Below are 72,089 nucleotides of genomic sequence, written 5' to 3'. Positions count from 1 at the left end.
TGGATTGTGGATAAGCCTACGGGCTGGACTTTATGTATTTCAAAGATAAATATGATAACCTGTTAAAAAGAAACTTATTTGGCAGTGCTTTTCTATATCAAGTGCTATGATTACATGAAGGAACTAGTGTGCCTAATAGGCTAATTAAGGAAGCTGATTGATACATGTCCAAATAAATGTGTTAGCTAATTAAATAACTAAAACAACTTGAGGAAAGTGCGGTGGATGTGGCCATAGGTCCGTCCTACGGATGGGTGGTTCCGCTTGGCCGAGAACTTTTCTCAAATCACGATGGACAGCTAGAAGATTGTTCAGAAAATAGGGACAGCAAGACCGTTGACCTAGAGTCTAAGATACAGATGATCCCGATTTACGCTGTTATAGGGGAACGGAATGGGATTATGCCTTATGGCAGAGAGGTTGAGCTTCGCATCCCTCTCGTTTCCCATTCTCCTTGAACCAAGTGCAGCGTGAATCCGCTTCGAACGTGGTGTTTCTGCGTAAAGTGGTTCGCTTGGGTTCGACGCTAGTTGCCATTAGAAAATGACCAATAGGGAAAACCCTAATTCAGGTCGGTCCTAAGTGGGAACGGCCGGAATACTTCCACTACGTGGCAGACGCGGAGAGTCCTAGATCGCAAACCCCGTAACATTCCATGGGAGTGCCGGGCAGAGCCTTCTAGATATCCTTTCCGATGGACTGCTAAGACATGTCCTGAAGATAACAGGTGGACACGTTACAAGAGACAAAAGTTTCTTGCACAAGACTGGGATTGAGTGTATTGCCAAACTCTACCTTAATGAGTTCTCCGAGTGATAGTTGAGATTATATTACCTTTAGGGCTAAACTTGAGCACATGGTAAAGATCTTCCCCACAAAGATCTTTCCAAATAGATTTGGAACTATCCTTCCCTAAATACCAAGCTTGAGCACATGGCCAAGATCTACCCCCAAAGAGATCTCCAAGACTGAGCCGAAATTATCTTATCCCTAAAGCCAATGTTGAGCACATGGCTACGCTCTAGTATGAGGGGATCTAGAACAGAGAAAACTATCTTCCCTTAGGGCTAGGCATGAGTGCATGGCCGAGCTATATATCAAGGAGATCTCCAAAAAAGGGTCTAAACTAATTTTTCCTTAAGTCCATACTTGAGTGCATAGCCAACTCTGCCTCAAGGAAACATAGTAGAAACTATATTGTCTTTAGGGCAATGCTTGACTTTCAAAGAGATCTCCAAGGGATAATCAAAACTATCCATAGGGCCATCCTCTAAGTCTAGGGCTCAAGCTTCATCCCCATTGGCAATAACTATAGTCCATTGCTCATTTGGGAATAAGCTTTAAGCAAAAGTAGAGATAAAAGTAGAGATGAAGAAGAAGATGGAGAGAAGAAGATGAAGTAATACATGTAGCCAATGCATTTTCACATTGTTTTTCTTTTAAAAATAATAACTTCTTTCTAAAATATTAGTTATTTTTTGACTTTGTAAATCCTATTCACACCTCGAAGATATATTATGTATTGTAAACATCATTGGAGATGGTGTTCATATATGTGCTACCCTCACTTAGCAAAAATAAGGATGTAAAGATATTTTCAATCATGTATTATGGGTAATTATACCCTGGTTGAATGTTCAAAATAAGAATGATATATTCACCCATTTCATGATGGTTCTCCTATTCGAGCCACGTAGAGCTCAAAATCAATTGTGTATATACTTGTAAATCTCAATATGTGTTTGAGATGAGGTTGCACAAGAATTCGCTTATATGTGAGATTCTCTATGCAAGATTGAGATCTCAAAAATAATTTGTGAGTGCATGGTGTGTAGAATGTGCACATGGTTGTTGTACATATGGGTTTCTCACGGATGCAAGACTTGCATGTAGCGAACCAAAGAAGCTCTCCCATACTCTCTTTTCTTATAAAAATATATATCACGACAACTCAAAATAGACAAAAACAAGAGTAAAATCAATTTGAACGACACATTATTGGGTGTAATTTTTCCCTATATATGGAGTGGGCATCTCCTCCATGTTATATTTATAATATTAAAGTGAATCTTGCTTTGCCCAAAGAAAGGCCCTTTATAATCACTTTTTTTGCAAAAGAGTTTGAGTTAACTGAATCAATGGTTACAATCAGTTGCACAACCGAAAACTGCTGACAACCATAAAATATTTCTAAAATATCTTTAATATATCTTCTAAATTATCAAATATTAATAAATATTTACAATGAGGATATATGTATTCCTTGCAATAAATGGTAGTGCATCTTATTTAAATAGTTTAATGAATAATTGTTTGAAATAAATTGTGCTTGCCACAAATATCCAATTCATCTTGCTCTACACATCAATTGTCAAATATTCAAAAACTCATGTTAGCAAAATAATCAATTGAAAAAATGCAACTAGCTATAATAAATCAATTAATCATTGAAATTCAATTAAATGATTAATTCACATAGACATTAACACTTGAGATATGAATATTGTGGCATCACCCACGTATAGCTTCACCTGCATTCGCACTTGAAAGTCTCATGCCTAGAAAGGATGGGTATCCCCATCAACCTTTTGCCCAAGATTTGCTATTAGGAACATGCCCTACATTAATGGAGAACCATTTAAGGCACTCATCTCATCAACTACTCACAAGGGAGAACCATTGAAGGCACTCATCCCCTCATGTAAGTACCACACCTGGCAATGTATCCTTGGGGTGGGATAGCAATTATCCTCAATTGCTATTGGCTAGATGTGGAGTCAATAAATGGTGATAGCCATGCAAAGCATGAGCCATCATCCATTGATCTTCCTATATAAGATGGCTTTGAAATTTAACAAGATAGTGAGGATAAGTATTACTAGTGCGTGTGGTCATATAATCAATATCGATGATAGATTCATGAATTAAAATTTCATTATCATTTTCAACAAGCAATGGTGGAGAATTGTATACATGAAGCAGTGGTGGAGAATTATACACAGGTTGGTTTAAATGGACGAAGAAGACTAATATGCAAGGTATTATGAAGACAATCTCCGTTTCTCAATTCATAACCAAACATAATCACCTTCTTTAAAATGTATAGCTTGGCATTTCTTATCAGCTTGCTTAACATAGGATTGCTAGGTCTTAGCAATTAATTGTTTAACTGGTCAAAAATAGTGGAATGAGTATGAATCCAATCATCAGCAGAGTAGGACAAGGCACTTTCTAACTTAAATGAAAGGTTGGTGTTGGCAGTTTGCCATCATAGATAATTTCAAAAGGTGTTTTGTTGGTGGCAAAGTGAGGTGTATTATTATAAGTAAATTGTAAAAGACGCAAATATTAGTCCTATGTGCGAGGTGAAGAGATAGTATAGGCACGAATCAAATCAAGAATAGTGCTATTAGTAGCTTCAATTTCACCATTAGTTTCATGATGAAACTAAAATTGAGTTTAAATCAATTTTAGTACCACGGTTAGAGAACAAAGTTATCCAAAAGTTATTGCAAAAATGGGGATCATGATTAGATATAATAATGTTTGGAAAACCATGATGTACAAAGATATTCTTAAAGAAAAGATTAACATCTTGTGAAGTAGTTAGAGTTTTCTGGCATGGAATAAAATATGCTTGCTTATACTAAATTGATTGATAATAGTCCAAAGCATATTATTTTGTAAAGTAGTGATAAACTAGTAATAAAGTTCATTGAGATTTATTCCTAAGGTTAATTAGGAATAGATAAAGGAATTAACAAACCATATTTTTTACCATGATATTTTTTAATGCATTGAAAAACAAGATATTCAGAAACAAATGTAAAAACATCTTGATTCATATAAGGCCAATAAGAATCTTTTTGCAAATTATGGAGAGTAGAAATGATATCAGGATGCCCCATATAAGGTGGATCGTGAAATTCTTGGAGAAAAAAATGACGAAAGGATTAAGTTACACATAAATGTTTCTCATAAAAGAGGAATCCATCAAAGATAGAGAAATTGTTAACATGAATTGATTGGTTTTGAGACAAATTCAACCAAGCATTATGAAAATTAGAGTCATGCAAATAAGTATTTTTCATAGCATCTAATGAAGACGTAGAAATCATATAAATATTATTTGTAGATGGTCTATGACTTAATGCATCAACTACAATATTTTCTTTATCAGGCTAATACTAGAGTTAAGAATGGAAATATTGAATAAAAGATGCCCATTGTATATGCCTATCAGAAATTTGCAGTTGAGAGAGAAGGTGTTTGATACTTTGTTGATTTTTCTTAATCATAAATTTTGAACCCATTAAATAATGTTTCCATATTCATAATGGATGTACTACAACTAAAAGTTCCTTATGATATATACTATACTTAACTTCAGAAGGTTTCAATTTATACCCAATTAAACTATGCAATTTAATGATCATCTTGAATCAATACAACTCTAATGCTAGAACCACTAGTAGTAACAACTAAAAAGAGTGGTCTATTAAAATCAAGGAGTTATAAAACAGGTGTGTGAGTTAATGTGTGATTTAGTCAATCAAAAGATCCTTGTTGGTTGTCGTCCCAATGAAATACAAGACATTTCTTCAATAATATAGTTACTGGCAAAGGAAGTAATGAAAAGTTTCTAACAAATTTATGATAAAAACTAATTATTCCTAAAAATGAACGGACGTCATGCGCATTTTTGGATGTAGACCATGTATCAATAGCCTCCATTTTGCATAAATCAACTTATATTCCTTTAGAAAATATAATATGACCTAAGTATTTAATTTCTATTTGAAAAAGAAGTACTATTTTTTGGGTTAGCAAAAAGATGAATTTGTTTTAGTAAACCAAAGACTAAAGATAAATGATGTTTATGTTCTCTTTCAATTTTTCTTAAACACAAGGGTATCATCAAAAAAGACAATAACACAATGCTGAAAATTTAGAAAGATTCGATTCATTATCCTAGTGAAGATGGTAGGTGCATTAGTAAGACCGAAGGGCATTACTAGAAATTTGTAATGTCCAAATTGGGTTCTAAAGGCAGCTTTATAAATGTTAGGGAGGGTAATTACGCATAGTTGATGATAATTGGACTTATAGTCAATTTTGTTAAACACATTAGCATCTTGCAAATTTTTAAAAAGAATATCCACATGAGTAATTGGATATTGATTTTTAATAGTAATTTTATTTAGAGCTCTATAGTCTGTATGTACATATGATAGACTTGATTCTTTTTCTTTACTAAAAGAATGAGAGCTCCAAAATGTGGACTGCTGGGTCATATTAATTTTCTATTTAATAGTTCTTCAACTTATTTTTGGATTTTTTTAAATTCTACCTAATTATGGCAATAAGGAGCTTTACAAGGAAGTTGACTTCCATGTAAAAGGCCAATTTGATGATCCTCGAGTCATGATGAAGTTGAAGAGGAAAATCAAAAGAAAAAAAATCATAAAAATTATTAATAAAATGTAATGTCTTATGATCAATTTAGAATTAGCAGCTTAAACTTCATTTAGTAATACGAGAAATGCTTTTGATTGTTTTTGAATGGTATGTTTCGCCTGACTATGGCTAATTAATGGATATAACTTAGTGTCTGTTAGTCCTTCAAGAAAAAGAAGTTTACATTCATGTTGTATATGCATCAAATGCATGTCATAATCAATATTAGGATTAAATTGATACCGCCAAGGCACACCTAAATTGCATCAACAAATTGCAAAGTTGCTACTAGAAATTTTCATTTTTCTCTAAAAGATCTAACACAAATTTCTAATCCATATACTTCTTTAGTTCTGTTATATTGTTGTCCTAAGAATGCAACTTTAATTTTATAAGTAGATAGAATAGTTTCAAGTTGCAATTATGTGACTACCTTTTCTGAAACAAAGTTATGTGTACTTCTGTTATAATGCAAAGTAATCATTTTATAATTAAGGATTTTACATCTCATTTTCAATAAAGCATGGATAGAAATTTTACTAGGAGGTTTATCAATGTCGTTAAAATTTTATCCCATAAGCATAGCTTCATCAAAATTAATCATTGCTTCAAGATCTTCTGTTGCTTAGTCAGCTCTTCAAGATAATTTAAGTGTGTAGTTGGCTTTTTCCAATCACTCATGAGTGTTGCCCATAAGAGAATGACTCGCAATATGGCCAGAATAATTATATTTGTAATAAGTTCTATTCTTGGAATTGGTATTTGAGATACTTGAATTAACATTTTTAGGTTTATATGACTTAGGTAATTTAGTTGACATATGAGAAATTTTGGGATTAGAAGTTAAAGTAGATTGACTAACATTATTATAGAAATTTCTCATCCAAGGTTGTTGATTAGGACTATTCTTTCCAAACTGAAAGTTGAAAGCATGAAAAGAATTAAAACAAGAACTATTGTTACCCATATTATTTTTCGTGGAAGATGGAAGTTATCGATCTTTATTTTATTTCTTTTCAGCATCATGTGCCAAAGAGATAGCCTCGTCCAATGTATTAGGTTTTAACATGTTGACTTCAACTTGGAAAAACGGAAGAAGGTTGGATATATACTTTCTTTTAAAACTTGATTCACTCACCACCACTGGCTCGACCATTTGAAGTTGCAACAAAGTATTCCATAATCTTTCGGTGTATTGAGGAATGGTCTCTCACTCTTGTTACATAAAGACATCCCATTTTTGTTGCATGCAAAGATCGAATTGAGCATGAAGAAAATTAGTAAGAACATTCTTATAAAATGCTTCCCACATAAGATGAGGATCAATGCTCTTGCATGTGACATCCCACCATAAAGAAGTTTTGTTAATAAAATAATGTGAAGCACACTTAATTTTATCATTTTTAATATAACTTTCATTCTCGAAATATGAGCCAAATTGACTTAGCCACCATCTTTAATACCATCATAGGTATTAAATTTAAAGGTACATTTTCTTATCTTTTCCTCTTTGCAATTGGATTGCGCTTAGAGGGTAGCATTGATGGTATGGATGATAGCGTCATTCTCAAAATAAATTTGAGAGGACGAACATCTGAGAGATCACAGCTCTTGCTCCAGTTAGGCTTGATATTGATGCTCATCTTCTAGTTGCATGGACAATAAATCCATGCATTGCTCCATGGTTAGTTTAGGAAGCACTGATGCAAAATCAAAATTTGTAGTATCGAAGGGTCCTTTACGAGACATGATGATTGCGGATGGCTTGATGAAGATATCTTATTAATAGAGATGCCTTGAAATTACATTATAAGGGTACAGGGGTATACCTACGAGTGTTTGCGACATAAATTAGAGGCGTCACAAATGTGACACAAATAGCAATGGTACTCTAAGAAAAAAAAGGTGGATGAAACCCGAGGACAGCATTTCACCACAAAGAGTTTGAGAGACATCAAAAGAGATCATGTCTTTGGGAGGGAGAGGGAGAGGAAGAGAGGAAGAGAGAGAAGGAGAGCTTCTCATTGCCTCCGCCACCGCCGTTGCCATTCACAAAGAAGAGGAGGAAGTGCACGAAGGAAGAAGATGGGTCATCGTGAAGAAGAGACAAAGAATCTATCCTCGGACCTTTGCAGTGAGTACATTGCCTCCTCTTGATTTGTTCTTGTTCTTTCTTCTTTTATTTTGGTTTTTTTCTTGAGAACGAGGTGCGTTGAGGGAGAAAGAGAGGAAATGAGAAAGGGAGAAGAAGAAAGGAAAAGAAAGAGAGAACGAGAGAGAGAGAGAGAGAGAGGGAGGGAGGGATATATATATATATATATATATATATATATATATATATATATATATATATATATATATATATATATATATATATATATATATATATATATAGAATAAATATGAAAGATAACAAAGAGAGAGAGAAAAAGGGAGGGAGAGAGAAGAATGAGTGAAAAAACACAAGGGGGTGGAGAGAAAAAAAGAGAGGGGCAACAAAGAGAGAGAGAGAGAGAGAGAGAGAGAGAGAGAGAGAGAGAGAGAGAGAGAGAGAGAGAGAGAGAGAGAGAGAGAGAGAGAGAGAGAGAGAGAGAGAGAGAGAGAGAGAGAGAGAGAGAGAGAGAGAGAGAGAGAGAGAGAGAGAGAGAGAGAGAGAAGGGGGAGAGAACATGAAACAAAGAGCGCAGAGAGAGATAGATAAATTATGTTAGGTTAGTTAGAAAACTAAAGCTACTCTTTGAGGGAACGGGGTGTTTGAATTGCCCATGTATTTTTTATAAAGAAAAGTAGTCTTGGTTAGCCAAGAGAATTCCATTAAAAATCTGAAATTCTAGATTAGGTCAAGTTAGGAATGATCAAATGTCAACTATCCTAGTGTGTCATCCTAAATCCAAATCAATGTTATTTTAGGGGGCTTGAGTTGAGGCTATACCTTATTAATAAAGTGGTTGATGCATATTAGTCCCCCTCATTTCTCACTCTCTTTCAACCAATGCAATGTTCTACTTAAGTTTGAGAGATGATAGTAAAGTAGTTATCTTAAGCTAAAGTTAGATCACCATGGTAGGAGACTATAGTCACAATTAAGGCTTGCTTTAGCTTAATCCTTGTGGGGTTGAGGTGGAAATTTCCCTACAAGGTAGAACTAAGTAGTTTGAGGTAATGCAGTTTGATTATTACAAAGGAGTTTCAAGTAGAAGTTACATTGATTACCTCTTGAGTAAATTTATGCCATTAGGATTCGGTGGATAGACATGTTACAAATATAGATATGCACCTAGATATGACTATAGTCTCTAGATTTGCAAGGCCATGCACTCTCTAGAATTTGGATAAAAAGAGATCAATTTGTGCACACCTTAGATTGACTTTATGATCTTTCATCAATGATGATCATCTTCCCTGTATTTGAACCAACCTTAAGAAGATATAGTGGATGGAAAATCTAAAAGTTTTTTAATGTTTATTTTGAAGGAATCTATGGTTAGCGATACTATTAATGTATCTAATTTCCATAGGTGAATCTTTATAATAGGATTCTTATCATGATGTAATGTCTCTTAGCTATTGGAAAAATGTAAATAAAAGATGACTCTTTGCTTTCTACTTGTGTAAGCTCATCAATCACGCCTTACATTCGCAAACTAATTGAATAACATATACAAAAACATTAGACATGGCCGTAAAATTTAAATAGGGAGGTGACGTCTTATCCCAAGGAGGAATGCACCTATTGCGGCCAGTTAGAAGAGTTTGTGGGCGTGAAATGGATGGAGTTCTTGAGCCAACAATCCACCACTTGGAAGGCACGGATCATTCTATACCATCAATACCAAAGAAGAGAGGCACCCTTTTGGACCTTCAATCTTGGAGCCTAAGATGGAGGCAATGATTGATGCATTGATGCCTATGGATGCCAAGACATTTGATCCGCTAAGAGAGGAAGCATCCATATCATTATATGATGGGTATTGAGTATCTCACCTGAAGACGCTACTTGCACTCCTAATTGTGTAAGCGAAATACATGTGGAGCGATGCGAGTGTGATTGAGTTGTTTAGATACATTCTATGTATGCTTCATTGATTTCTTTTCAGTACCATTATTTAAAAAAATTGTGCTTTTTCAAGGTATTTTATGATTTCTTTTTAGGTTGCTAAAGTATCATATATTACCACTCGGAAATACCATGCCTAAGTCTTGTGATGATGTGCGACATGTTTTACAAAAGCTTGGCATAGACTACAACAGTATCCAAAATGTGTCAACAATTGCGTGCTGTTTTAAAGAGAGTACAGGACCATGGAGACATGTCCAAAGTGTGGTGCTTACTGGTATTTACAAAACTTGCAAGGGAGAACTATCCCTCAGAAAGTTCTTTGACATTTTCCACTTATCCCCCATATACATCACATGTTTTGTACGTCCATCTCTGTCCATTAGTCGATGAGCTTAAGATTTTGTCGGAGGAGGGGGTTGCCATGGAAGATATGAGCAAGCGCGATGGTCGATCAATATACGACCCATTCTCATGAGCAAGCGCAATGGTTTACGGCCTGCCAATATATGAGACATTCTCATGTGGACCATTCATGACTTTTCGAGATTCGGAAAGTGCTCATGTAAGTAGGCTTGTGTTCTCATTGGTAATATCTATCATAGCTTGTTCAAGTTTCTGTTCACTAAATAGGGGTGTTCAGAAAAGTCTGGTTATCTCAGGTTATCATGTATGTCCGTTGTGTGGGCCACAATTAGAATCCCAAAGGTCACAAACCATGAAGGAGATGGAATATCAAGGACACACTGCTTTCTTGTCGAAGGTTCATGAATTGAGGAAAGGTTTTCTTGGATGACCTCCAACACGAATAAATGCCCAAAGCTAGTACAAGTTGAAAATGGTCCATACGAAGTCACATCCAAACGAAATGTGATGGATCTTGATTTTCTATGATTTTTTGTATTGGACCCACTTACAGATCAACCACATGTTGAATCCCAAGCATATTTTCAAGAATGTGGGTAGCTTACTATGGGACCACATCATAGGAAAGAGAGACAATGCAAGGGCATGAATGGATTTAAAGGAGGTAGGCAAGATGGAGGCACTTTGGCCAGAGTCGTTGGCCAGAGTCGAGTGCTGATGGTTGCTTACAACTACCTCCCACTCCTTAGGTTTTGTCCACTAAAGAAGAGCACATTGTGAAGCAAATTATCAAGTTTATCCGCATTCCGACAGGTATGATGCATTCTCTCATATCCACTTTTTCTAAACACGACCAACTACTATCAAGGCTAAAATCCCATGATTGGCATAAGATATGTCAAGTTTGTATTTACCTCGATTGTAAGTAGCCTACGTATTTTGCTATTTGGAGTCTAGTCAATGTTTGTAATACTTCTTAATTTGTGGCAATTTGTACTACCGATCATGGTCGCAGGATGCCTCACTCTAGAAATACATGGGGCGATTTACAGGTTGTCAAATTCAGTGCAATGGATCTCATAGAAGGAGATCAAGACATCCTCTATTGAATCCACAAGGCGGGGAGCAGTGGAGACATTCTGTCTCTTTGAGAAGTACTTGTCTACCAGCATGCTCACGATACAAATCCACCCCCTAGTGCATCTTGTAGATGAAGTGGAGATTACATGACCTATCTATACGCAATGAATATTTTTCTTGGAGCACTTCATGAAAACCCTAAAAGAATTTATGCGATAACGAGCTCAGCCAGAAGGTAGCATGGCTAAAGATTGTGGTTGGTGTTGGAGACATTATTGCATATTTGAGAGTGGCTACCAACAGTGGATTCAAATAGCAGTATGCTATGGTCTCCCTGAAGGGTGATGATAGACTAACTGAAGATGTGGTGGTTGAAAATGGGGTGGAAAAAAGTATGGATGCTACAATGGAGGAGAAAGTGAATCTTTTTTGTATGTTGCACCATGCATCCATGGAGACGTGGCTTGCTAGGTACGAGAAAGCCAAGAAAGATCGGGAAGAAGTGCGATCGGAATATCAATGCAATATGCGCCATCGACTGATTTGATATCCTGAGTGCATGGAGGAGATGATGCAGTTTATGTCTATGCAATGGTTACATGGAGCTTTGATCGTAGCCTGTCGCAAAGGGGTAAAGGTATCTACTGTGAGGAGTGGGAATTATTGAATGGATGTAGTCCAAAGGTGACCACATGTTTCTTAAGCTGTCATATCTAGATTTTATGTGTGACAACTAATCTAATCGTTTCAATGTACAATACAAAATATATAGTGCGGCATGGTCCCACCGGTGATATTTCCGTGTCGAGTGCATTGACAAAATGCGCTCCACAATGGATTATGGTGTCATGGCAAAGTTCGAGCAAGAGAGCCGACGGCAAGCCATGAATCCAAACACCGTTATAGATGAGATGGAGTATTAAATTGGGAATTTGCAAAGTGTTATCTCAATGGAATACCGTAGCTTCTCCATGATCATATTCGATGTGCAGTGGTTCAGAGTGGTATTGCAAGGAGCCAGGGCAACCATTCATGAGGTCTGTCTAGATTTCTCAAAATAGATTCTAGGAAAAGATGGACGAATCTGTGCAACACATTTGTCTTGTTGGTCCATTGTGAATAGGTGCATGAATTGTTTTTTTAAATTTTTTATGACATAGATATGTCACAAATGTTAAATCTCTCTTATATGTGATTTTGAACAACTAATTTTCCATCCCAACCCCCAATAACCTTGATGGTAATATGTTATGCCTTCAACTCCTTGAAATGTGAGAGTGTATGATGAAAGCAATGTTCCTAACATAGATGAGGACAATATGCAGATATAGGAGTCGATATTGCAAGGGGTGGAGGTCGAAGATGGCTTGGAGTGTGTAGAGGAGGCAAAATCGGGTAACGATGACAGAAAGACAAGAGGCCCTGAATTCTTTGAGAACGAGGTGGACTCGTCCTTTTATGGTGACTATCTATAAACCTTCCACTGTATGCAGAGTTGTACTAGGAGATTGACATGGAACCATAGGCTACATCATACTTGCAACATCCGCCTACTCAATTCATTGATAAATCACTTATAAGGGTACTCTAGAATATACATTTTAAGTAATATCTTTTTTTTAGAGTTATATTACCATGCTTTGCTTGAATATTTATATTGATTATGCTAACATCACTTTCTATTTGTGCAGGTGATCTTTGATTATATTTGGAGAGCAAGAGGAGTTGAGGGATGAGTGACGAGAAGTTACAAGGGATATTCACACGTATGTCTCCAAATCAGATGGCTCAATTCAGATATATAGAGGAGCTATCTCGGACACCATCACGTTGTTCCATTAGATCTACTTTGACATGCTCTGATGCTTTGGTTTCCAGTAGAGGAGGTCGGGCTCGGATAGAGGGAATGGTTCTGGGGGCTGCTATGGAGATGTGGATGATGTGAGCCCATAGTCAGCTTGAGATGTAGGTGCTACTCCTCACTCTCATGCAGGTTTGAGAGAGGGTGGCTCAAGTGGTTGTTGTGGAGGCATCGATGTAGTGTCTCTGTCTCGTCGTTCTGGTGGAGTTACATCACTTGTAGAATTTCACACCTGTGGGGACATCTACTCTAGTGACTCCATCTTTTTCTCAGCCATCCGCAGGTGGCACCCCTATGGGTGCTACTATGAGAGATACCATCCCCATGGGTACACCAGATATACAAGGATCTCCTGGTTATGCCCAGAAGCACAGTCGTAGGTGGGAGAGGACACATCTTAGATATACCCCAGAGGGGTATGGATACCTTGTTGAGGACAGAACAGATGTCATGATCATGAATGATGAGGGATGGAGGGTGATGTCTCGTATGAGGATTTTCTGGTACCCACCGTAGCAAAAGAGGTTTTCCACCATTTGGATGATGGAGTACATGCATGTATACATGTCACATAGATGATTAGACGCACTCAACGCACTTAAGAGTGGCACCTCAAAGCCCGTGGCTAGACATAGATGATTGGTGGAGACTTAGGGAGGAGGCTACAGATTCTCGAGGATGTTGGCTATAGCAGCGGGAGGTAGCAAGGGCACAACGAGGACAGGAGTGGTCCATCATCTTCAACGTGGTGGCCACAAGACCTATCTAAAGGACTTTGTAATTTTTTCTTGTGTTCTTCTTGCTTTCTTATTTGCAATATCTCTTGTACTAAAAACCGTGTTTCTAGCAATTGTATTTTGTTTTCTTTATAGCACTCCATTATAAACCATGATCCCACCAGCCTGGAGACTCAATATGTAGAGATACATGGTCTTACTACATTGATCAATAGACTGTATGCACGTGGTGTCATGCTACTACACGCATACAATGTGAAAAAACATGGAATGCATCATCATCTGACTTTCTTATTGATCTAGAGAGTCAATGTTATATGATTCATTGGTGCTAGTGTCCGTGGAATGGATGGTTCAAAAATACTACATTTTTGGATAATTTTAGCTTGTTTTTGATATTATTTATTGTAAATATCCTAAAAAGCTATGGAAACTTCTAGAATAGGGTGGCATGCAAAAAGCAAGTTGCTTTTTTGGCCAGTTTTAGATTTTTCATAAAATAAGAAAGATGGACGAAATTGTGCGAGTCGCGATCGCAATTGACAGGGTGCAAATAGCACTCCGGAACTAGAAGAGGAAGGAGTGATCTAGAAGGTTTCAGAGTAGGTGTCCTATAGTTTTTACTCCACTTTTCAAGCTAACGGGGCCATTAGATTTGGGTTTCAAGCAATAGAAAAGAAGTTCCTATTTTGGATGCACTTTTTTTGTCTATGAGGGAGCTCTAAGAGATCTAATGCTTGGAGATTTCTTCTAAGTAGTGCAAGACAAGGGATTTTAGGTTCTATCAATACATAGTAATTTGATTCATTGTGCTTTGTCTTTATCGTATTTACCTCTTGTCTACTTTTTCTCTTCTCTTCCATCTCTTATCCTTTGCTTCCAATGTCGAAGGGGTTTTAGTCCAAAGGTTATATCCACCGAGGATCAAAGATAGAAGGAAGTAGAGGATAGGAGATGGAAGAGAACAAAAAGAGTAGACAAGAGGTAAACACAATAAAGACAAAGCACAATGAATCAAATCACTATGTATTGATAGAACCTAAAATCCCTTGTCTGGCACTACTTAGAAGTAATCTCTAAGCATTAGATCTCCTGGAGCTCCCTTGTAGACAAAAAATGTACATCCCCGGGGGGTCCACCTTACAAAATCATGGATATCACGTGCGTGCAAAGGCATATTTTAAAACCCCTCTGTAACCTTTTTTGCCCTATTTAATATATACCTCCTGTTATCTTTGTGGTATATTATAATAACCCTCCTGTAATTTTAAAATTTTAAGCTTATGCATTTCTCCCCCCCCTCCCTGTATAATTTACATTACAAGATCTTTGGTACTACGCAAGAGTGGATTGCCAGACCCGATGAAGAGAAGTCCCTAACTATGAAGAGAAGTGTTCAATGAGTTTCTAGATTGAGAAAGCAAAATGCCCAATGAATATGCAAAAAAATACACGTGTTAGATATGCAATTGAACTCTTGCTTGAAGAATCAACGACGAGTATCAAAATACAACTAGATGGTGGAGTTGGGAAGAATAAAGGGTTAAAAAAGTATTAATAGCCTCAATTGCACCAGCCTTTGTAAGACCTACAAAATTGAGAGATGTCTATGAGGATCCACCACTACCATATGCCCTTTTGAAGTGGGAAACAACTGAAAACAAAAAGAAAAGAGCGTAGTTGTCAAAATTGGAACCACATGCAGAGGTATATTATAGCCATCCCATCTAATAGAATGGGACAAAGAATAGATGGACAATAGTAGCTGCACTTAAGGAGAGAATATTTCCTTGAGAATAGGTCTACTAGACCCATCCGATCTTTTTATTTCTAGTATATTCTCCAATCCATAAAAGACAAAATTGGCATGACTTTGAGAGGATTACAAAAGAACACCCTAACTGCTTGAACCACCCAATCTTTCATGAACCATTGGGTGAGCCAAGCTTCAACCATAGGTACACCCCTCAGAAGTCACAAATAGGCTTACTTGAAGAGATAAATAAAGAATGACAGTATTGCATGCTTCACCATATTGATTTGGTGTGATAACCTTGTAAGAGTATCATTTTATGACTCTATTTCACACATATTCACATGGCTCATAGGCTTTCAAACCATGGCAACTATGGCTTATGACCATGTGTGCAACCACTCCTTCCACAATTAAATATTATGCTATTCGGCTACACAAATGTTTCTATCCACAAAACTGTCCATTAGTAGAAAGATGGAAGACGCCAAAAAAAATTTTGATAGCTTAGTAACAGAAAAACAGGTCTACTCTCAACATTTATGCTACACAACTTCATAATGCCAGACTGCATAGGGCTTGCATGAGTCTAGACTTTGCTTTAATAAAGTCTTAAAATAGAAGTATTCTAGGTGACAATCTGGCACACTTGGGCACTAAGACCTTGCTTTGATAAATTCTTAAAACAGAACTATGCTAGGTGTGACAATCTAGCACATTTGGGTACTAAGATAGACATTGTCAGAGCTGCAATAATCATTCAGGCCCACTTCTAGCACTTAGTTCCAAGCTAACACAGCCTTTAAATGCAACCCATAGAGACATTTTCTAGCGAATGACCCTCCAACGACACTTAGGTAGGTATTCAGAGAAAGACCATTCTTGTCCATGGGACATGTGTCGAGGCTTTTGCTGAATCGTCCAGGCCCATTCACTTGAGGCACTGGATGGAGAAGACATTTTATGTGAAAAGTTTCCTTAACATCGTATGTGGCACTTGAAAGCACTCGGTTCAAAAGTAATCTAAAAAACTGGCTCGTCTGATTGCAGATCTTTGTCAAATGTATTTGATACTGCAACTAGAGAGTGGCTTTCCAACCTTGACTGAGAACCTTCATTAGGACAAAGAAAAACACCTATGCAGGTTGAAATCCATGCTATTAGGGCCAATACAGCAATAAGAAGCAACTGTCCATCTTGTAAAACGTAGTGCGGTGAAACACATTAGCCCTTTGCATTGGGCATGCCATGGAGTAAAAAAATAATAATAAAGAAAGCGCAGCATTCCATATAGAGAAGAGAGGCAAGTGTGTCCTTGTGAGATCACTCCATAGTTCAACCCTTGATGCCAAGAGCTCGAAAAAGCAGGAGTCCCTACTCAGATTGCAAAAAGTTCTTCCTGTTCTTATGAGACACAAAGTAGAGGCCAACATTAAGAAAATGACGAGTGTATCAACACTGACATTTTGGTCACATCTCAACCACCCTCAGCATTTAGGGTATGAAGCTACAAAAATAATACGCTACTACATGGCAAAGACATGAAGACAATGAGGCTGCTAAATATAAATTTTTGACTTCAATATATTTCCTTGCATATGATTTGAGCACCAAAGAGAACTTTTTTATGCCACCAGCAGGCAAATGGGATAATCGGTACAAAGTTGACTTTGCATGCCAACGAACCTAATAAGGTATCACATGATACAACTCAAGGCAAATATGTTAGTTTTCTCACCATGCACCAGGAAGATTGTAGAGAGTATTACCTGCCTAAACATAGCGGTCACTAAAAAACTGCATTTCAGAAACCAAATTTGAAGCTGCCAACTTTGGCATCCATCACTGTGTCCCAAAATGAGCCAGCATTTCTTTGCTTAGCTTTTGCTGCAGCTTTACTCTCCAGTTCTTCAATAGAACCAGGAAACATCTGGACATACAAGCTCTTGAACTTGTCATGCAAATTTACACGGTCTCTTGTGCCTGATACCAGTTGAGCAGAATTTGGCCGCTTCAAAAAGTCTAATACATTGAGAAGATTGCTCCTGCTCAACAGTGTAAAAAATATCAAGTCTATGTTCATCATGAATTAGCCCAAGTTTACAGCAACGAAAAGTCGACAAAGAAAAGAATGATCATGGTGCTGTAACAGGTATAAAAAGAAATATGTTCAGCTACACAACTTTCGTCTAGTGGAAAGCTATCAATGCAAATCAACAGAAGAAGCTACCTTTGAGGTTTGTACTCCCATGAGCATGATCATATTGAAGCTTAAAATTAGATGGAACAATGGAGCTTTGTACAGATAGGTCTGCATTTTAAAAAAATGAAAAAGATAAGATGGAATCTAAAATATAACTGCCACTGACCTCCTTCACTTAGGCTCCACTTATTCTTGTGAAACTTTTATACCAAAGAAATACATAATACAAACAGTAAAGTGAACAATAGAGCTTACCTGGTCCTGTGTCTGTGTTATTGGCATGACTACCACTACCATAATCTTTTATAAGCCTCTCTTGAAGCTTCAGTTTTTGGAGTATTATATTAGAGGAGTGCTTATTTGCTTCCTTGTTGACCTCTTCGAGTTCGTCGTCACCTTCTGAAGGGGCAGATGCAGATACACCATCCCTCACAATGATATCTGGTGTTTTGCGACTTTTTCGACCGAACTTCAGCAAGCGCTTGAAACCTCTTGTAGGTTCTTTGGGTGGAACGATCACTACTATAGACTTTTGAGAGGAGCCCAACTTCTTTTGTGAGTGAGTGAGATCCGTATCAGAAGAATACTGAACTCCAGAAGAATCCCGAGAAGCAAGACTTCCAACTGGGGACTCCACAAGGGTAGCAGCAGAGGGACTGAAGTAGTCAGGAATGATAGCGCCTAGACGCTTCAAACTTGAGCTAGCCGGAGAGGCAGCTTTCATAGGAGAGACTCTGGGCGCATATTGCTCTCCACTTGCTAGATTAGCACGAAATGATGCAAAACCACTTGCTGAGGATGCAATATGCACCACCTGGCCAGTACTCTCAGAGAGAAGTTGAGACAAAGTAGCACTTGGCACTCCCTTTCCAGCTGCTTCATCCCAAGGTGTGTGAGGTACAGAGTCTGGCTCAGATGCAAACTTACTATCGTGACGTTCATTAGTGCCCACAACCCCTCTCAACGTGTGGCAATTTATCATCCTTCAAAATTTCAGTAGCCTTGGCATCTTCGCATACAGCAAAGAAGCCACCATCTGAGTTATGAGTTACATCAACATCTGACAGCTCTAGAGTCTGTGCTTTCCCTTTCTCCTCCTCCTTGTAAGAAGATAAGGAAGCATCTGCAACTGGGGCTTCCACAGGAATGCATTCCCCATCGCTGGTGTCCATGACGCTCCTTGCAGATGCATGAGCCTCTTCATCAGAAATTCTTGTAGGAGTTCCTGGGACATCTTCGTCAGAACTCTTCACTGCTTCGGCCTTCAGTTTTGCAATCCCTGGCCCAGCACCAGGTCCAACGCCAGACCCTTTGCGCAAAAAGGGCTTCATTTTCTGAATAGGAGCAACAGAACTTTGCCTTATCTTGCTCATGATAGGAGCCTCCACTTTTATGCCAGTTTCAGTGCTCAAGAGGGAGAGGGAGACCTCCCCTTCAGGCATAGGAGATGGATCTGTTAATTCACCTGTCACAAAACTCTGCCTGGTTTGCCTTGGTCGGGTCTTCTTCTCTACCCTTGAACTTCTTTTGGGTACACTGCCATTTGGTCCTGATTGTAAAGCCTTGCTTGCTCCTGGATGCTGAGCATGAATCCCAGCATCCTTGGAAAGCACTATCGCAGAGCCCGACAACTTCCATGGAGATGGTTTCATGTTTTCATTCTTCGGGTCTGAAAAGCAAGGAACCAAGAAGGAAAGAGAGTTCTCAGGGGCATTTGAGGAACTAGGGGTCCTCTGGACCAATGGCTTACCCCAGAGTTCCTCAAGGAGTGGTTTTAGGGGAGATGGAAACTATTCGTCTGGAGCTCCCAGGAGTGCTTGAGTTCTTTTGAGATGCATACACCACCTTCTTTGCCCTATGAGCTTTTGGTGTCAATGCCTGCTCTTTCACCACTCGGGGTGTTAAGGGAGGAGAGGGAGGACTACTATCAGACCTCGAGTAATCCTTTGTCAACAATGGTTGAAGATTGCCATGCCCAACCATTCCATCCTCCTGCCAACAGATGTCAAATATTCATAACACATTAGAATCTATGGACAAAATCTCATGCCAAAACAAATTCAGCCAGATCTTTACCTGGAGTCTTTGCATATCCCTCAAGTTGGCCTAAAGGGCAAGCAGCTTGGCAGCACGAGCCTTGGCATGAGCTTTGTCATTGAGCTTGGCTGTTTGGGCATCCATCTCCGCTTTTTTACGCTCTAGAGTTTCCTCCATCAGTCTTAGTTTGGCTCATCTAGAGTACAGCTCTTAGCCTTTTCTTCACCATCGCTGCTGCTACTGGTGTCCATAACATGGTGTCTCTCTTTACTCTGGCGTTCAGAAAAGTAATTGATACTGCGAATCATGACCGACCCGGCCCGCCGGCTCCCAAATCGACCAACTTGAACCTTTTTTAAAGGAGAGGCAGACCACCTTCTAGGAGAAGCTCTTTGTGAAAGACCTTTGCTTGGGTACCCTTGCGGCGGTCTCATTGGGCTTACTGCTACAAGCTCATCAGGCAGTGGCATTGGGCTTGTACATTGTGAAACTACAGCTTCATTTATAGCAGAACAACCCCCTCTTGTATCACAGTTATCATACACTTGTGAGGGACTCCAAGATACTCCTCCATCAGCCTCTTTGGTTGGATTTGGCAGCTTACTCTGTAACTTCGGCAAGCCATGCAGGACTGCCAATCTGTCAGACGCCCTCTCCTCTCGTGCGGTGAGCTCATAGAACCAATTGCAGGCTACACTGCAAGAAAAAATAGGAAAAAAGCAGCTGTAAACTTGGGCTGATTCAAATAGCTGCTCTCACTAGATACTCCTTGTTCCAGTTCATCAAGGCTGGCCACTTACATAATGCATCTGTTATGATTACTAGCTCATTCGGTTCTTCATAGTTTGTGATAAACTCCTGCATAGAAAGGTTGCTCCGCCTGTCAATGTTGTCCACTGAAAGCCACTCCTGTTTCATACTCAGGCTGCTGCACAGCCAGCCCAGCTCTGAAAAAAAACCAACCACCTGCTCTTGTGTTACAAAAGGAGACCTTGATAGTGATATAAAATTCCACAGTGACTTGCAAACAACTGCTAGATCACATAGGGGTCGAATCTTCCAGTGAATTCGCCAAATTTCTTGCTTCAACTAGCTGAACATAGAGATGGCCCATATAGCTTGCTTCCGGATCACTGTCAAAAATACTTTTTAGAGATGACTCAACACAAAAATTAGTTACTGACATGCTAAATCAACAATTGAACAAAACAACTGATAGGAACCTTCACCATGTTGTCCTCTTAGATATTCTTGCATACTGGAGAGAAGCATTTGACAGATATTAGCCTATACAACTCACTTAAGAAGGAGGGTAATTCATTTATACCTGTAATCACCTGGAAAGACTGGTATAACTACCCGACTTGGCCAAACCAAAAGGTCCTTGAGAGCTGCTAGCAAAATATTATGTACATGCCCATTAATTCAACCGTCGAAGGCCTTAATCGTTAAAGGCCTTAATACATGCTGCTACGAACCTGTACTGCAAATATCAATAACACAATCAATTGCTACGTGAAACTAATCTGAATTTGGGCTACTATAAAACTAGAGTACTATACGAGATAAACCCCGTTCTTCCAAGAGACAATGGTTGGAATTTACCTGCTCTCCCAAAAAACATATAGTGGATGTCATTCAGCTCATGTCATTCCACAAAAAAACACTTCAATCCCACAAAAAACACTTGAGTCCCACAAAAATTCAGCTTATGTCATTCCAACTCCTTCCCAAAAAACACTTCAGTCCCACAAAAATCCAACTCATGTCATTCCAACTCCTCCCCACTTTGCAAGGTGGAGAATTCGTTGCCTGCAATCATATGAAAATGGAAAGAATAAGGTCACCTGTGTTATAACATGACTAAAACACAAATTACAACCAAATGGTTCCATACTTACATGATTTAAATAAACATCTAACCAGCAGACTTCAAGAAATCGTTAAAGATTCGATAATCATTTTGATCAAGAACATATCTATCAGTAGCCTCATTGTATGTTAAATGTGCCAATGCAATAATTGACTCAATATCAACCATGTTTAAGTCTGTCACATCATAAGAGTATGTATGGTGTCCTTTCACCTTCTGATACCAACCAAGCTGAACCTCCATCCCTTGTGGTCGATCTACCAAGTCAAGACCTCGCTTGTAATCTACATACCTGCCACCTACCTTCTTTCGCATCTTTTGGACTCTTCCAAGATACCATGTACTATGAAGAGTTTGCATCTTCTTCAATTTTGTGGCTTTTCCATTTCTCTTGAAATTTGTGTCTCTGTTTCCACATGTGTCATCGTAGAAATAAACATCACAATCTGACCCTATTCCAAAGAAATTTCCATTGGTTGTTGATGCTAATTTTCCTTCATTGCTGAAATACACTCCTTGTCTTACCCTTGTCAACCTATCTTTTGATAGTGTTGAGTTTCCATTGAGTTGACTCACCAAAGTAGACTTGAACATGAATTTCTTGTCAACCTCCACCACGGGCGAGATAGTCTTGTTTTCATCCTCAATGCTTGCCTCATCTAGAATCCCATCCACCTCATGTCGAATCTCACTCAGAGCAATGACCTCGTCATCTCCGTCGCTGCCTTCAATGGGCCTATCTTCACCGCAAGGCTCCACAAAGTCATCGTGCTCATCGGCGTCACCCATTTCAGCATCTATCTTTGACCACATTGATTGTGTATCTATCCAAGGCTCTGTCCACCATTCAACTCCTTCGATTGTGCTAGGTTTGATCCCCAATGACTCACAAAGATCTTGTGCCCGCTTCAATCCCTCTTTCAATGCATCTATCAACTTTTCATCAGAGGAAACGCTCTCGTAATTCCCAAGATCTGCTTCCAAAATGCCTTCATGCTTGTTCAAATCCTTCCATATGTGTTCTTGTTTCTTATGTGCCCTTGAAAAAGTCACCCCATTTGATTTACATTCATGCACGGTAATCTTGTTCAAGCTTCCAACACAATGCAAAACATCTCCAAAATCAAATGCTCTTTCTTGCCCAACCATACCTTCAATCTTGCTGAAATAAATTTCTGCTGCATCCAATCCTGTGAGATGTAAAGGACACTTGAGATTTGGGAAGAAATCCCGAAACATCTTTATAAGTAGAACCACAAAATGACAAGAAAGCTGGGTATCTGTGTAAGCCTCTTTGCTAATGAAGTTTTTCTTAAGAGTGTATGTAGAATGATGATGAATCCATAATCTCCACAACTTGAAGAAGAAGACCACTTTACTAGCAAGCACCACACGCTCTCTCAAGTCTAAATGTGGAGACAAAAAAATGTCTATATAATCAGGAACAACCTGCAAATATGCCCCAGTCCCTTGCATGCTCCTCTCTTTTTTTTGCATTTCTATCATACATTTTTGAACTTGTCTAGAGACAATCACTTGGGCTGCTCTCCAATTTTGCCGATCGTTTCGTTGTATATCTTCTTCTCGTAACTTGTGTTGATCGATAGAGAAATGATTATAGACCAAAGCAACATGATTGAGTGTAATCCAAACTTGTCCAATCGCTAGTTGTCGAATAGGACTATCAAGAGGGTTCACAAGCTTCTTTCCACAATGCACAAAATCTTGATCATGTAGTCCATACACATTGTCTCCTATGATTCTGCCTTTGAGTTTCCATCCATCCCATTTGATACCAAACTTTCTATCACTTTTTCCTAAATAGTCTTCAAGCATAAGCTTGCGATGTCTACTATCACCATCTGAAGCATGCCCAATTATTGGCCCTAGGCAATCCTTCCATTTTGCATTCCACATTTGCTCCACAAGACTCCATTGAGCTTTGATGAAATCGCTATCAAAGCGATTACAAGTGCAATGCACAACAAGAGCTAACCGTGGAAGACTCTCATGAAGCGGGTTGACAATGAGCAATCTTGCATAATGTCCCACTACGTGATTTTGGAAGGCATCCACTATTGTCTCATATCCTTGTGCTCCATCTCCAACAATGATAACATCATTTGAGGAGCATTGATGATCCTCTCCCTTTCTTCCACAAAACCCAATTAGAGTGTCATCCTTCGCATTCCATCTGCAAAAACATGAAGCTCCACTTTAACATCTTTATTTCCATGGACTTGTTACATAAATAAATTTTAAAACTGAAGCGAAGAGAAATTCAACTAAGTTTTTACCTGATGCGACGCTTGATGGTTGTTTCATCTTCAACAATAATGAATGGCACCCGTGATGCTATTCCATGTTTGGACTTTACATCCTTGTATATCTTTCCAACCATATCAACGATATACTCATGCTCTCCGGATTGAAATTGAGTTGCCTTTCTTCCTTGCCTCCTTGTGGTTGACAAAGATGGCCCTCCAAGGTTTACACTTAGAAAATCATGCAAGCGCGGCCCACCCCATAGCTTTGCAACCTCAAAAATGGTCTTTGAGGATTCTGCATATCTTTGCCCCTTTTTCGATCTTAATGCATTATTTGCAATGTCTTGAAGAAAAGCCCATAAAGCTAATTTGCCACCAAACTTTCCTTGCCTATGAGCCTCAATAATGTTATTGCAAAAACGTTGCACATCCTTCCTATTAATAGCCTCATAGTTTGCTTCTTTTAAAGACCCGATTCTCACTGAAAGCACCACAATCTTTGCCTTCAACCACCATAGTTTTCTCTTGGCCTCTCGCAAGTTTTTCTTTGTCTCAACTACAACACTTTTAAGCTCTGCACCAGAAAGGTAATCCAATCGCCTTCCTCGACCTGTTTGCCTCTCTCCTCTTTTCTCAATTGCACTACCCTCCCGATACACTCTGCCACGAAAATCAGCGCAAGATGGAATTTTCTTACAATACTCGCATGTGAAACTTTCAAACGGAATTCCAATTCTTGAGATCCGAAGACAGCACACATGCCTAAAGCATCCATCTATCCTGTATTCAACATCCCCATCATATAAAGTAGCTTTTGTATATGGCTCACAAAACCACTCTTCACCCATCTTTAGGTCTTGGACAAAAGGTTTTATATCAACCTCACTACCATTAACATCAAGTTTACACTGCCATAATCCCCAACACAGATTTAATAAATGAGAGCTTGAATCACCTGCATGGATGGAAGCCACCTCCGCATGCTCTTTGGTTGATACGAGGAATGCACCCAAAGTTTGTTGACATGGATCCTTTTCAAAATTCTTTTTAGGTCGCCCACTAGCTCCTGTGAAGAGAGAAGATGATTGCTTTATTGTGGTCTTCTTGCTCCATGCATTGATGTGAGATTTTGCATTGATATGTTGTGTTAGGATGGTCTGCAAATCTGAACCTCGAGGACATAGGTGCAGCCACTTCCCATCATATTTGCACACAACTTTGACACTATTTTTATCTTTGTAGTCATGTAAAGTTGCTTCAACCAACTGAAAATCAGCCCCTACATGAGGATACAAAATTTTGATAAGAGTTTAGAAACGTAGCTGACAATTGAATCTGATATGCACAAGCAAAAATCCTTAAAAAAGGAACCAAAATAAGGGACTAAGAATTGTCTTACATGATTCAACAAATATATTTTACAAAAAAATATTACAATTTACAACATAAAACAAGAAGTTGATTCTTACCTTCATGAGTTCTATTGAAATTATTCATCTCCTCAATAGCTGCCAAGATTATTATTGCATCATCAGAATCATTCTCGTCTTTTGGAGTACTTCCATGAGAACCATGAGTAGAAAATTCATCAAAAACTTCGGTTAGATAAGTATCGTTTTTGATGTGCTTGACCATCTAGAATGTGAAATCTCATGAAGTTTGACAAGCATGAGTATGCGGATTGCTTTCCACTAGTCACTCCCGATCCATAAGCACTCCCACATTCATTGCACCACACTCGAATCAAAGGTTGGTCATTGACATCTTCCGTGATGAGCTGAAATTTATCATCTCTAGATGGCTTTCTCTCACTCAACTTCTTGCGGACCTTCTCACATTGGAGCTCCCAAATTTTGAGTGCTTCTTGTGTTACTAAAACACTCTTGAGCATGTTGACTCTCCCACCATGATCACCCGCTTCCCTTATTTGATCGCCCTCTTCCATCCCATCCATAGCAGTAGCTTCCATGGAAGTATTTAAGCTTCTACAAACACGCTTTGAGGACCCTCCATCATCCACCGTGGTTGATAACCTCTTTATGCCAACTCGCTTGCTATTCTCAATTTTCCAACGCTCCTCTTGTAATGCATTCAATATGCATACTCCATCACAGTCTTCATCTTCAATAACAAACTCGAATGATTCACTTACAATGCCATCTTGGATGATCTCTTGACGTATATCACTATAAGTGCAATCTGCCATCACTCTGACGTAGCCCAGCACCTTCTTCTCGTTACTCCCATGATCACACACCTTTATGTGAGTCTTTGATGCCATGAATGATCAGATCTCTAATCAAAATAACCATACAAGAGACATGAATGATCAGATCTCTAATCAAAACAACCATACAAGAGAGAATGAGGAAGAAAGAGTAAAAAAAAAGACAAAAAAGACATTGACACACAAACTATTCTCTCTTTTTCTCTCTCTCTCTCAATCTCTCTATTTCACACACACTAATGATGGGAATTGGAAAACTGGAACCTAAATAATATGTGCATGTTAGAATCAAAGATTACCAGCTTTTCAAGAGGTCATGAAGTAGATGCGGGGGATGCAGAGATCGTTGCCACCAGCCAAGATGGGAATCAAAGCTATGACGGGTGAATGGCAGGGTGAATGTAATCCAGCTCTGCTCTTTCTCAGGAATTGGAAACTTCTTTACCAGATGTTGGGGACTACTGCAAACATGCACAGTTCAGCAGCATACCATCAAGAAGTAGAGGTCCAACATATCATGCAAGTGGTATAAAACCAGAGCATTAAAAAGCGAGAGAGCAATTCAGCATATCATCAAACACGAGCAGTACACCATATCATCAAGAATTAGAAATCCAACATATCATCAAGAATTAGAAATCCAACATACTAGTCACATTGCTGGCTGGACGCTTAGATAAGAAAGCATCCAGCTTTGGCTGAGACTTTCTCTTCTTCCTATGAGAAGAAGAAGATTTTTCTATTCTCTTGTTAAGATCCATGGTCTTTTGATCAGATATGTGCACAAATCTACTCTGGAATCCATAAAACCATATCATGTAGAAAGCAAGAGATGATGACAAGATCTCATAAAATAGAGCACTCATATTACCAACGAAACCTTACAAATAGGGCAATCATATTACCAACAAAACCTTACAAATATGAGACATTGAAATTTGTCAAATACATGCAGTACAAAACAATAAAAGAAAAGAATAATGTTTAATATACCTGTGTAGCCCAAAATCTAAAAGCTTCATGTGCCCATGGCGATCTAGTAATAGATTGTCTGGCTTGATATCTCTATCAAAAACAAGTGACAAATCACAAACTAAATCCAAACCTTTCCATGCAGTAAGAATCCAGTAAATGACTTGATGTACGTCTTGATATGTTGCCTAACGGCCTACATACAGGAACCCTTCCTGGAGAGGGAAAACAGGATGCAGATGCAGTTTGGTCCTAAGCTAAGGTACCAACTTCAAGAGAAGAAGGCATCAAATTATGCTTGTAATTATGCCAATAAACAAAACGACAATTATTGATGTAGCATGAGACAAGCAAACAGCTATGCTTCAAGCATTCCTATAATAGGAAAAGATTTCAAACCACTCACCAGTCTTTTTCCACTAGTCATCCAATAACAAATGGAGTCACAAGAAAGCCTACCCAACCACAACAGTGTCACACTTAAATTTTTCACAACTTTTTTCAATTGAAGAAATGCTTACCAAGTTCTACGAGTTACATGGTGCTCCTCTCTCGCTTTTAAAAATAACACAAAATGATATCAGCAAACAGTTTTGTGGCATTTTATTGGGTGTGTATAGTTGGTGATTGCTACTAAGACTTTCTTCCAATCGCCTATTCTCACAGAGAGGGACAAATAGTCTCTCACAACCTCCTTTGCTAAAGTTGAGGCCAACACTCATAGCTAAATAAAGAACAACCTATGGCTTTATTCCAACACGTTGAAGCTTAGGAAATGCACCACAAGATGTCTCGATATGAACATAGTTAGGTGCATAACAGGAGAAACCTAGATGAGCACCTACTCAATAACGTAGCCAGGCACTGCTTTGCAGAAACTGGCATTGGACATGTTAGTAGAAGAAGATAGTACTTGATGGAGCTAGGCCTTCTAATATTAGACGAGCCATCTCACAAACTATAAAAATTCAACGATCCAAAAAGTTTAGGAAGCTGTAGTGTAGTCTCCCATGAGGGGAACCCAAAGATTCATAAACCCAAACTATGCATGAAGGTGAGAGACATTACTAAAGGATAAATGGTGCCCTAGCTTTTTCCAAAAGACCCCCTACTTGTTATAAACGAGGGCAGCAACTTGGTTAAGACAAGCAGTAACAGAAAAATCCAAGTTTTCATCACAAATAACCGAGAGCATCAAGTAATCAGAGAGAAAAACAGAGAAAAGGATGCACTCAGGCGAGCACATTTCCTGCATTGCAAAGGAGCGTAGCGCCGCTGAACGTCCACTTGATTCACTGGATCGTTTCCATGTAGAAAGAGACACTGAGCCCAAAAGAGAACTTCAATCAGAGAAAAAAAGCTTACCTGGGTACGAGAAGAGCTTAACAGAGTGATCAAGAGAGCAGAAGGCGACGCTGGTTCCAGAAGGGGAGAGAGCGAGACTCGTAATGGCGGAGCGGTGGTGTAAGAGGCGCCGAAGTGGAACAATGGGAGACGAGGCGGGCCAAGAATGGATGAAGAGGGTAGCATGCGAATTAGAGGCAATAAGCTGTCTCTGCTTCTGGTGTTCGTGAGGAGGGAAAGGAGGGCAATTTTTTTTTTTTTTGCAATACCCTCCCCAACAGAGGGCAGACGATACCTCCGGGGGTTGAACTCACCCACCCATTCACTTTTTTTTTTTTGGCAATACCCTCCCCAACAGAGGACAGACGATACCTCCAGGGGTTGAACCTAAGTCCTTTACTCACCCACCCATTCACTTTAACCACTCGACCAAGCCCCCTTTGGTTTAAAAAAACTTTAAATGTAAATATTAAAATAAATTTTAAATGTAAATAAAAGGAGGGCAATTTTAACGAGAGGAGAGGGGAGGGGGTGGGGAGAGCAATTGGTCTGTCGTGTTTCTTTTCTTTCTTTTCTGAAGAAAGAGAGGCTTCTTGTCGTGGGAGACGTTCCCATTGGGTATGGTGGTCGATAGATACCGAGAGAGAGAGAGAGAGAGAGAGAGGGAGGGAGGTACCTACTGGCACTACATTTATTAGTTGTTGATGGTTTCTCACGGGAGGAAAAAAAATCTTCATTTTGGGCTAAAGCTGGGGCCAGTGGACAATGGGCAATGGACATTGGGCACCGGACAATCCTTTGATAATGAGTCGTGACTCATAACATTCCCCCCGCTCTCCACTCCTTAGACTAGTTATCTTTACTACTACTAATAACACAAAAAAATGACAGGAGATTGATACATTTGAGCATGTCAATTGACATGCAAGGTTTTTCAACACTTGTCAAAGTGACAGGAAAACTTTTAAACATGAGTTGTTATTTGACAGAGAAATTTTTCCATTGTTTTTTTTGACAGGCAAAATGGCCCTTGATAGGAAAAACAGCCGTCAATTTTAGGCCTTGCATACCAGCCCTAAAGGCTGCACCCTCCCCACATGCGTGGAGTTGAGTGAGGGAGTGTTGGTGAGGGGGTTGTCGAAGGTGTGGATGGTGTGGTTGCTGAAGTCACAAGACATTAAGTACAGACTCTCTTTCTAAAGGCCCATTGTCAACACCTTGTGACCAAAAATCGCCAAATCCAGGTAGCTCTCAAAATGGTTTCCAGTCCAAAATTTCAAATCAATCCTCTTATGAAACAGAAAAAAAGGCAATCAAAGACCTGGAGTAACACCACAGGCTGGGGTTTTCTATAAAAAGGGATTTGTGTATGGTTTATAAAATGAATTTTCTAACTACAATAATGATGAAGATGCCGTGTTTGTTTTTGACTTGATTTTATAGTACTTTTTGTTATATGATGTTGGGAGAGTTTGGTGTATTTTTTAAAAAATGCCTTTGAAATTTAGTAAAAAAACATCCTAGTTCTTGCTTTTATAGGTTTTGTAAGCTCTTGCACATAAGTTTATTTCGAACACTGGTAGAAACCCATCACTGGAGAGAAAAGGAAAAGATTAAGGTTAGGACTTTTTTTTGGCCTTGGTATACGCCTCTGTATAAGTCTCGGTATACGCCTCAGTATTTTTGTATACCGACGCACATACCGAGACGTATAGAAAGACTTATACCGAGGCATATACCGATTTTTGCGTCGATAGGCCGTGTCGGTATATCCATAATACCTTGTAGTGTGTGTGTGTGTGTGTGTGTGTGTGTGTACTAACAACCTAGTTCTGAAGATTTATGGATAAAAATACCCCTTATTTTAATTTCTCAGTATACAATATTTAACCCCCTTCTTTCATTTTAAATCTGTAGGTGAAACTGATATTAAACCCCCTCCTATTGAGTGCACGTGCTACACCTACGGGCCTATAAGGTGGACCCCCCGGGTGTACATCCAAAATAGGAATTTATTCTCTACTACTCAAAACCCAAATATGATGGCTCTATTGGCTCCAAAAGGGGGGCTAAATCCCAGGACACTTGATCATAAATCTTCCATATCACTCCTTCCTCTTCCAGTTCGGAGTGCTATTTGCAACCTCATCAACTGCAATCGCAACTCGCGCAATTTCGTCCATCTTTCTTTTTTCATGAAAAATCCAAAACTAAGTGAAAAAGTAACTTGCTTTTTGCATACCACCCTATTTTAGAAGTTTCCATAGCTTTTTAGGATATTCACAATAAATAATATTCAAAATATCTAAAATAGGCTTAAATTATTCAAAAATCTAGTATTTTTTAGCCTTCCATGCCGCGAACACTAGCACTAATGACTCAGATGACATTGACTCTCTAGATCAATAATAAAGTCAAATGATGATGCATTCCATGTTTTTTCACACTATATGTGTGTGTACTAGCAGGACATCCACCCCCTCTGAACCTACACATCCTCTGGTATGTGCCACCAATGCACAACCCGAGCCAAACACCCATAGCATCAACTTGCTGCTCATCATGCACATAAGAAGATATCCCCCTAAATCATAGATCAAAATACTCAATATCTGCATAACTCTTAAACAATACCTAATACCCCCTCTAGGGTCATAAGGCCTTGGGTGCATATCATACACTAGAGGTTGTTGAATCTCCATATACATGCTATCAATACACCCATCAACAAATACATACCAACATGCATGCTCTTTCAAAGTCCAGCGCATAAAAATTTGCTTATATTGACAATTGTGTACCACATCAAACATAAACTGAGCCTTACTTGCATCCAATACATTCTCACCACCATCACAAAAAATAGTAAAGCAATCCATATCTTGAAGTATCTTTGATTTGCCTATCAAGGCCTTTGATAAAGCATCTGAAATAGTTTCCAACTATGAAGCATCATATCTAACATCCTCTAAAGGCATATCCTTGAGCTCATGAACTATCTCATAAACGATAACTTTATCATCCTACAAATCATGTGCATCCAACAAGTCACCAATCTCTGATTGAGTCCCTGCATCAAGTAAAGCATGATCTTCATAAACCTCTTCAGATGCATTAAGAAAATCTATATATTCAATGGCTGACTCTCCGCTATAGGATCTTCCAAGGCATCTATGGTTGTCTCAATATCAAACTGCAACTTATATCCCAATTGTTTGCCCTCTTTCTTGCTATCATATTTTTGCTCCTATCCAACCTCTTCCATAACATGCTTGAGAGGTGGCTTATTTGTAGCTTTAGGCAAATCCACACTTCTTCTTGTCACTTCCTTAAATATCCCTGCATTATCTTGATCTCTCTTCCACAAGTACATCCGTGTTTTTCCCTTTTGCTGAATATGCATCACTGAACATGCATCTACCGGTGATTCCCAACCAGTTATGTGATGAATGTCTTGCCTTGCATGCATGAGACATTTCACTATTAGAAACTTTCCTCTTTCCAGCTGCATGCAAAGCATGTGTCCATATTGCAACCTTCGAACCAACCATCACTTGGCCATGCATTCTATCCAACTACAGACCAAAAGTAGAAGCATGTACAACCGCATAAGCATTTTGAATAGCCAAGTCTTCCAACAACTTTTACATACCTCCCTTTTTGAAATTCAAAGCAAGAGGCAATCATGTTACTTGTGCATGGATCTTGCCATCTTTCCAAAAGATGAGTTGTAGTACTAAGGCCTCCTAATAATCGGCACAATCCTTCCTTTCGTGCTACAAACTATCACACCACATACATCTTTTCCTTGGTTTAGGGGTTGTTGTCTGTCCCCTCTCCTCTTGTCCTTTCTCATCCAATTTTGTGACCTTCAACTGAATGCATGCCTTTGACCAATTCATCTAATAAATCTTTCTCCCTAACATTGGGAACAATAGTAGGTACAGTCATAGGGTTAGCCACAGAAGTCGGTGGCTTACTAGATACATCAATTGTTTTGCTCGTAATAGTGGGCAAATTAGAGACATGCAATGTTTCTCTTCTTCTATGTTTTCACAAGTGCAGTAACAGCTTTCTTGACATGCCTCCACTCTATTTTAAGACATGTCTTTGTAGTCTGATCCTCTAGCAAATCGTCAAGCTTCTCTTGAAGCTCAAGGTCTGCTACTTGTAGAAATAATTCAATTTTCTAGCTTGCAAGAGGTTGTTGTTCTATAAGATCTAACTACTCAAATCGACTTTCAAATTCTCTTAATAGTTTTGTAGCCACAAGACCCTTATTAGGTTGTAAAACCCACTCCTAAAAATTCTTGCGTATAATCAAACTAGTGTCTTCAATGTAAGATTCTTCCTTGAGTGTCTTCTTGAAAGCTACCCAGTCAGCATCCTATCGTTCAAGCATTGAGCGGCCTTTACCAAGTCCAACTACAAGTGAGGGCTATAGATGTAAAATATTTTCTGAGATATAGAGAACATTAAAATCTAAAATCTCAATTAGGCTAAGAAAAGTCAATTTGTTTATGACTATTAATATATTTGTTAACTTCTTTTCTAATGTTGAGATAAGAAGATCAAAGGCCATGATTTTAGTGATGAAGAGACTAACATATGATCATGTCATACAAATTTTTGATGAGGAATGGGACACTACGACAAAAGGAAAAATTATATTTAAGATAGATCAAGACTCTATAGCTTGTAAATATATGATTGCTACTGCTCAAAATTTCATCCTTCGCTTTTATTATAGTAGATGGCATTATGTTGGTGGTAGTTTGGCTGCTTAAACCAAAATCTTGATAATTCTAGCAAAGATCCTATAGTGGATCTTGATGCTTGGTTTGATGAGGACATTATTGTAATCCTAAAGGTTTGATCATCATATACACTACATCAAGTGAGAATGGATTTACAAAATGAAGATATTGAACTACCATGCTCATTTGTGTGTCAACTTTTTAACAAACGTGTAAGTTTTTATATCATATTATATCCACTTAGGCGTATATATGATTCCACTTCCCAATTAATAAACATTTGTAACATGTTTTTTATGCGTATATCAATGAGGAGAGAGAAGAATATACAATGCAAGGATATTGAAGAAAATATCTTTTTACTATATCTATATAAAATACATGTATAAATTTTGTGGTAAATTTTTGTCAGTCATCTCCATGACTTATATACACAAGGGTTTACAAGCAATGAGGCAAAGCTACTTTTTTTGAGAACTTTTCTTAAGAGAAGAGACATCCTTTTTCTAGGAGTCCTTTTGCCTTTGTTTGATGCTTTGGTTGCCTTGGGTGTTGAAGGCATAGCTTCACCTACTATAGTTACATGCATCTCCTCTCCTTCAATGTTCAATCCCCCACTATTGTCCAATATTGCTAGTGTTTCATACAATTGACCATTATGTACTTCATGACCTTTGGGCTTATATACTAAACATGCTCACTTGTATGGCAATCCCTTGTAAATTTTCATGCATTTGTAAGAAACAATTTTTAGTTCATTGTTATTTTTTACAATGGACTATTTTACAATAAACCTCTATCTTAAATTTTAGTGTCTTTCACATTATTTGTATAAGTTTATCATCATTGAGATAAATAAATGTAGTAAATCATCTACCATTTGCAGTTACTCTCTAGCCACAAGAGTGACTATCATCCTAATGAGGACACTGCAATTAACAATATAAGGTAAAACTATGAAACTTGTTTATGGTAGTTTATAGAATAAATGTTTTTATTTTATTCCAACTATTCAAATCAAGACCTTATCGCAACTTGTCTATATTGCGTTGTTTGCAAGTAAATCAGAAGGCATGGGAGGCTTTTTCTCTAGTACTTCAATCAATCTTTTTACAGCTCTGTACCAAAAAGATAATAAAATTTAGATTAATTATAAAAAAAGATCAAATATTTAGAGTACTTGCAAAAAAAGATCAAAATATTAAGGAAACCCTAGATTATATAACTTAAAACTTGGCATTTCCATGGCTTCTTTTCATAGAATTTATGAGGAAGCATTGCCTCTCCACATACATTACAAGGATATAGGGGCATAGCGATGGGTGGTTGCAACACATATTAGAAGCATCGCTATTTGCATCGCAAATGCGATGCAAATAGTGATGCAAATAGCGACGATACTTAGAGAAAAAAAAAGCAGACGAAAAGAGAGAGCGAAAGAGATCTTTCGTTTAGGAGGGAGAGGGAGAGGAAGAGAGAAAGAGAGAGAAGGAGAACTTCTCACTGCTGCCGCCGTTGCCATTGCCGTCATTGTTCGCAAAGAAGAGGAGGAAGTGCATGAAGGAAGAAGAAGGGCCGTTGCAAAGAGGAGAGGAAGAATCCATCCTCAAGCCTTTGTGGTGAGTACATTGCCTCCTCTTGGTTTATTCTTGTTCTTTCTTCTTTTCTCTTGTTTGTTTTTGTTGAGAATGAGGTACATTGAGGGTGAAAGAGAGGAAATGAGAGATGAAATGAGAGAGGGAGAAGAAGAAAGAAAAAGGAAGAGAGCATGAGAGAGAGAGAGAGAGAGAAAAAACATGAAAGATAACAAAGAATGTAAGAAAGAGAGAGAGAGGGAGGAAGGACGAGAGAAGAATGAGTGAGAAAACACGAGATGTGGAGAGAAATAAAGAGGGTTTGTCGTGAAGAGGAGATGAACGATCCATCCTCTTGGTTTGTTCTTGTTCTTTCTTCTTTTTTAAAAAAAAAGAATGAGGTGCATTGAGAGAGAAAGAGATGAAATGAGAGAGGGAGAAGAAGAAAGGAAAAGAAAAAGAGGACGAGAGAGAGAGATAGGTTTATATAGTTTAGAGATATAGATTTATAGATTTATCTATTAGTTAGTTAGTTTAGTTAGATACTTTTCTTTAAATTGTTTAGATTACTGATCAATGATTGAGAGAGAGAGAGAGAGAGAGAGAGAGAGAGAGAGAGAGAGAGAGAGAGAGAGAGAGACACACACAGAGAGAGAGAGAGAGAGAGAGAGAGAGAGAGAGAGAGATGTTTGTATTGTTTAAATTGTTATCTATTTAAATAATTTATTAGTAAGATGTTACTAGGTTTGTTTACAATTAATAATCTTAGATTTATAGATTTTTAGCTAATTTAGAAAGAGAGAGAGAGAGAGCGAGAGAGAGATGAATGAGTGAAAAAACACGAGGGGCTGATAGATTTATCTATTAGATAATTAGTTTAGTTAGATACTTTTCTTTAAATTATTTAGATTATTGATAAATGATTGAGAGAGAGAGAGAGAGATGTTTGTATTGATTGAATTATAACCTATTTAAATAGTTTATTAGTAAGTTAGTAGGTTTGTTTACAATTAGTAAGTTTAAATTTATAGATTTCTATCCATGATTTCTATAGCTGATTTAGAGAGAGAGAAAACACGAGGGGTGGGAGAGAATCAAAGAGAGGGTTTGCCGCAAAGAGGAGATGAACAATCCATCCTCCTCTTGGTTTGTTCTTGTTCTTTCTTCAAATTTTTTGTTTGTTTTTCTTGAGAATGAGGTGCATTGAGAGAGAAAGAGAGAAAATGAGAAAGGGAGAAGAAGAAAGGAAAAGGAAGAGAGAACGAGAATAAACATGAAAGATAAAAAAGAAATGGGGAAAGAGAGAGAGAAGGAGGGAGAGAGGAGAATGAGTGAGAAAACACAAGGGGGTGGAGAGAAACAAAGAGAACACAGAGAGAGAGAGAGAGAGAGAGAGAGAGAGAGAGAGAGAGAGAGAGAGAGAGAGAGAGAGAGAGAGAGAGGGAAGAGAACATAAAATGAAGAGTGCAAAGAAATGTGCAAAGAAAGGGGGAGAAAACCAAGACTTTAGTTTATGTTAATTTTGTTGAGTTACAAGAGAACAAATCCCTTCTCAAACAAATTAAGAAAGAAAAGAGAATGAGAACAAAAACCAATTGTTTGTCGTAGCATAGACAAATGGAAAATGATGACGGTCGTGATGTTCAAGATCGCGAGGCGTGTCTTAATCAGCTTGTCCCATGTCCTTGCTCTCAATGCAACATGGCAATCAGACGAAAGCGACGCTTGTCTATAAAACACATAGAATGCTTTGGCAAGTTTCAATCGGAGATCATTGATCATGCGATCTTAGACTTTGAGAAAATGGTAAGAAAAATAATTAAATATCATATTACAAAAACATTAGATGTGGTTGTAATATTTATATAGGAAGCTGACGTCTCATCCCAAGGAGGAATGCACCTATTACGGCTAGTTACAAGAGTTCTTGGGTGTGCAATGGATGGAGTGCCTGAGCCAATCCACCACTTGGAAGGCACGACCCAGTCTATATTGTTAATACCAGAGGAGACATGTAGCCTTTTAGACTTTTCTATAACCTTGGAGCTTGAGATGGAGGCAATGATCAATGCATTGATACCCATGGATGCCGAGACCTCTCATCCGCTAAGAGAGGAAGGATCCATATCATTATATGATGGGTGCTAAGTATCTCACCTGAAGACACTTCTTGTATTCCTAAGTGTGAAAGCAAAATACGGGTAGAGTGATGCGAGTGTGACCGAGTTGTTCATGTACCTTCTACGTACACTTCGTTGATTTCTTTTTCAGCACCATGATAAAAAACAATTGTACTTTTTCAAGGTGTTTTATGATTTCCTTTTAGGTTGCTAAAGTATCATATATTGCCACTTGGAAATACCATGCCCGAGTCTCATGATGATGTGCAATATGTTTTACGAAAGCTTGGTATGGAATACAATAGCATCCATGCATGTGTCAACGATTGTGTACTGTTTCAAGGAGAGTATGAGACTATAAAGACATGTCCAAAGTGTGGTGCTCATCATAGGTATCATCATGACTTGTAAGGATAACCATCCCTTAGAGAGTTCTTAGACACTTTCCACTTATCCCCCGTATACATCACATGTTTCGTACATTGGGCATGGCAAGCTTGACAATGTGGCATGCGTAGAATAGATCCACAGATGGAGTCCAACAAATATTAGAAAATTCACATGCATGGAGCCACATTGACTCTCCCTTTTGAGGCTTTGCACAAGAGCCAAGGAATCTTTGGCTAGGTCGTGCTATGAATCGCATGAACCCATTCACTTTCTGCTCACAACTTCTTACAGTGTGTGGCATGTAGTCTTTGTTAACTACAACATCCTGCCATGGCTTTCTATGAAGAAAGTGTTGAGAATAGCAAAATGATGCTTAACATGAATTCCCATAGAGGTTGGATGTGTGCCCAAAAGATGCTTGCACATAAGTGGCTTTGTATGAGAGAGAGACAATGATGTATGCTCTAGGAATAGATGTCTACAATCCCATAAGCATAGAGAGGAAAAGTGGTACTATCCACAAAACTATAAAGGCATGTACTTGACACTCATTTCAATGCAATGGAACTATCAGGTTGAGTTACTCAAGATTGTTTTTATGAGTCCAAGCTAATCTATCTTGGAACCTAATTCACTTGAGTTACAATCTCTCATTTTGATAATGTATCATGTGTTTGATTTGCGTCCACCATAGCTAACTAGCTCTAGATCCGTGTTTGTTAACATGGTATCAGAGCTATGGCTGAGCTAGATAGCTAGTGAGCATAGCTTCCTAAGATTCCCTTCTTCCTTGCATATTCTAAATCCTTTCCATCTCATTTTTCTCCTTGTACATTCGTGTCTCTATTCCAAGTTTTCAAGCCAACATCCATTGTTGTCTATGAAGTAAAGAAGCTTGAGAAAGCTACGGTGCTACTCAAGAAGCTCGGTTTGAAATTCACATTAAAGGCATTAGGATTCATTGCTTATTTCAGAAGCTGTCACTTGGAAGAAGAAGAAGAGGGGCCTGCTTAGGGCCAAACTGAGAGCTTGCAAGCAAGGGATTTTCTTTGAAGAAAAAGAAAAGGTTGTGCCTTCTGGTTTGATGGAGAAGAGAAAGAAGAAGAAGGTGTAATAGATAGAGAAGCATCGAGTTTCAATTTGCAGAGCCCCATCATCGACCGCAAGAAGATCAAGGCTCAAATATAGGACATAGCAAGCCAGGAGGTCGAGTTTCGGAGAAGGAAATTTGAAGTATCCTCAGGAAATGCTACAGCCTGCACTTGTATAGATTCATTAGTAGATCTTGTATAGATGATAACAGGAGTACCATCTTCCAGGAAAGATGTAGAGCTTGTTCAAACACCCCGAATGTTGTACCACTGGTCACGCTCCATTGCACATATCCTGTCATACATTTTTCCTTGCCCTATCGTGATATGTGCTAGCACTTACTTGCGAGCAGCCATGACGGTCAAGAGTCGAAATGGAGGTCGCAACAAGCACGGCAAAGGCCATACGAAAAGGGGTTATTTACAAATTGAATAGAAAAGGGTTATATTTTAATTAGAAAAAATTGACAGATAAGGATATTTGTAAATAGGCCTTGAACGCACATGATGTAGAGGATATACACATAGTAACTTCCCCGAGATTTTACAGAAGAACTCATGATGTATTTCAAGGGCTTATGAAGTTGACCAGCCTTGTAATAAAATATGGTATGTAAAATATATGGAGGTGAAGATGCATCAAATCTGATTATAAATAAAGCAAAGAATTGAAAATAAGACAAAGTGTTTTGAGGTGGCCAACTTGTCGTTTGACTAATAGAAGGCGACATAATTGAGATGAAAGTTTAAAATAGTGCCATGACAAAGAAGGAAGAGAAGCTAAAGAAATTTGTGGCAACAAAGGTGCAGAAGGTGAAGATGCAAAAGAAGATTAACCTATAGTGAGGGAGCTGTGATGAAGTCGAAACCAAAATGTAGTCTTGCTCAATAGCTATACAACAAGAGGATGACTATTGATGCAGGAAGATGGCAGCATTGATAGCATGTAGAAAGGTATTGAACAAGGCATGATGGTGGCTTAATCATGGACAATAAAGAAGGTGGTAAAAGCAAAAGTTGATGGTTTTGAAACATAGAGAAGGCTTAATCTATAGCCTTAAAGGCACTACGTATTAAAAAGACTTAAGTCTTAATTTTGGAAAAAGCATTTAAGGCTTTTAGCCTTAAGAAAAAAAGCTAAAGGCATACAAGATTTATGTTTTGTAAAGCAATACTCAACGTGTAAGAATGAAAAATCTATATAAGAGGAGGGGAAGAGGTACTAAGGGCCTTACCTCAACTCCTTGTAAGCTTCTTATATCTTCACACGAGAGTGGAGGGTCACATGTAAGAGTATGCTCTTATTGTGTCAATTTGGAAGTTGGAGAATTTGGACGCTTAATTACCGAGTGTCAACTCAAGGTTGTGAAGGCACAAGAATTCAATTCAATTGGTTTTGTCTTAGAAGTTTGTGTTTTTGTTTTCGAACAATTATCATAAGTGTGTGTGATGCTCTACGGATTTAAGTTTTTTCAGTTGTTTCAGAGCTACAAGAGGCATTGTGTTGTTTGTTTTCGTGTGTGGCTTGTGGTGTTTGTCAAATATTTAAAAAATTTTGTGTTGTGTTGTGCATCCGATTAAGTCAAGTATTCTCACTAGCACTCCTTATCAAGATCTGAGAGAGGCTTGTCTTGACGTCTCATTATCGGGTTGTGAGAGAGGGTTGTCATGACATCTTATTATTAGGATGTGAGAGAGGGTTGTCTCGATCAGCGCTTGTGTAACATCATGCTTTCACTCATGTCTGAACCAAAGGATTTTGCAGGTTCCCAAAAGGTGGTCACCCCTAATAGCAAAAGAATAAGATTTTCTTCAGTGTTAAGGGTGTCTGGTTGTCTTGCCTTTTCCTCTGAAATTCCCATCGCTTCTTCCCCTTGTTCGATAGCAAGTATGGGAATGCCTAGGAAGTCTTGAGCCAAAGGCAAGTCACCATTGAGGGTTTCTGGATTGTCTCAGATTGCGGAGGTTTGTCCCTCAAAAAAGCTCCTAGACTTTCTTCTTTATAATTGTATGGAGTTATCTTATTGTGGAACTGCAAAGGATATTTTCAACCCTGACTTGGATATTGACCATGTCTTGAACTCTTACAAAATGTTTTTTTTGGAGGATTTTTTTGAGTTTTAAGGTCTTGCATTTCGTGTGTTTGAAAAGGATGCAAATGAATATGTTCGTATACCTATTGGGAGCTCACCTTCAAAGAAGGCTTTGTTTTCAAGGAAATGTGCATCTCATTCTCTTGACTAGATTTGTGCACCAAATTTGTTTTGTTCTACTCATTCTAGGAAATACAGGCTTATGGCAAAATCAATTGCATTCATTGCATTTACTCTTGTTAAATATCTTGTCAAATTTGATGAAAAACAATTAGAGGGTCCAAAATGTTCCAACTTCTTCCTTCTTTTGGATGACATGGAAATTTGGATGGTAAGTTTGTACTTGCATGTGCTTGCATCTGTACTACTTGTAGAGGTATTGCTAAACATTTTAGCATATTAATGATAAATGAATCTCACTGTGATAAGAAAGTGAGCACAAAGAAGAGAATTGCAAAAGAGAATGGCAAAAGAGCATGTCGAAAGAAGATGCAGAAGTAGACAAACGCTCCCAAGTTTCAAGGCAAAAAGGCCAAAAAGGTGACCCTAACATTGTAACGTGTCCACTAACATCCTCTAGGACACGTCTTAGCAGTCCATCGGAAAGGTTGTCTAGAAGACTCCACCCGGCACTCCCATGGAATGTTGCGGGTTTCGTAATCTAGGACTTTCCGCGTCTGCCCCGTAACGGAAGTGTCCTGGGCGCTTTCCACTTAGGATCGAACGGAATTGTTTGGTCGTTTGCTAACAGCGACTAGCGTCAGACCTGATCGAACTTCTTTACGCAGAACGCCCGGTCTGAAGCGAATTCATACTGCACTTGGTTCAAGGAGAATGGGAAACGAGAGGGATGCAAGGCTCGACCTCTCTGCCAAAAGGCATAGTCCCATTCCGTTCCCCTAAAACAGCTTGAATCGGGTAATTGGTATTTCCAAGTCATCGTTCTCCTTTCTTGTTTCGGTGATGTCCGTTGAAGACCTTGAGAAAAGTTCCCGGCTAACCGGGACCACCCATCCATAGGACGGACCCATGGTCCATCCTCCGCACTTTCCTCGGTTTGTTTTAGTTATGTAATTACCTACCACATTAGTTTGACATATACAAACAGCTTCTTTGATTAACCCTGTTAAGCACTGGTTCCTTCACGTAATCTTATCACAGGACATAAAGAAAACAGTGCCAAACAACTTCTTTATTATCATTATATCCTTTTATCTTTGCAATACAAGGAGTTCCCGCCCGTAGGCGTATTCATAATCCGCCCGAAGGCTATCCAGTAATCCTTCCTGTGATTACTATCCCAAGTTTCCGCCCGTAGACTAGTATGCGGGCCTCGAGATCCAATCCCGAGTCACGTTAGTCTCTTGTGCAGGACCCGGAAGGCGAGGGATTTACAGCCAGAGCCCCCCCTGGCACCCAAGCGTCCTCCTGCTCCAAGCAGAACTCAACGGAGAGACCTCTCACGGCGGGTTCGGTCCACGTTCCCGGCGCGGTTCACAACCCCCTTGGTTAGGGTCAGGCAGGCAGTCGGGGGTAACTGAAGCTGCCTCTCAGGCACCAACCTGAAGCTTTAGATATATTTTCATCCTTTAGTTCATTGAGCAAACAATGCAAACAGTCCTTTCTAAACTGTTACAAGCACAATCAATTTCAGTGGTCTTTTAACTGGAAAACTGTTAAGGATTGACTCCTTATCTCCGAATGCAACCCGCATTCGATCCGGAATCAATTGCAACTTAACAAGATTCCTATCATTCTTGGGTTAGGGTCATACCCTTCCAATACATTAGGTTTATTGTGGCAGGATCCAGCGACCATGTCGCTTTAGTTTATTGTCGGTCATTTGCTTCAAGGCAATTTACTTAACTTTCCTTTTCCTTGGCAACTTTTCCCAGGGAAAGTGAATAACAGGATGATTACTCATCCTCAATAATTTAACTCCCTTCAATAAATTGTCAACCTCATTTCGAGAGATGACAATACTCTTTGCGGACAAATTCCAAGACTATACAATGTTGCGGCTTGTGCGCAAGTATTGCATCTATTTTATGGAATCCTCCTATCCCTTCCTTAGTGTTCCGACTGCGGGTTTTTAACCCTATCCGAGTAACAGGATTTTTGGGGTATCCTTCAAGTCATTACAATTAGGTTTGGGTCATGATACTAGAATATGCAACTCCGTCGGAGTTCCATCATGATCCTTAGGTTCACAGTTTTTGTCCTAAGCGATATCGAGTTATCCTTGTACTAAATCCTAGTTATCTCTTAGGATTCCTATGTTATACGATTCCTTGTGATTCATATTACTTAGCCAATTCATTTATGCCTGTTTGTGACAAGGATGATCCTTCTAGGGTGATAAACCAAATCTACGGAATCGAATTCGCGTAAACAAGCGATTGATTGCCATTTTCTTGGTGAGGTAAATTACTTACTAATATGTACGCTAACTTTCCTAATTAATCCAGCCTACTACTTTGTAGTCTATGCTCTCGAACTTATGCATTGGCGAGTCATACAATCTTTCCTTGGTGCATGCTAATTTGGTTACTAACTTTCCCTAGGGCCTACTAGGTCTTGCATCAACAATCGTACCTACTACCTTGTAGTTTATCCTTTGGCATCCCATGCATTTACACCTAGTTACGACTCTTTAATGATTGATCCTTTTCTCATGAAGACTACGCAATTTCATAACATTCTCCTAGTCACTAAGTCGTGATGATACTCAAGCGAAAACTAGTGTTGCTCTATTCCATCGTATAACTATGTTGCAAGTCATACGTTCGTTTTTAGTGCCCTATTAGTTCTTTCCGAATGAAATCTTATGGTGCTAGACTTTCCCTATGAAATCATAATGTGCATATACGCTTAATTCATCATATCTAGGATGGCAACTAATGCACATATAAACTTCGTCTTCTTGCTTAGGATTAGATTCTTACCTTTAAAAATACCATCTACATGCATCTAATTCCCTAACCGTTCAATCTTTCATAATGCTCAAAAAGATGCATTTCTTTCAATGCTTTTAATTTAAACGTAACTTGAATTTCCCTTCCTAAGCGCGCCTAATCATTTCTTATGCGGAATTTAACACGGAAGAACCTGGACTTGTGGTGTCGGGATGATGTCCACTTGCACGATTGGAGTCGAACCTCCCGCGGTTGCCTCCTGGGATCTTTTAGGAGCCATCGTAGTCGTAAATTCGACTTACGAGTTGCCTTTGTGTTCGTATGCGGATGGTTTCCTCTTCGGAATAGACCTTGCAACAAAGCTTCGGAATTCCCACGAGCTCGATTCGGCGCGGTATTTGGACGGCTTGCGGAACAATGTCTTTGTCCAAGTCTCGTCGAAGGCTTTTGCGAGGTCTTTGTGGCCTCATCGTCTCCTTCCTTGGAAATCCCGATCTTTAAGGGATCTTCGGGGAATATGCGGTGGGAAAGGCCTTTTGGCCAAATGGTGGGAATTTGCCCTTAAAATGGGTGTAAAAAAAAAGTGGAAAATAGGGCCGTGGGAAGGGGGTCTAGGGAGGCCCCCTATGGAAGCTTCTATAGAAGCTTCCAAAAGAAGCTTCTGGCACGTGGGGCAGGCCGTGGAGGCGTGTCGATGGCTGGCGGCCTGGCGAGGTGGTCAGCGCGGCGGACGGGGTGCGGAGCTGCGGAGTCCGGCGGCCAGGTGACGGCAGAATGGCTACGGGCGGGGCTGGGCAGCAGCACGGCGGCGGTTTCCAGTGGCAGTTGGCGGCTCACGGACGACCTCCTCCTCTCTCTTCCAAGCACACAGACCCCCTCCTCTCTCCTCGTGTATGTCCCACACATGACTTCCTCTCTCTCTCTGTCCGCGGGCAGAATCCTCCTCCTCTCTCCTTCAGCACACCCCCCATCAAGGGGGTGTTTATATAGGCCGTGGGGGTGGGGAGTGGGTCTCCACCCACGTGGGGAACTCCCCCATGCAAACCCCCACTTTTCCATCCTCCCCCCACACACTCCCTTTCCTCCAGCCATGCATCGGCTGGGGGAAGGGATAAACATACAAAAAAATTTGCATTTAATTAATTAAATTGCCCCTCCCAAGAGGGTGTTTCCGTGTGGCTTGCGGTTTTGAACACCCGGTTCGATTTACCATTCGCAGAGGACCCTATTTCCCGCGTACGGCTCACACATTACGCGGCCAATGATTTCAATGCAAAGAGATACCCTTTGTGCAGGGTTTACACGGCGTACGCAAGGTTAATATTTACGGTACGGTTACGCGGAAATATTACATTCTCTCCCCCTTAGAAGAATCGAGATGTCCTCATCTCGAGATAAACTGGGGATATTGAAGATTGAGAGAGCTTTCATCCATCCAGGTAGCATCCTCTTCGGGATAATCTTGCCACTGGACGAGGCATTCTCTCAAGGTTCTAGATCTCAACTGTCTCTCCCTGACCGTGGCCAATACCTTGATGGTGTCCCTCGCTGAGCTTGGGGCATTGCTTTCTGAAGTGACCGAGTTCATTGCAGTGGAAACATCGGATGTTTCGGCCATTACCGTGAGTAGGAACAAAGTTGTTGACGTTATTTGTCCTTGCCTTCTTTCTTTGTCCCTGATTGTGGCCTTGAACTCTCTTAGCCTGGGGTCTGAATGCTCCTCCGCTTGGGTCGCTATAAGACCAATTCTTAATACTCCTTGGTTTAGCTTGCACTTCCTGAATTATGGGTGCCGCTCGAATGAGTGCATCGTGAAGATCTGATGGTCTCATAGATTCGAGACGGGTATTTACAGGTGGATTTAAGCCTGCGCAAAATTTGGACACCTGCTGTGTCGTGTCCATTCGTGGCGCATACTTCAAGAGTGAGACAAACTTAGAGTAGTATGCGTCAAGCGTGAGTCCTAATTGTTTTAGCTCATAGAACTCATTCATTTTCTGTGTACGATATGCGGGTGGCAAATATCTCCCTTGCACGGCTTGCTTTAACTTCTCCCAGGTAACGGACCCCTCTGAAATCCCTTGATCCCTGCACCATTGTTTCCACCATAGTCTGGCTTCACCGGTGAGTTTTAATTTGGCGAGCATGGCCTGATTGGTTGGTGCAGTGCCAGCGGCTTCGAAGTAGTCCTCCATAGATTCAATCCAAATCTCAGCGTCTGACTGGACGAATCTGCCTCTCCCGTCAAACTCGGGTGGCTTTATTTGTTTGAGGAGGAACTTCTTCTCCTGGATCACAGTAGTACTTGATGTAGGGGACGAATTTGGAACCTGTACCTGGGGTTGTGCCTGGCGTAAAAAGTTTTCTTAACGTTATTATATGATAATTGCCATTAGCTTATCTTTAGTTCAGCTAATTCGTAACTCATGAAGCAACTAGACTTTTTGCAACAACCCTGATGCACAATCGGATAGTGATAAAAAGAAGTCCTTATTTATATTTATATGGCGTAGCCTCATACAACATCTCCAGTCATTACATCTAGTTTGGGGAGAACAACATAGTATTGGATTTGTCTACAGGAACTGTGTAATAGTAGGGTTTTGGGTCATGTATCTTTAGGAATCGATAATTCATCGGAAGTTCGGGATATCCTTTCCGCTGGAAACCATACTTCCCATGGCGTCCCAATACCTTGATCCTATCAGCTGGAATTACACGGGTTACTTCCTCATAAACATATGAGTTTAATTCAACCCTCCGACCTTGAATATGCAAAGTCGAATTCACGTGAGCTTCCACAAAAATGAACAGCTTCACGACTTTCAAATCTTCCAACCACTTGATCCTCTTCAAGTTGGTTTGTAGATAAGCAAACCGGTGGGCAGCTATGTAGTAGATTCCTGAAGACCCAGTCCATCTTCGCTCTATATATAGAGGTGATGGGTTATAAATCCGCTCCAAGATGTTCATCATCTCAATTCTCTGCCTATAATGCGGAGAATGCATCGCAGTCATGAACATGATCCGGAACACCAGAAATTTATTCCACGCCTCGTAATTCTGGAAGACAGTATTGAAGATGAGAAAATGTTTGGACAGGAACAAATTCTTTACTTCACTTCTAATGAAATCTTATGAAAACAATTCCATTGTAAGTCGGCTCTGATACCAACTGTAACGTGTCCACTAACATCCTCTAGGACACGTCTTAGCAGTCCATCGGAAAGGTTGTCTAGAAGACTCCACCCGGCACTCCCATGGAATGTTGCGGGTTTCGTAATCTAGGACTTTCCGCGTCTGCCCCGTAACGGAAGTGTCCTGGGCGCTTTCCACTTAGGATCGAACGGAATTGTTTGGTCGTTTGCTAACAGCGACTAGCGTCAGACCTGATCGAACTTCTTTACGCAGAACGCCCGGTCTGAAGCGAATTCATACTGCACTTGGTTCAAGGAGAATGGGAAACGAGAGGGATGCAAGGCTCGACCTCTCTGCCAAAAGGCATAGTCCCATTCCGTTCCCCTAAAACAGCTTGAATCGGGTAATTGGTATTTCCAAGTCATCGTTCTCCTTTCTTGTTTCGGTGATGTCCGTTGAAGACCTTGAGAAAAGTTCCCGGCTAACCGGGACCACCCATCCATAGGACGGACCCATGGTCCATCCTCCGCACTTTCCTCGGTTTGTTTTAGTTATGTAATTACCTACCACATTAGTTTGACATATACAAACAGCTTCTTTGATTAACCCTGTTAAGCACTGGTTCCTTCACGTAATCTTATCACAGGACATAAAGAAAACAGTGCCAAACAACTTCTTTATTATCATTATATCCTTTTATCTTTGCAATACAAGGAGTTCCCGCCCGTAGGCGTATTCATAATCCGCCCGAAGGCTATCCAGTAATCCTTCCTGTGATTACTATCCCAAGTTTCCGCCCGTAGACTAGTATGCGGGCCTCGAGATCCAATCCCGAGTCACGTTAGTCTCTTGTGCAGGACCCGGAAGGCGAGGGATTTACAGCCAGAGCCCCCCCTGGCACCCAAGCGTCCTCCTGCTCCAAGCAGAACTCAACGGAGAGACCTCTCACGGCGGGTTCGGTCCACGTTCCCGGCGCGGTTCACAACCCCCTTGGTTAGGGTCAGGCAGGCAGTCGGGGGTAACTGAAGCTGCCTCTCAGGCACCAACCTGAAGCTTTAGATATATTTTCATCCTTTAGTTCATTGAGCAAACAATGCAAACAGTCCTTTCTAAACTGTTACAAGCACAATCAATTTCAGTGGTCTTTTAACTGGAAAACTGTTAAGGATTGACTCCTTATCTCCGAATGCAACCCGCATTCGATCCGGAATCAATTGCAACTTAACAAGATTCCTATCATTCTTGGGTTAGGGTCATACCCTTCCAATACATTAGGTTTATTGTGGCAGGATCCAGCGACCATGTCGCTTTAGTTTATTGTCGGTCATTTGCTTCAAGGCAATTTACTTAACTTTCCTTTTCCTTGGCAACTTTTCCCAGGGAAAGTGAATAACAGGATGATTACTCATCCTCAATAATTTAACTCCCTTCAATAAATTGTCAACCTCATTTCGAGAGATGACAATACTCTTTGCGGACAAATTCCAAGACTATACAATGTTGCGGCTTGTGCGCAAGTATTGCATCTATTTTATGGAATCCTCCTATCCCTTCCTTAGTGTTCCGACTGCGGGTTTTTAACCCTATCCGAGTAACAGGATTTTTGGGGTATCCTTCAAGTCATTACAATTAGGTTTGGGTCATGATACTAGAATATGCAACTCCGTCGGAGTTCCATCATGATCCTTAGGTTCACAGTTTTTGTCCTAAGCGATATCGAGTTATCCTTGTACTAAATCCTAGTTATCTCTTAGGATTCCTATGTTATACGATTCCTTGTGATTCATATTACTTAGCCAATTCATTTATGCCTGTTTGTGACAAGGATGATCCTTCTAGGGTGATAAACCAAATCTACGGAATCGAATTCGCGTAAACAAGCGATTGATTGCCGTTTTCTTGGTGAGGTAAATTACTTACTAATATGTACGCTAACTTTCCTAATTAATCCAGCCTACTACTTTGTAGTCTATGCTCTCGAACTTATGCATTGGCGAGTCATACAATCTTTCCTTGGTGCATGCTAATTTGGTTACTAACTTTCCCTAGGGCCTACTAGGTCTTGCATCAACAATCGTACCTACTACCTTGTAGTTTATCCTTTGGCATCCCATGCATTTACACCTAGTTACGACTCTTTAATGATTGATCCTTTTCTCATGAAGACTACGCAATTTCATAACATTCTCCTAGTCACTAAGTCGTGATGATACTCAAGCGAAAACTAGTGTTGCTCTATTCCATCGTATAACTATGTTGCAAGTCATACGTTCGTTTTTAGTGCCCTATTAGTTCTTTCCGAATGAAATCTTATGGTGCTAGACTTTCCCTATGAAATCATAATGTGCATATACGCTTAATTCATCATATCTAGGATGGCAACTAATGCACATATAAACTTCGTCTTCTTGCTTAGGATTAGATTCTTACCTTTAAAAATACCATCTACATGCATCTAATTCCCTAACCGTTCAATCTTTCATAATGCTCAAAAAGATGCATTTCTTTCAATGCTTTTAATTTAAACGTAACTTGAATTTCCCTTCCTAAGCGCGCCTAATCATTTCTTATGCGGAATTTAACACGGAAGAACCTGGACTTGTGGTGTCGGGATGATGTCCACTTGCACGATTGGAGTCGAACCTCCCGCGGTTGCCTCCTGGGATCTTTTAGGAGCCATCGTAGTCGTAAATTCGACTTACGAGTTGCCTTTGTGTTCGTATGCGGATGGTTTCCTCTTCGGAATAGACCTTGCAACAAAGCTTCGGAATTCCCACGAGCTCGATTCGGCGCGGTATTTGGACGGCTTGCGGAACAATGTCTTTGTCCAAGTCTCGTCGAAGGCTTTTGCGAGGTCTTTGTGGCCTCACCGTCTCCTTCCTTGGAAATCCCGATCTTTAAGGGATCTTCGGGGAATATGCGGTGGGAAAGGCCTTTTGGCCAAATGGTGGGAATTTGCCCTTAAAATGGGTGTAAAAAAAAAGTGGAAAATAGGGCCGTGGGAAGGGGGTCTAGGGAGGCCCCCTATGGAAGCTTCTATAGAAGCTTCCAAAAGAAGCTTCTGGCACGTGGGGCAGGCCGTGGAGGCGTGTCGATGGCTGGCGGCCTGGCGAGGTGGTCAGCGCGGCGGACGGGGTGCGGAGCTGCGGAGTCCGGCGGCCAGGTGACGGCAGAATGGCTACGGGCGGGGCTGGGCAGCAGCACGGCGGCGGTTTCCAGTGGCAGTTGGCGGCTCACGGACGACCTCCTCCTCTCTCTTCCAAGCACACAGACCCCCTCCTCTCTCCTCGTGTATGTCCCACACATGACTTCCTCTCTCTCTCTGTCCGCGGGCAGAATCCTCCTCCTCTCTCCTTCAGCACACCCCCCATCAAGGGGGTGTTTATATAGGCCGTGGGGGTGGGGAGTGGGTCTCCACCCACGTGGGGAACTCCCCCATGCAAACCCCCACTTTTCCATCCTCCCCCCACACACTCCCTTTCCTCCAGCCATGCATCGGCTGGGGGAAGGGATAAACATACAAAAAAATTTGCATTTAATTAATTAAATTGCCCCTCCCAAGAGGGTGTTTCCGTGTGGCTTGCGGTTTTGAACACCCGGTTCGATTTACCATTCGCAGAGGACCCTATTTCCCGCGTACGGCTCACACATTACGCGGCCAATGATTTCAATGCAAAGAGATACCCTTTGTGCAGGGTTTACACGGCGTACGCAAGGTTAATATTTACGGTACGGTTACGCGGAAATATTACAAACATAAATGAAAGATGAGGGGAAATTAATGGCTGACGTCTTCAATGAATTCCATATTCTCTCATTAATCACATCTAAGCAACCAAATTTAGCAGTTTCATTCTTCCAATATCTCAACTAATTAGCAACTTAATCATTTTTTTACAAGTGCCTTTTTTGAATCACTTTTAGTCCTAATGGTTTAATTATTAGATTCTATGACTTGTCACTAGAAGAGGCACAAGAAGTGGCTAGATTTGTAGTTAAATTTTATGAAAGTGGGATTCTAAAATGCACAAAACTAGAGAGGGTATCTATTACCTTGGTCAATAGAGCATTTTCATTAGATCATAGCAATCACTGAATGTCATTTAGTATTCAATCGAAACACGCCATCTGGTGGCTAGGAGCATTCGAAGTAGATACATAGGATTTTGATATATTGTATTGGGATTTTCATTGAACACCAATACGTGATTTAATTAAGAGACAACAAGCAGAAGAAGAGCGATTTGTTGAAGGATTTGGGAACTACATGATTAAGTGGCACATAGCTCGTGACTTAAAGAAACTCAAATGTATGTACAATGTATCAAAGGAAGCTAACTCGAGATCTCCTTGCCTATATTGCATGTCCCTATCCATAGAGTTGAACTCAAGCAATTGGAATAGAGCTCCCTCTAGGTACAACAAGGATTCACATTTTAAGCTAGTCCTAGATATTCCTTTAGTAAATTGTAACGTGTCCACTAGAATCATCCAGGACACGTCTTAGTAGTCCATCGGAAAGGATGTCTAGAAAACTTCGCCCGGCACTCCCATGGAATGTTACGGGTTTTGCAATCTAGGTCTTCCCCCGTCTGCCACGTAGCGGAAGTATCCTAGCCGTTTCCCACTTAGGATCGATCGGAATTAGGGTTTTCCTGTTTGGTCATTAGCTAACAGCAACTAGCGTCAGACCCGAGCGAACTACTTTATGCAGACACGCCAGGTTCGAAGCGGATTCACGCTGCACTTGGTTCAAGGAGAATGGGAAACGAGAGGGATGCAAGGCTGAACCTCTCTGCCATAAGGCATAGTCCTATTCCGTTCCCCTAAAACAGCGTAAATCGAGTAAGACGTAACTCTAGGTCATCGCTCTCATTATTCGTTTTGATAATGATGATCATCCCGCTGTTCTTCGAGATTTTTGAGAAAAGTTCCCGGCTAACCGAGACCACCCAACCGTAGGACGGACCCATGGCCCATCCTCCGCACTTTCCTCAGTTTGTTTTAGTTATGTAATTATCTAACACATTAATTTGACATATAACAATCAGCTTCTTTAATTACTCCTGTTAAGCACTGGTTCCTTCACGTAATCTTATCACGTGACATAGAAAAACAATATCAAACAAATTCTTTATTTATCATTTCATCATTTTATCTTTGAAATACAAGGAGTTTTTGCCCGTAGGCTTGTCCATAATCCGCCCGAAGGCTATCCAGTAATCCACAGGGATCACTATTCCAAGCTTCCGCCCGTAAACTAGTATGCGGGCCTCGAGATCCAATCCCGAGTCACGTTAGCCTGTTGTGCAGGACCCGGAAGGCGAGGGATTTACGGCCAGAGCCCCCCCTGGCACCCAAGCATCCTCCTGCTCCAAGTAGAGCTCAACGGAAAGACCTGTCGCGGCAGGTTCGGTCCACGTTCCCGGCGCGGTCAACAACCCCCTTGGTTAGGGTCAGGCATGCAGTCGGGGGTAACTGAAGCTGCCTCTCCCTTTAGGCCTTAAACCTGAAGCATTAGATATCTTTCATCCTTTAGTTCCTTGAGCAAACAATGCAAACAGTGCTTTCTAAACTGTTACAAGCACAATCAATTTCAGTGGTCGTTTATTTGGCCAATTGCTAAGGAGTGAATCTTTCTCTCTGAATGCATCCAGCACTCGATCCAGGATCAATTGCGACTTGGTAAGATCCCTAAGGGTTTGTTTGTTAACCCTATATCCTTGGGTTAGGGCCGTACCCTACTAACCCAACTTAACCAATACCTTAAGTTCTATTGGCAGTAAATATATTATTCTAATTTACTAATAGGTCTTTTGCTTCCAAGCAAATATCTAATCCTCGTATCTTGGTTACTTTACCCAAGAAAGGTACTATATCACAACGATTATTTCTCCTCTTGCAAGATAAACTTGTGTAGGAATCTGCCAATCTCATTTCGAGGAATTTGGCCATTCCCTTGTGGTCAATCCACAAGGTCATGCAACTTGTTGCATAAGTGTTGCATCTAATCCATGGGACTATTTTACCCATCGAATGTCATCTTCTAATTACGAAATCATGATTAATAGGAAATAGGGTTAGGGTGTCCTCATATCCAATCCATTTCTGATTGCGCTAGGCCAACCTTGTCGGTCCTAGGGTTCCAATTCAAACCGAGTTTCATCCTTTTAGCGAGTGACCCTTAGGGTAACAAACCCTAGATCGTTTCTCGCAAGTATGTCCTATTGAATGTGGGTAGGTCTTTAGGATATGAGAGTTTTAACTTGGCAATAAGAACAACTAGGTTACGTCCTCAACGTTCTAAATCTTAGTTAGCACTTGGGATATGTTGCTTTGATTTAACCATTTCTAAGCGAGTCCCTCAGGGTTTAGTTGTTTAGGGTAAACCAATTTACTTGTCTACTCTTGAAGATATTTCCGATACCATTCTCATAATCACATGATTCATTGCCTACAAATTACTAGATTTACCAACCCTAACTTTCCTGGTTAAGATCAAAGCGTAGGTCAAGTTATGGCATAATTTTTCATTGACCCCTCTAGAACATGCATTTCATGATTTATGCTGCTAGGCTTTTGGGGTTTTATGTTTAAAACAAACCATGCAGCCTTTTCCTAATTTCATTTCTAAATGAATTATTTGTATGCTGAATTTACACAACCTTACGTAACTACTTACGTAATTGATTGAGATTTATGCCAATTTCCTAGAGATTAATCTACTTCATGCAACCCTAGAACCCTTTCCATGCCTAGTCAAAGTGTACAACAATAATTTCAACTTTGTAAAGATGATCATTAGTTGATCTAATTTTGTTACTTTGAAATGCATATAAACAATTTGCTAAGAATGCATAAATGTCATATGTCCTTCTTTCATTCGTTCCTTTGAAAAAAATACAAATGACCAATTCTTCGATTGTGAGTTATTTTCCCTAAGATAGCCAATGTTTTTCATTCGTAAAAGTGCATCTTACTTTCGTAAATTAACCATGCATAAGTACGATATTCCCACATAAATCAAAAATAGGAAGAAAACCTGGACTTGTGGATTCAGTGAAATGTCCACATGGATGTTAGGAGATGATCCTCCTACGATTGCACCTTGTGCCTTTTTAGGGGCCATCGCGATTTCGATCTTCTTGCCTTGGCTGCAGTCCTATGATCTTGGCCCCGTCTCCCTCACACATGCAGTTCCCTTTGAGATTCGGCTATCTTGCGGAATTGGGCTTTGGAAGGCCTTATAGGCTTCCTCCTCAAAACTCGGAGGAAAGAGAAGTTATCTTTAGGAGGGTTCCATGGGAACACCCTTAAACCCGGCAAGGATATTGGCCTTGTGACGGACGAAATGAAAACGACCTTTAAATACCAGATATAAAATGGCCTTCACGGGAAGGGATAAAATGGCTTGAAAGGATTTGGGTGGGAATGGTTTTAAAAGGAAACCGAGGGGGCAAAAGGCGTTGTGGAAATGCTATGAAAAGGGTTTTAAAGAACCAGGCTAAGGTGGATTTTATAGAGACTTGGATGGAGAATCCACGGGAAGGGTTTACCACTGGGATAAATGGATTTTTAGGAGATCCAAGGGGAAAGGCTTAATTCTCGGGGGAAGCAAGGGGAAGGCTTAATTCCCGGGGGTAAAAACCCTTTGTGTAATAATGCAATGGAAAAGGGGGCTTAGAGAGCCCCCTTAGAAGCTTCCCAAGAAGCTTCTAAGGAGCTTCTGGGGCGTGCTGAAGACCACGTGGGTGAGTAGAAGGTCAATTTGTGGAAGGGCGGCGTCATCAATAACCGACCGTGGCATAGTGGAACGCGGACTGGCAGCGTACTTCAGCACGGTGGTTGACGGCATGAACGGTGGCGACCACCACTCTCCCACCATGTCGATTTTCTGCAACAACACACGTCCACACAGTCTTGCACAATCTCCCTTCTCTCATGATGGCGGCCTATCCTTCTTAACGGCAAATTTCCTCCTCGACGCAGCACAACGACAGTATAACGACAGCTCTCACAGTCAGGTCACGGCCTTAAAGGGCAGCGTTATATCTCTCCTCCACCCTCACGCTCTGTCCGCATCACAACTCCTCAACTTCCCTCCTCGGCGTGCAGCGTTATGGCCCTTTCTTTTCCACCCCCCCCCCCCCCCCACAGGGGGTTTTTAAAAGGGTAGGGAGAGGAGACCTCTCTCTCTACGTGGCCAGTTGCATGGCCCTTATCCCTTCCATGAGCTCCACCAACGAGCTTAGTCATCCACGCCTCACTCCCTTCCCTCCAGATCGACCTTCGGCGAAGGGATAAAAATTTTCCATATATCCATCAATTATCCCTTTGGCCTCCTACCAAGAGGAGGTTCTTATGAAGAATGCGTATTTTTATTAAATCTTAGTCCTAACTCTCAATTGGCCCGTGGAGAGTATACCATTTAAAGATCGCACCGTCCGTGACTACAATGCCCAAGACTTCACACGACCTCGTAATATTTTCAATAGAAATATTACATTCTCTCCCCCTTGGAGGAATCGAGATGTCCTCATCTCGATATAAACTAGGAATATTGATGATTGAGAATGCTTTCATCTATCCAAGTGGCATCCTTCTCGGAATAATCTTTCCACTGGACGAGGCATCCTTTCAAGGTTCTGGATCTCAGTTGTCTCTCCCTAACATCTAAGATCCTGTCAGGCCGTAGTTCAAGGACTCCTTGGCTAGGCATTACAACTTGTTGGTCATCAAGTACATGGTTAGGATTAGGTACATACTTCTTCAATAGGCTGATATGGAATACATTATGGACTTTTAGGTTCTCGGAGAGTTGCACTCTATAAGCATTAGGTCCTAGGCACTTAAGGATCTTGTATGATCCACAATACCTTGGATTTAGCTTCTTGCAATCTTCTAAGGATAGGGAACTCTTCTTTGGGGGTACGCGAATGAAGAACATGTCTCCTTCTTCGAAGATTCTATCTTGATGCTTCAAATCCGCGTATGCCTTTTGTCTATCCTTGGTGGCTTGGATGTCTTGTCTTATTGACTTTACTTGGTCATCCATATCTTCCAACATCTACCTAGAGGGTTCAATCCTCAAGGTTGGATCTGAAAAAGTTTAGGGGACTTCGACAATCATGACCATACAATGCTTGAAAAGGGGTCATCTGAATACTTTGTTGGTAAGAAGCATTGCAGGCAAATTCAACCAAAGGCAAGTATTGAATCCACCTTTTTGGTTCACGACAACAGTATGCCCTAAGCATATCCTTGATAACTTGATTGACTTGCTCTGTTTGGCCATTAGTTTGGGGATAGTAAGCTGTGCTAAAACTGAGTTGAGTCCCAATGGCTTCGAAGATAGCTCTGCAGAAGTGTGATGTGAAGAGAGAGTCATGATCACTAATGATTCTTCTAGGTAACCCATGTAGCTTGTATATCTCCTTGATAAACAACCTTGCAATGTTTGAGGCTTTATGGTTTGTCTTACCAGAATAAGGTATGCAACCTTAGCCAGCATGTCAACCACAACCATAATGGAGTGGTATCCTCCCTGAACTTGGGGTAGGCCAACAATAAAGTCCATACTGATGAATTTCCATTTCATTTGGGGAATGTCAAGTGGTTGCAACTTCCCTGGCATTTTGACATGTTTGTCTTTGATACGTTGACAAGACAAACACTCAGTAAAATATTTGAGAATGTCACCATTAAGCCTCTCCCAATGGTAGCTCTTCCTAACAGCATTGAGAGTGTTGGCATAACCAGGATGTCCGGAGAAAGGGGAATCATGAGCTTCCCACAATATCTTCTACTTAAGTGACTGGCTTGCTGGTATACATACTCTCGTCCTATAGTAGACAAGTCCACTATTCACAGAGAATTCATGATACTTAGCCTCTAGCTTTTGTTCCTGGTCCTCGATAGAGACTTCCCTTAGCATCCTTTTATAGGCTAGATCATGGCATCCTTCCTCTCTAGCTAGCTCAAGTATGGGGTTGTTCGGCATGGACACCTTTGTGGCTAGAGATCTAGCTATTGATGGATTTTGCAAGATTAGAGAATTAAGGAATGCCTTGCGACTGAGTGCATCAGCAACTACATACTCCTTTCCAATTCGGTACTTGATCTTAAGGTCACACTCCTCCAGCACTTCAATCCACTGACATTGCCTCATGTTGAGCTTGTTCTAGGTAAAGTTCCACTTGAGACTTTTTATGATCAGTCACTAGTGTAAACTTGTTACCCATTATGTAGTGTCTCCAAAGCTTGACAACTAAAAGTTCAAGATCATGGGTAGCATAATTCTTTTCATGGCTCTTCAGTTTCTTGAAGATTAGGCTATAGGATGACTTTTCTACATAAGCATGCTAGTATCAGTTACTACCTCTACTCCTTACTGTGGTCTAGAAGTTTTAGGATCGGCGCTGATACCAAACTTTGCTTCAACCTATCAAAGCTAGTTTGTTTGGTAGTTGACCATGCAATGTTTGCTTCTTTAGTAAGTCTGTCAAAGGTGCTACAATCAAAGCATAGTTTTTAATGAAGAACCTATACCATCCTGTCAATCCAAGAAAGCTGCGTATTTCTTTGACAGTTGTTGGTATTTGGCCATCCTAGAACATTTTTGACTTAGGCCGGCTCCACTGAGATTCCTTCTGCTGATATGATGAATCCCAGATAACCAATCTGATGTTTGAGGAATGCATATTTCGTCATCTTAGCATACAGCTTGTGTGACCTCCTTGTCTCAAGGAAAATCCGAAGTTGGGGTTCATGATCTCCTTCCTGTTTGGAATAGACCAGAGTGTCATCAAAGAAAACGAGCACAAAGTTATCAAGATATGGTCTAAAGATATCCTGCATTAACCTATTGAATGTGGTAGGCACATTTGTAAGCCCTAATGACATAACTAGAACTCAAAGTGTCCATATCTAGTGTTGAAGGTCGTCTTTCGGATATCTTCTTCCTTGATTCTTATCTGATAGTAACCAGACCTAAGATAATCTTGGAGAAGTTCTTGGCACCCTAAAGACTATCAAGAAGCTCATCTAATCTAGGAATATGATATTTGTTCTTGATTGTTGATTGATTCAACCCACTGTAATTAATACATAGTCCAAGTGTTCCATCTTTCTTTTTCTGGAACAGTACTGGTGCTTCCCAAGGTGAACTGCTAGGACGGATGTAGCCCTGATCTAGCAGTTGCTTGAGTTGTTCCTTTCAGCTCAATTGCTTCCGGTATAGACATTCTATAGGGTCTCTTCGCAATTGGCGCAGCTCCTGTTACTAGCTTGATCTCATGATCTACTTCTCTTTGAAGCGGGAGTTCTGTTAACTTTTCAGGAACTACGTTCGCGTATTCCTTTAGCCAAGTGACCAAATAACTTTACTTCTCTATCAATATTCACAGTCAAGACAATCATTGATTTTTAACAAAAAATTTATTCCATTCATATCAGCATAGCCTTTTCGAGGTACAATTATTTCTTGGGGCGATAGAACAAGCTGATACATTAATTTGAGGAGAATAATATGTTGTTGCATTCAGTTACAGGAACTGAGTAGTAGTACGGATTGGGGTCATTGATTTTCAGGAATCGATAGTTCATTGGAAGATTAGGGTATCTTTTCCTTTGATATCCATTCTTCTCATGACGTCCCAACACCTTGATTCGGTCAGCAGGGATTCTTCGAATCACTTCCCCGTACACATACTTATTCTGGTTAACCCTTCGACCTCCAACCTGTAGGGTCGCGTTTGCGTGAGCCTCAACAAAGATGAACAGCTTCACGATCTTCAAATCCTCCATCCACTTGATTCTCTTCAAGTTAATTTGATGGTACGCAGGTCGATGGGCAGCTATGTAATAGATCCCTGAAACACCCATCCATCTCCCTTCCATGTATACAGGCGATGGATTGTAAATGCGGTCTAGGATGTTCATCATCTCAACCCTTTGTCGATAATCCGTGGAATGCATCGCGGTCATAAACATGACTCGAAACACTAAAAACCTGTTCCATGCTTCATAATTCTGCAAGACAGCATTGAAAGTAAGGAAATGTTTGGGACAATAACATTTGCTTTACTTCTTCTTATTAAAATTTCTCTAAAAAAAAGTCCTTTGTTGGTTTGCTCTGATACCAACTGTAACGTGTCCACTAGAATCATCCAGGACACGTCTTAGCAGTCCATCGGAAAGGATGTCTAGAAAACTCTGCCCGGCACTCCCATGGAATGTTACGGGTTTTGCAATCTAGGTCTTCCCGCGTCTGCCACGTAGCGGAAGTATCCTAGCTGTTTCCCACTTAGGATCGACCAGAATTAGGGTTTTCCTGTTTGGTCATTAGCTAACAGCAACTAGCGTCAGATCCGAGCGAACTACTTTACGCAGACACACCAGGTCCGAAGCGGATTCACACTGCACTTGGTTCAAGGAGAATGGGAAACGAGAGGGATGCAAGGCTGAACCTCTCTGCCATAAGGGATAGTCCCATTCCGTTCCCCTAAAACAACGTAAATTGGGTAAGACGTTGTCGAAGGGTTTACGAAAGCATAGTCGCGTCTTCAGAAGACCTTGATATATATCAAGATGGAAGATCAAGCAAATAAATAATCAAGATGAAAATGATGCTCAAAGGATTAAGATGGGCCGAAGTAGTGATGACATCCATAAGGTAATAAAAAGTCATATTCTTTATCAATTCCTCAGGTAGTTGCTTCTCAGACTTCGATAGCAAAGCAAATATAAAAAAAAAATACTGATGAAAGAGATCCACTCTACGTGTGTGTACGAAGAAAAGATGGTATAAGCCTTCAAAGATATTCCTCTTAATGCTCCTATTCACATCTTCTTGGAGGCCGGTAAGTTATGGCCATAACCTTGCCTTGTGGTACAAAAATAGGGTTGAAGAATCTACTAGCAGCTTCCAACTTCTTTCCTTGTCCAAAACTCGAAGTAGGGAATCAGCACTCGAACAAGGGGCTACCTCTGCAAATTTATGCAAACTGAGACCAAATTTGCAACTTTGGTAAGCACTCACCAGTGCAGGCTGTAGACCATATGAATATAAACTCCACGTAGCAACACACGACTCAAATTACAAGGCGTAGTAGCTCTGCAAATTTTGCAAACTGAGACCAAGATTTCTCGCCATGAATAGTGCAAGTGGCGAGCCGATATATGAGTCAAATTAGATGGGGAAGACGGCATGCTTGATGTATCAAAATCACTAATTCCAGTGGACTACGCGGGAGCCTTTGTGAGGATGTTGAAGTAAATGGTCTGGAAGGAGGGTCCAAGGCATGGAAGGCCAAGGTACAATAACAGGGATCGAGCAATGGCAGCCGCGTATGATATGATCTTGAACTGGTGTGTGACAATTTTTAGTTAGAGCTACTGAATGTCGTGGGAAATTTTGATTGCTAGGCACCGCAAAAACCAGAAAACCAATTGAGTGTCTTCCTCAGGCTTCATCACCTTCCACCCTGTCTTCTTCTTTATCGTCATGCTTCCGGTCTTCGTCATGTTCCCGCCATCGTCTCTTCTCTAGCATAGAGCATAATCCATCAAAAGCAAGCCCATTTGGCAAATTCTGCCCGCAGAGGCGCCTGTGAACCCCTGGAATGCTGCCTTGCTCCTGAATTAAAGGAGCCCATGAATGCTGAAGTGTGCTTCATCTTGAATGCGAGGATCTTCCAGAGAAAGAAGCTTGTATGAGGCAGGAAGCTGATGGGCTGGACCCTTCCAAGATGACAGCTGAGCTGTTGGACTTCATTATATTGCCCCAGCAAAATCAGCTTGTGAGGTCCATTCTAGATACGGTCCATTGATTATATCGAAGCACTGACGACCGATGCGTTCACGTTTTCACGGTAGGCAAAAATTGATGTTTGATGAAGCAGAAGAATTATATGTAACGATCAAGACGTCCATTTAGCATGTCCTCCGCTCCCGCACCCTCTCCTCCACTTCTTGTGTGCAGAAAAAAAACGAAGCCTCCATTCTTGCCTCCTCCTCCTCTTTTTCCTCTTCAATCCTCTAAAATAAGCTCCTTTCTTCTACGATGCTTTTCCTTCCGCCCTCTATTTCCCTCCTTCACCAAAATAGGCTCCTTTTTCCTTAAAGCAAGGCTCCCCACGTTCAAAACTTTCCCCCCTTTTTTGGATTTCCCTCCAAGCCATCCAGCATTGATTTTCTCTTTTTGTCATTTTCCTATTTTCTGATTAAACCCCATTCCAAGCTAAGGTTCTCCGAAAAAGCAAAAACAAAACAGCCCATAAAGCTTTCTACAACCCGAAATATCCCCAACTTAGTGCAAAGCCCCAAAAAGCCGACTTCCACAAAGAAGAATATAAATAATAACTCCAATGCTCCCAAACATCAGCCTCTGTGCTATATGAGGTGTAACATAGTAGGCATTTCCCATGATGTCATTAAGTCTCTCCTCTGGCTTGACAAAAACCGATAGACCAAAAATCAATAGCCTTCACACCTTGCTAGTGGTAGAAGGATACTATGTTCAAAATTTGCACCACAATAATCTTTGCATCCTCCTCAGAGTATCTTTCGCCCGTGAGAGAATGCGATCCAACAACTCTCCATCTTCGGCATAGAATGAAAAAGCAATCATAACAACTAAGTATGTACAAAGTAACAAATCTCATGCACAACTTTTAGGTGGTTTACACACCTCGAATGCGCAGCAATACGACATCCACCCCCTCTAATCCTGCGCATCCTCCGGATGGGCCAACTACCCGTGATCATTATCATCAAGATCCACAAACAAATTAATCTCTTCGTTATGCATTTCCGGTAAATCAACGAGATTATCAGCCATATCTTCTGTCTCTTCCATTGGAGTTTCTTGACGTTGCTCTTCTCTCCAGAATTCTTCCAATGCATAATCCTCATCATCTGTTTTCTTGAAAATCTTGATTCTTTTCCCAGCAATACGCACTCTAAGCACTGTTCCATCCAATTCTGTCAGCTCATATGTTGCATTATCAAAGACATGTCTGACTATGTACGGCCCAAACCATCTTTTCATCATCTTCCAAAAAATCTGCAATAACTTCCTCATTTTCCGCATGGTTCTAGTGTGGCTCTCATCCCAAAATAGTTTCTGCCCCTTTCGAAACAGCTGATAAAAACAATCTGCTATGTGTGCAAAATGAGGTATCCAAATCATATAAAACACACAAGCTCCAATGAATCTCTGTATCTCTGAAGTGGTAGAACAATACTCCATAATCTTGCCTATAAAATCCACCTTCTTATCCACAGTCTTGTATTTCGTGTCAACCCTGGCTTCATTATGTTCTTCTGCATTACATAAACCTTGCTGTAAATCAGCAATTCTGCACTCCAATGGCTGAATATTCTCAGCCCTCTGCTCTATGAACTGCATAAAAACAGCCCCAAACTCTGAATGCTGAAATATTTCAGCAGTAAACTCTGTTGGCTGAAATTTTTCAGCCCTCTGTCTCTCTGAAAGCTGATCATAACCAGCTGGAAACTCTGTTTGCTGAATTTCTTCAGCACTCAATACTCTTTGCTGAGTTACCTCAGCCTCTGACTCAATCTGTGACACAAAATCTGCAATTTCATGAAACATGTCCAGGGACTGCACTAATACATTACCATGACAATTCAGCATATCAGTTTTCAGCATATCTCTCATCTCTGTCATCGTATCTGCACAAATCACACTGTCATACATACCATCTATGTGCTCATCATCCTCCAAAATTCCTGTATTTTTCAAATTTTTCTCCTTCCTGCATATATACTGCCTGGCAGCTCTAGACAATCTAGAAGTCCTCTGATAGCTCATTGAACTGTTTGCTGAAATCCCAACATAACCGGAGGAGAAAACACTGCTGCCAGGAGGCGAGAACTCCAATCTCCTCTCCTCTGTACCACCGTCGTCTCGCGAAACGGCGGTACCTAATGAAAACCGGAATCCCTCACAGTGGGTAAGGGTGCATCTCTGAGAGTATCCCTGTTTCTAACATGATTCACACATACAGTCATAAAGTGAACTGCTCTCATACCATCTGAACTGCGAATCCGTGCATAAGCAGATCCATCATCCATGACCTTTGTCTCCATGCGCATCTCTGTAATGAATGGCTGACCAAGAATTATGGGATAAGAGCATGAATCCTGCACAAAGAAATGAAAATCCTCTTCTACATCACCAATAGAAACCCTGACACTAGGGCAAGCAGCATATAAATCACCTGCAGTGTTATTGGCGGCTCTCATACGCCACCCATGCTCTACATCCATAGGCCATCTGTTACTCTCATAAACTCCACGAACAATGAGATTAATCTCTGAACCATGATCAACCAATGCAACATAAGGCACCTGTTTTTCTCCAACCTTTACTATCGTCTCTGTAGTTGCCCTAGCCCAATGGCTCCGCGAAAAGTGACTACACGGTATCAAAACAGGCTCATCAATTTCAGCATAATGCATAGGCTAAACCCTCTTCTCTACCTGTGGCAAAACAAAAGCATTATCAACCATAACCTCATCATCATCCTCATCCAACTCTCCAATCAAAACTCCCTGTGCATCAGTGGTAGCCAATGCATGTCTCTTCCTCTTCAGGACCTCCTGAAACTGATCCTGAAACTCTCTTTTTGAGATGCCCAAAATCTCAGAAATAGTGAAAGTCACCTCACTGCCAAGTATCTTATCATTAAAGATTTTCTTCATGTCTGTAGATGTCTCAATATCGGACATCAATCTGAATCCTGGCTGCTTTCTCTCTCTAGGCTCTTGCCTCTTTTCTCTCTTTTGAGCATCCTCCATTTGTCGTTCTGGCCCTGGTCTTGAAGATGGTCCTGTAGTAGGTGGAGTAACAAACTCACCCCCTCTAGTCTTCTTAGCTGCACTTGGATATTCTTCATCCCTCTTACGCTTCTCCTCAACAAATACATCTGCACCATGAGATTTAGCCAAATAAGCATAAATAGAATACCTGTCAACAGGCGAGTCCCATCCTGTCTCTGATCTGATGCTAGAGCCTGCGCTAGTCAAAACAGTTTGCTGAATTTTCCCCTTGTTTGCAGTCTCCAAAGCATAAGTCCATAGTGCGGACTGAGTCTCCGATCCCTTCTCAATCTGTACTCCATATGCAGGAGCATCACCTCTAGCCGTCACATAAGAAGTACGCGCAGCCATGTCCTCCACTAACTTCTTCATTCCACCTTTACCAAAGTTGGTAGCAAGTGGAGCTCCTGTCTCAGTCAACCAAATCTTACCATCCTGCCCCCAATATACCAAATTCTGCCTCCTTGCATCCTGAAAAGAGTCACAATCCCTGCAATGCTGATGCTCCGTACTATCACACCAAATACATCTCCGATCTCTCCTAGGAGCACTAGGAGCACTCCTAGGTGCAATAGGAGCACTAGAAGAAGTAGCAGGCGCAGTCGAAGCAAACTGCTCCTTCAACTTACCCACCAACTCCGCTTTGACTGACTCAAGTGTTAAATCTGTGATTCCTTTGATTATGTCATCAAGAGAAGTAGGCACCGATGGAGCGGATGGTTTTGGAGCAAAAGGTGTAGGCATTGGTCGTGGAACAGGAGGAATAGGTGGAGTAGAAACAGTAGGCACTGGCATAGGCCAAGAAACTGGCTGAGGAGGAAAAGAAATAACATGGATAGAAGTGGGCATAGGAGCAGATGATGGTGTAGGTGTCATGGAACCATTCTGTAGGCGAGTCTTCCATATCCTCCTCTTGGTCAATGTCGAGACTGCATCCTGAGCATCCTGCCAATCAGTTTTAAGACCCATAGGCTTCGTGCGATCTTCAAGAAGCTCACCCAATTCTTCTTGAAGAGCAGGATCTGCAGCTTGCAAGAAAAGCTCAACTTTTTCAACATCCAATGCTCTTTGTTCAATGGCATCAAGCTGACTATACCTTTCCTCAAATTCTCGAATCAACTCCGAAGCAGCAAGACCTTTGTTTGGCATGTAGACCCACTCTCGGAATGACCGTTGAGTAGCCATACCAAAGTCCTCAAGGAAGTATTCTTCTTTTAGAGCCTTTTTAAAATCTTGCCAATGTGTATTTTGAATAAATAAATCAGTCACTTTTGTCCTCAAAGCAGGTGTGACAAGACGAAGGAAGTACTTACTCATAAGTCCAGCAGGAACTCCAAAAAACCCCATCTTGATCTCATATGTCTTCAAATATGCTGAAACATTACGCCCGTCAAATAGCTTCTTCTCACTCTCAACTGCTTCAATAGCCTTAGTCGCGCTGTTTGCATTCTCCTGCTCCGAATAGAGTTGCCTTTGTTGAGACAACTGTTGTTGATGCAATTGTTGTTGCTGCTGCATATACATTTGTGTTTGCTGATTTTGGAGCTGCATATACATGGACATATTCTGCAAAATCTGTTTTAGATCCTCCGTTGAAGTACTTGACGCAGCAGTCATTGATGGAGCTGAAGTAGAGGCAGCTGGAGTTGTAGAGGAAGCTGAAATAGAGGCTGAAGTGTCTCCCAGCCTGAAATTTCTGCGACGCTTTCACGTCGGGTTCACCAAAGATGTCGAAGGGTTTACGAAAGCATAGTCGCGTCTTCAGAAGACCTTGATATATATCAAGATGGAAGATCAAGCAAATAAATAATCAAGATGAAAATGATGCTCAAAGGATTAAGATGGGCCGAAGTAGTGATGACATCCATAAGGTAATAAAAAGTCATATTCTTTATCAATTCCTCAGGCAGTTGCTTCTCAGACTTCGATAGCAAAGCAAATATAAAAAAAAAATACTGATGAAAGAGATCCACTCTACGTGTGTGTACGAAGAAAAGATGGTATAAGCCTTCAAAGATATTCCTCTTAATGCTCCTATTCACATCTTCTTGGAGGCCGGTAAGTTATGGCCATAACCTTGCCTTGTGGTACAAAAATAGGGTTGAAGAATCTACTAGCAGCTTCCAACTTCTTTCCTTGTCCAAAACTCGAAGTAGGGAATCAGCACTCGAACAAGGGGCTACCTCTGTAAATTTATGCAAACTGAGACCAAATTTGCAACTTTGGTAAGCACTCACCAGTGCAGGCTGTAGACCATATGAATATAAACTCCACGTAGCAACACACGACTCAAATTACAAGGCGTAGTAGCTCTGCAAATTTTGCAAACTGAGACCAAGATTTCTCGCCATGAATAGTGCAAGTGGCGAGCCGATATATGAGTCAAATTAGATGGGGAAGACGGCATGCTTGATGTATCAAAATCACTAATTCCAGTGGACTACGCGGGAGCCTTTGTGAGGATGTTGAAGTAAATGGTCTGGAAGGAGGGTCCAAGGCATGGAAGGCCAAGGTACAATAACAGGGATCGAGCAATGGCAGCCGCGTATGATATGATCTTGAACTGGTGTGTGACAATTTTTAGTTAGAGCTACTGAATGTCGTGGGAAATTTTGATTGCTAGGCACCGCAAAAACCAGAAAACCAATTGAGTGTCTTCCTCAGGCTTCATCACCTTCCACCCTGTCTTCTTCTTTGTCGCGTCATGCTTCCGGTCTTCGTCATGTTCCCGCCATCGTCTCTTCTCTAGCATAGAGCATAATCCATCAAAAGCAAGCCCATTTGGCAAATTCTGCCCGCAGAGGCGCCTGTGAACCCCTGGAATGCTGCCTTGCTCCTGAATTAAAGGAGCCCATGAATGCTGAAGTGTGCTTCATCTTGAATGCGAGGATCTTCCAGAGAAAGAAGCTTGTATGAGGCAGGAAGCTGATGGGCTGGACCCTTCCAAGATGACAGCTGAGCTGTTGGACTTCATTATATTGCCCCGGCAAAATCAGCTTGTGAGGTCCATTCTAGATACGGTCCATTGATTATATCGAAGCACTGACGATCGATGCGTTCACGTTTTCACGGTAGGCAAAAATTGATGTTTGATGAAGCAGAAGAATTATATGTAACGATCAAGACGTCCATTTAGCATGTCCTCCGCTCCCGCACCCTCTCCTCCACTTCTTGTGTGCAGAAAAAAAACGAAGCCTCCATTCTTGCCTCCTCCTCCTCTTTTTCCTCTTCAATCCTCTAAAATAAGCTCCTTTCTTCTACGATGCTTTTCCTTCCGCCCTCTATTTCCCTCCTTCACCAAAATAGGCTCCTTTTTCCTTAAAGCAAGGCTCCCCACGTTCAAAACTTTCCCCCCTTTTTTGGATTTCCCTCCAATCCATCCAGCATTGATTTTCTCTTTTTGTCATTTTCCTATTTTCTGATTAAACCCCATTCCAAGCTAAGGTTCTCCGAAAAAGCAAAAACAAAACAGCCCATAAAGCTTTCTACAACCCGAAATATCCCCAACTTAGTGCAAAGCCCCAAAAAGCCGACTTCCACAAAGAAGAATATAAATAATAACTCCAATGCTCCCAAACATCAGCCTCTGTGCTATATGAGGTGTAACATAGTAGGCATTTCCCATGATGTCATTAAGTCTCTCCTCTGGCTTGACAAAAACCGATAGACCAAAAATCAATAGCCTTCACACCTTGCTAGTGGTAGAAGGATACTATGTTCAAAATTTGCACCACAATAATCTTTGCATCCTCCTCAGAGTATCTTTCGCCCGTGAGAGAATGCGATCCAACAACTCTCCATCTTCGGCATAGAATGAAAAAGCAATCATAACAACTAAGTATGTACAAAGTAACAAATCTCATGCACAACTTTTAGGTGGTTTACACACCTCGAATGCGAAGCAATACGACAACGTAACTCTAGGTCATCGCTCTCATTATTCGTTTTGATAATGATGATCATCCCGCTGTTCTTCGAGATTTTTGAGAAAATTTCCCGGCTAATCGGGACCACCCAACCGTAGGATGGACCCATGGCCCATCCTCCGCACTTTCCTCAGTTTGTTTTAGTTATGTAATTATCTAACACATTAATTTGACATATAACAATCAGCTTCTTTAATTACTCCTGTTAAGCACTGGTTCCTTCACGTAATCTTATCACGTGACATAGAAAAACAATATCAAACAAATTCTTTATTTATCATTTCATCATTTTGTCTTTGAAATATAAGGAGTTTTTGCCCGTAGACTTGTCCATAATCCGCCCGAAGGCTATCCAGTAATCCACAGGGATCACTATTCCAAGCTTCCGCCCGTAAACTAGTATGCGGGCCTTGAGATCCAATCCCGAGTCACGTTAGCCTCTTGTGCAGGACCGGAAAGGCGAGGGATTTACGGCCAGAGCCCCCCCTGTCACCCAAGAGTCCTCCTGCTCCAAGTAGAGCTCAACGGAAAGACCTCTCGCGGCAGGTTCGGTCCACGTTCCCGGCGCGGTCAACAACCCCCTTGGTTAGGGTCAGGCAGGCAGTCGGGGGTAACTGAAGCTGCCTCTCCCTTCAGGCCTTCAACCTGAAGCATTAGATATCTTTCATCCTTTAGTTCCTTGAGCAAACAATGCAAACAGTGCTTTCTAAATTGTTACAAGCACAATCAATTTCAGTGGTCGTTTATTTGGCCAATTGCTAAGGAGTGAATCTTTCTCTCCGAATGCATCCAGCACTCGATCCAGGATCAATTGCGACTTGGTAAGATCCCTAAGGGTTTGCTTGTTAACCCTATATCCTTGGGTTAGGGCCGTACCCTACTAACCCAACTTAACCAATACCTTAAGTTCTATTGGCAGTAAATATGCTATTCTAATTTACTAATAGGTCTTTTGCTTCCAAGCAAATATCTAATCGTCGTATCTTGGTTACTTTACCCAAGAAAGGTACTATATCACAACGATTATTTCTCCTCTTGCAAGATAAACTTGTGTAGGAATATGCCAATCTCATTTCGAGGAATTTGGCCATTCCCTTGTGGTCAATCCACAAGGTCATGCAACTTGTTGCATAAGTGTTGCATCTAATCCATGGGACTATTTTACCCATCGAATGTCATCTTCTAATTACGAAATCATGATTAATAGGAAATAGGGTTAGGGTGTCCTCATATCCAATCCATTTCTGATTGCGCTAGGCCAACCTTGTCGGTCCTAGGGTTCCAATTCAAACCGAGTTTCATCCTTTTAGCGAGTGACCCTTAGGGTAACAAACCCTAGATCGTTTCTCGCAAGTATGTCCTATTGAATGTGGGTAGGTCTTTAGGATATGAGAGTTTTAACTTGGCAATAAGAACAACTAGGTTACGTCCTCAACGTTCTAAATCTTAGTTAGCACTTGGGATATGTTGCTTTGATTTAACCATTTCTAACCGAGTCCCTCAGGGTTTAGTTGTTTAGGGTAAACCAATTTACTTGTCTACTCTTGAAGATATTTCCGATACCATTCTCATAATCACATGATTCATTGCCTACAAATTACTAGATTTACCAACCCTAACTTTCCTGGTTAAGATCAAAGCGTAGGTCAAGTTACGGCATAATTTTTCATTGACCCCTCTAGAACATGCATTTCATGATTTATGCTGCTAGGCTTTTGGGGTTTTATGTTTAAAACAAACCATGCAGCCTTTTCCTAATTTCATTTCTAAATGAATTATTTGTATGCTGAATTTACACAACCTTACGTAACTACTTACGTAATTGATTGAGATTTATGCCAATTTCCTAGAGATTAATCTACTTCATGCAACCCTAGAACCCTTTCCATGCCTAGTCAAAGTGTACAACAATAATTTCAACTTTGTAAAGATGATCATTAGTTGATCTAATTTTGTTACTTTGAAATGCATATAAAAAATTTGCTAAGAATGCATAAATGTCATATGTCCTTCTTTCATTCGTTCCTTTGAAAAAAATACAAATGACCAATTCTTCGATTGTGCGTTATTTTCCCTAAGATAGCCAATGTTTTTCATTCGTAAAAGTTCATCTTACTTTCGTAAATTAACCATGCATAAGTACGATATTCCCACATAAATCAAAAATAGGAAGAAAACCTGGACTTGTGGATTCAGTGAAATGTCCACATGGATGTTAGGAGATGATCCTCCTACGGTTGCACCTTGTGCCTTTTTAGGGGCCATCGTGATTTCAATCTTCTTGCCTTGGCCGCAGTCCTATGATCTTGGCCCCGTCTCCCTCACACATGCAGTTCCCTTTGAGATTCGGCTATCTTGCGGAATTGGGCTTTGGAAGGCCTTATAGGCTTCCTCCTCAAAACTTGGAGGAAAGAGAAGTTATCTTTAGGAGGGTTCCATGGGAACACCCTTAAACCCGGCAAGGATATTGGCCTTGTGACGGAGGAAATGAAAACGACCTTTAAATACCGGATATAAAATGGCCTTCAGGGGAAGGGATAAAATGGCTTGAAAGGATTTGGGTGGGAATGGTTTTAAAAGGAAACCGAGGGGGCAAAAGGCGTTGTGGAAATGCTATGAAAAGGGTTTTAAAGAACCAGGCTAAGGTGGATTTTATAGAGACTTGGATGGAGAATCCACGGGAAGGGTTTACCACTGGGATAAATGGATTTTTAGGAGATCCAAGGGGAAAGGCTTAATTCTCGGGGGAAGCAAGGGGAAGGCTTAATTCCGGGGGGTAAAAACCCTTTGTGTAATAATGCAATGGAAAAGGGGGCTTAGAGAGCCCCCTTAGAAGCTTCCTAAGAAGCTTCTAAGGAGCTTCTGGGGCGTGCTGAAGACCACGTGGGTGAGTAGAAGGTCAATTTGTGGAAGGGAGGCGTCATCAATAACCGACCGTGGCGTAGTGGAACGCGGACTGGCGGCGTACTTCAGCACGGTGGCTGACGGCATGAACGGTGGCGACCACCACTCTCCCACCATGTCGATTTTCTACAGCAACACACGTCCACACAGTCTTGCACAATCTCCCTTCTCTCATGATGGCGGCCTATCCTTCTTAACGGCAAATTTCCTCCTCGACGCAGCACAACGACAGTATAACAACAGCTCTCACAGTCAGGTCACGGCCTTAAAGGGCAGCGTTATATCTCTCCTCCACCCTCACGCTCTGTCCGCATCACAACTCCTCAACTTCCCTCCTCGGCCTGCAGCGTTATGGCCCTTTCTTTTGCACTCCCCCCCCCCCCACAGGGGGTTTTTAAAAGGGTAGGGAGAGGAGACCTCTCTCTCTACGTGGCCAGTTGCATGGCCCTTATCCCTTCCATGAGCTCCACCAACGAGCTTAGTCATCCACGCCTCACTCCCTTCCCTCCAGATCGACCTTCGACGAAGGGATAAAAATTTGCCATATATCCATCAATTATCCCTTTGGCCTCCTACCAAGAGGAGGTTCTTATGAAGAATGCGGATTTTTATTAAACCTTAGTCCTAACTCTCAATTGGCCCGTGGAGAGTATACCATTTAAGGATCGCACCGTCCGTGACTACAATGCCCAAGACTTCACACGACCTCGTAATATTTTCAACAGAAATATTACATAAATTCCCATATCTGTACACTTCATGCACTTTGCAAGATAATGCAAAAGTTTATTCATCTTTATATAGGACTTTCATGGAAGCTAAAACTATTATCAACTAGAATAGATGCTATAACAAAGATAGAAAAAGTCTTATCTGCAATTGGTCTGCATGATGGTAATATTGTTATTGAACTAGATCTAGAATTGTGTCCCCAAAAAGCCATCTATTCATGGAGTGAAGGCTAGAAGTTTTCTATGCTTTCATAGGAGACTTGGTAAGATAAACTCTAGGAATATTGGCTCAACTATTAGATACAATTAGTGAAAGTCCCTACATAATGCAGTTAAGGATCATGTTGGATAATGGACAAGCTCGGAATAGAAAAGCTAATTTTTAGGAAACACTAGACAAAGTATTCTTTTATTGTGATAAAACTAAATGGAATGATTATGATCTCAAAGACTTCAAAAACCAATTGAACCTTTTTAAAAAGGCAATGATAGAAACTTGGGGTAATCAACACTTCACTCACTATATGCTAAGAAGTTTGCATATGTATGTCTCTTTATTGACTGAATCATATAAGGTTTTTTAATTGACTTTCTTAACTATGCAACATATTTTATACAACCATGTTCCATATTTTATCAAGAAATATGGATCTCTATCTATTTGGTCAACACAAGGTATGGAAAAATCACATTATCAAGCAAGAACAAAATACTTTAGACACACAAGACATAGAGGTGGCAGATACAAAATAAAAATTTTATTACATGTCTTTCAATGGTTCTACATACAAATTTGGCACAAATTCAAGCTCAAAGACACAACTGCATCATGTAATACATAATCTTTAGCAACAATTATACAAATTGTTACCCAAAGAAGAAAAGACAGATATTTAAACTCTTGTGCAAAGCAGAGATTTTCAGAATGGTTACCAACTAGACAATATAGATTGAAAAATATGGATTTCAAGAAGCCCTCGACATCTTTTAGTCCGACTCCATTGCAAAAGAGTCTTTAGTTTCAAGAAATTCACTAGATCTTCTAGAGAAATCTTATGTTTCATCCCACTCAGTGAGACCTCTACATTTTAGGAACTATTGTTTCCTATAGCTTGGAAGGAGCTTCAAATTCTTGGCATTTCCTATATGGGAAAGTAAATAAGAGCCAAGAACTCCAAAGTATCCTATCCTAGATCCACTATATCCAGGCATGAAGCCAAAAACTCTTACAACTTCTTCAATCTCTACCAAAATTATCTTGTCTAAACCTCTATTGAAAACTTGGGATCCAATTACCTTGGAGATAGCTTTCAAAGCCATCATTGGCAAGCTTGAAGAGCTTGATAACTTGCTATGATAAATTGCAACTAT

This window comes from Lygodium microphyllum, chromosome 6 (genome assembly GCF_053477565.2).
Source record: "Lygodium microphyllum isolate KBCC chromosome 6, Lygodium_microphyllum_v1.1.10, whole genome shotgun sequence".
NCBI classification, from domain to species: domain Eukaryota; kingdom Viridiplantae; phylum Streptophyta; class Polypodiopsida; order Schizaeales; family Lygodiaceae; genus Lygodium; species Lygodium microphyllum.
Note: the sequence above shows the minus strand (reverse complement) of the source record.